General features: G+C 40.5%; 1 long non-coding RNA gene and 1 pseudogene across 1 annotated transcript; both read right to left on the bottom strand.

Moving 5' to 3' along the window:
• Positions 1-1,643, bottom strand: part of LOC103127750 (abl interactor 1-like) — a 1,860-nt pseudogene extending 217 nt beyond the window's left edge.
• Positions 1,644-31,034: 29,391 nt separating this feature from the next.
• LOC132538907 (uncharacterized) lies at positions 31,035-71,669 on the bottom strand. Its single transcript, XR_009550216.1, has 5 exons — positions 71,100-71,669; positions 59,033-59,143; positions 58,337-58,410; positions 33,187-33,326; positions 31,035-31,481 (listed from the first exon to the last, which is right to left on the bottom strand). It is a non-coding gene; the product is annotated as an uncharacterized LOC132538907 (long non-coding RNA).
• Positions 71,670-72,089: the final 420 nt, after the last annotated feature.

The following is a 72,089-nucleotide window of genomic DNA, read 5'->3' as shown; positions in this document are numbered from 1 at the left end:
GCATAGGTGTCTTTGTACCGAACTACCGCAGTCTCCTTATCTTCATAATCCACTGGCGGCAGGGGTGGTGGGGGCGGGGGCCAGAAGTCATCAAACATGGGGATATCATCTGGTGGAGGTGGTGGCGGTGGAGTCGGACTATCAGCAATGTGTTCCTGCACCCTGAGGTATCTGTGGAGTCAACTGAGGCATAGAGGAGGGGGTGGAGCAATAAAAATTGAATTCTGAGAATAAAGAGGACCTCCATTAAGATGAGGCTGAGCAGAAAATGTAGCAGTCACAAAAGGAATTCGTCTGTATCCACCAGAAGTTGTTGAAGAAGTGATAGAGTTGTGTCCAGAGATCTGCCTGGTCATTGTATCATACTGGGAGCCAGGAGGTGAGCCCAGGGCTGGCCCAATAGTGGGTGATAAAGGTGTAGGTACAGCAATGGGAATGTCAGTACTGCTGCTTTTGCTATTTTCTCTGCTTCAGCTTCCTCCACTACTTCCACTGTGTGTCCTTGGTGTCTGGTTTGAAGAAACTGTCCAGCCTGGACTATGCTGACTTCCAAGCTTAGCTGAACTTGTCATGTAGTCTTTAGGAACAGTTGGGGGTTTAGCAGGTTCCAGGGTTTTTTAAGGAGTGTTCCCATCCCAATGTTCCCCGGCCTGACATGGGAGGACTCGGTGGCTTCCGATTAGGAGGATTTGTTCTCCACAGTGTGCCGTTCTCGCAGGCTGGTTATTTCCATGCTTGATACTTTGGCCCACATCATCCAAAACTGTATATAGTCAGTAGGTTTCTGTATAGACCTTACAGGGCCCTCCATATTTGCAGGCGCTATTATTTTGTGAGTTCTCCATGTATTTTTATTTCTTGTCAAAATACCGATCTCTCTTCAGGCCACTTTTTCTTTCTGAGTGTCCACAGTTTCGAGCAATGTGATCAAAAGTGAAGGAGATTGGGCGTTTGCTTCCTTGACACTGCACAGAGTACTTGAGGCAGAACGTGGGTTTGGGTAATTCATTTCTTCAAAAGGCAGATTGAACAGAGGCAGGATGGCCTGCTGTTTACCTGTGAGATATGATTGATGGGAAACTCCATTCTCCAAAGCTAAGACGCTTGGATGTCCAGCAATTGTAGCATATCTGGTAAACAACACTAGCTAGGAATTGGGTTGTGTAGGCTTTGGTCTCTTCTAAAACTTTCATTTTGTCTCCAGCAGTAGTGGTTCGGGAGGTGGCACAGTGGCTAAGGAACTTGACTCTCTTGTCTCCAGCCTGGATGTAGCTGTTTTCACAGTAGTCTGCCACCTGTGTCAGATTTTTCTGTTAACTCTGGATCAACGACTTCTTGCCAGACGGGATCTCCTCTTCTAGTAACATCTGCAGCTTTGCCATTTTCCACCCCTCTGCATCGCTTCCTCTCCTGTTAAAGAAACAGAGGCAGCAGAGAGCTCCAAGCACCTAGCAGCCAGGATACAAACATTATTATTATTTCTTTTTCTACAAATTTCTGGTTCTGGTTTGTGCATGGTCAATAATTTGTTCCCCATAAATTCCTAATTATTCCCTAGCAATGATCAGAATCAGTTTTATAGTTTAACCATCTGATGATGATAGGAATTTTTTCTTTTATTTGCTACATGATAGATATTTTTTTTGGTACATGATAAACAATATTGGATTAATAGTCTTATTTGTTTGTCTATCAACTAAAATCAATTGAAAGGATTTAAAAAATATTTATTTATTTATTCCCTTTTGTTGCCCTTGTTTTTTATTGTTGTAGTTATTATTGTTGTTGTTATTGTCGTTATTGTTGGACAGAACAGAGAGAAATGGAGAGAAGAGGGGAAGACAGAGAGGGGGAGAGAAAGATAGACACCTGCAGACCTGCTTCACCATCTGTGAAGCGACCCTCCTACAGGTGGGGAGCAAGGGGCTTGAACCGGGATCCTTATGCCAGTTCTTGAGCTTTGAGCCACCTGCACTTAACCTGCTGTGCTACTGCACCACTCCTGAGAGAATGTTTAATACACATAAAAGAAGAACAGTTATTTGAAAGTAATAAAGCTCTCAACTCTCCTCTAGACTACAGACTAGAAACTGAACTATGTTAGAGTGTGAAAATCTCATGGTGTGGTGGAAAGGACTTTCAGATACTGCTGAAAGTATGAACTCAAGGAATAAGTTCACAATGGTAGACTTTTAAGCTGATGATACTTAGATAACTGGCAGTATATAGGATTAAATTAGAATTTTCAGAAATTGCATTAGTAGTTCTCAAATGATAAATATTTGGTATCCCAGGCGTCATTTGACAATGTCCAGAGACATTTTTGTTGTCATAACTGGGAAGGAGAGAGCTAATGGTAAGAGAGCAGAGGAGCTGCTCACAGGAAGAAGTCAGGATAGTGCTCACAACAGAGATGTGTCTGCTCCCAAATACCAGTAGTACTTAACTCTGTTCTAGAATTTGCTGGAGAACTAATTAATATATATATATATATATATATATATATATATATATATTTAATTCTGCAAGGACTGTTGTTAATTGTAAAAACACTGATGACTTTTATTATGGGAAAACATACATGACCTAACATGTATCATCTTTACCATCTTAAGTTTACAACTCAGAGATATTGAATGTGTTCACTGCTGGGAGCCAAGGCCTTAGCTAAGACTCTCATATAGCTGGTGAGAGGACATTCTGATCATTGGAACTGAGATTACCATCTAGCTATTTGGAAAGTTGCTCACCCACCTCCCTCCCCCACTACCTTAGCAGAACTTCCTCTTTGTGCTTAAATTGTGGCTGCAAAATAAAATTTTCAGAGCTTGATCAGACCTCCTGTCTTGCTCTCGTTCTTTGTGTCTCTTGTCCCCTCCATTCTCTCACCCACACCCTATGTTTCCGTCGATAACCCCGCAGGCCGGGGCACCTGGCGCCCGACGTGGGACCTTTTTGGGTCTGGGGTCCGAGAGAACGTCGCTTCCCAGTGGTCGACAACAAAGCATAGGACTGCCACTTCAGAGAAGGAGTGAGTGAAGGTTCGGATAGGATCACCACTCTAGCCCAGAGTGAGTGAAGATCTGGATGGTGATCGCTGCAAATTTGCCCGTCTGTGAGATTGATCCGTTTTAAGGTATGAAAGAGCGACGCAATTATGAGACAAGCATTGAGCAAGCATGACTTATTTCTTAGGGGCCTCAAAGAGTCCCTCAAGACATGAGGAACTAGGGTTAAGAAAAAGGATCTCAAGAAATTTTTTTTTATTTTTTGAGTGATGTTTGTCCATGGTTTCCCTTAGAAGCGACTACTGATGAAAAAAGATGGACCAGAGTAGGAAACTGTTTAAGAGATAACCTTCTGTTTGTGAGTCTGTCTCTATTCCCATGCCTGATTCAGGAGACCCCACCCCTGAGGCTGCCAAGATCGAAAAGGCACCAGCTAAGTCTCCTCCTGTCAAGATTTACCCCTCTTTGACAACCTTAAGGACCCCCCCCCCCCCCCCGGCCAAAGATGGGCCTGATGATAGTCTTTCTCTTGAAGAGGCCTTATCCCTTGATGAAGAGGCAGCCAAATATCATAATCCTGACCGGCCACCCCTACGCTCTTCTTTGTCCAGACCGCCTCCCTACGCCACCGCCCCTCTGTTTTGTGCTCCGATCCTTGACTTGGCCAATATTACTGACTATACCACCAACGCTAAAACTCAACTAGCACAGAAAACAGCTTCCCTTAGAAAATTAATAGAAGAAAAACGAGAGCAGTTACAATTTGTTAAAGAATTGTGGGCTCTTGATTTGCCATTATCTTAAAACTAGCCAGCTAAAAAAGATCCAGGTTTTTCCCTCTGGCTACCACCAGAGCTCTCAGAAAGCGTTAAACCAAGTCTGAGTGAGATCTAATCTGGCTAGCAAGCTATTCTTAAAAAAAAAAAAAGAGGATTCGACTTCCGGAGGGGGAGCTACGAGCAGCAGATCGCTTTCTCTCCTCTCCTCTCCTCTCCCGGATCAACTAGGAATACCAAAGGAGACCACCCAGGACAGAAACAAGACAGGACTAGAATGACCAAAGGAACCCAGTAAATCACCCGTGAGTACAAACACCTGTGGCTGGTGACAGAGAGGAGAGAGGGGCCTAAGGAGAGATTAAGTGGTTGCTAACAGTTCAACAGTTTATCAGTGGAGACACCACCTCCAGTCTGCTCCACAACAAGGGGACAGCTGAAGGGAGGAAAGGACTCCCCAGAGACTCACTAAGTGCAACTCTGAGTCTCCATTGCTACTACCCTCAGAATCTGGAGCAGCAACAGGAAGGGACACCAGGGGACAGAGATCTAACCGGGAAACTCAGGAGAAGACCTATACCTCGGTGGCATAGCTGAGGGGCTGTGAAAGTCTCTTTGCATAACCACTAGATTATCTCTACCACACCCTGCTTTATCTCTTGGTCAAGAGTCAGTGATTAAGCTAAGAAGCCTATTGATAGTTTAAAAGCCCTCAGGCTCCCATAGCCTACAGGGAAGAAAAAAAAAAGAGGCTTTTACACCACTGAGCTCCAACTCAGGGATTGAAAAAACTGTTAACATATATAAAATGGTTAAAACAACAAGAAAAAATATTGGAGACTCGAACCAGGACAAGAGTCCAGCTAAAAGTCCTCCAGAGGGTGAAGCACAAAACAACGAGCTCAACATCCAAACATTAGCTAAGGAAATAATAATAGGAGTGAGTAAAGAATTTGAAAAAATTGTAATCAGAAATGCAGGAACAACAAATGAGAAAATGGAAGAAAATTCTAATTATCTCATGGTTATTAGAGAACTGAAAGCTGAAATCGCTGAGCTAAGAATGCAACTAGCTGAACAAGCTAAAACAGTATCAGAGCAGGGCAACAAAATAGATGAACTCCAGAAAGCAGTAGAGGGCAGAGAGAATAGAATCTATGAGGCTGAAAACAGAATTAGCAAGATTGAGGATGAATTAGAGAGAACTAAAAAAGAAGTAAGAGATCTCAAAAAGAGATTAAGACATGCTGAAAACAACAGAGTCCTATGGGATGACTACAAAAGAAACAATATATGCATTATTGGCTTACAGAGGAAGAAAGAGAAGGGGAGGAAGAAAGCATTCTTCAGGCTATAATAGCTGAAAATTTCTCTAGTCTAGACAACATCAAAGACATAAAGATTCAAGAAGCCCAGAGGGTCCCAAACAGAATTAACCCAGACCTAAAGACACCAAGACATGTCATACGTAGATTGGAAAGGAATAAGGATAAAGAAAGGATCCTCAAGGCTGCAAGAGAAAAACAAAGAGTCACCTACAAAGGAAAACCCATAAGATTAGCAGCAGACTTCTCCATACAAACACTACAGGCCAGAAGAGAATGGCAAGATATCTATCGAGTGCTCAATGAGAAAGGCTTTCAGCCAAGAATACTATATCCTGCTAGACTGTCATTCAGACTAGATGGAAGCATCAAAACCTTCTCAGACAAGCAACAGTTGAAGGAAGCAACCATCACCAAGCCTGCCCTGAAAGAAGTTCTGAAAGGTCTCCTATAAACAACCAGACCACCACAAATAGGACATATATCAAAACACTCTAAAACTCTACAAAAATGGCGTTAAAATATCTTCAATCTTTGATAGCAATAAATGTCAATGGCCTGAATTCACCTATTAAAAGACACAGAGTAGGAAGATGGATCAGAAAATACAACCCAACAATATGTTGTCTACAGGAAACTCACCTAACGCAACAAGACAAACACAGACTTAAAGTGAAAGGATGGAAAGCTATCATACAAGCCAATGGCCCACAAAAAAGGGCAGGAACAGCTATTCTCATATCTGACATTATAGACTTGAAAATAGGTAAGATTTAAAAAGACAGTAATGGACACTACTTAATGCTCAGAGGATCAGTCAATCAAGAGGACTTAACAATTATTAATATCTATGCACCCAATGAGAAGCCATCTAAATACATCAAACTTCTACTGAAAGAGCTACAGCAATATATTAATAGTAACACAATCATAGTAGGGGACTTCAACACCCTACTCTCTCAACTTGACAGATCATCCAGGCAGAAAATCAGTAAAGACATAAGGGAGCTAAATGAAGAGATAGATAAACTAGAACTATTGGACATTTTCAGAGTGCTTCATCCCAAGAAACTGGAATACACATTTTACTCAAATCCACATGGATCATTCTCAAGGATAGACCATATGTTAGGCCACAAAGACAGCATCAGCCAATTCAAGAGCACTGAAATCATCCTAAGCATCTTCTCAGACCACAGTGGAATTAAACTAACAATTAACAATCAACAAAAGATTAGTAACAGTCTCAAAATGTGGAAGCTCAACTGTACACTTCTTAACAAATTCTGGGTCAAAGAGGAAATCAAGGAAGAAATCAAAATGTTTCAAGAGTTCAATGAAAATGAAGACACAAGCTATCAAAATATTTAGGACACAGCTAAAGCAGTCCTAAGAGGGAAGTTGATAGCTATACAAGCACACATTAGGAAACAAGAAAAGGCACAAATAAACAGCCTGATTGCACATCTTAAAGACCTTGAAGAAGAACAACAAAGGAATCCTAAAGCAACCAGAAGGACAGAAATCATTAAAGTTAGGGCAGAAATAAATAACATTGAGAATAGGAAAACCATACAAAAGATCAATGAAAGTAAATGTTGATTCTTCGAAAGAGTAAACAAAATCGACAAACCTTTAGCCAGACTCACAAAACAAAAAAGGGAGAAGACCCAAATAAATCGGATAGTAAATGAAAGAGGAGATATCACAACAGACATTGCAGAAATTCAACATATCATGCGAGGCTTCTATGAACAACTATATGCCACCAAGCTAGAGAACCTGGAAGAAATGAATGATTTCCTAGATACCTACCAACTTCCAAAACTAAGTAAAGAGGAAGTGGATAACATGAACAGGCCCATCACAGCTAATGAAATTGAAACAGTTATCAAAAATATCCCCAAAAATAAAAGTTCTGGACCCGATGGTTTTACAAATGAATTCTACAATACTTTCAAAGAAGAACTAATACCTCTACTTTTAAAAGTCTTCCAGAAGATTGAAGACACTGGAATACTCCCTGACAGCTTCTATGAAGCCAATATCACCCTGATACCAAAAGCAGACAGGGACACAACCAAAAAAGAAAACTACATACCAATATCTCTGATGAACATAGATGCGAAAATATTGAACAAAATTCTAGCCAACCGGATACAGCAGTATATCAAAAAGATTGTTCATCATGACCAAGTGGGGTTTATCCCAGGCATGCAAGGTTGGTTTAATATACGTAAATCAATCAATGTGATCCACCACATCAACAAAAGCAAGACCAAAAACCACATGGTCATATCAATAGATGCAGAGAAAGCCTTTGACAAAATACAACATCCCTTTATGATCAAAACACTACAAAAAATAGGAATAGATGGAAAATTCCTGAAGATAGTGGAGTCTATATATAGCAAACTTACAGCCAACATCATACTCAATGCCGAAAATCTGGAAGCATTTCCTCTCAGATCAGGTACTAGACAGGGCTGCCCACTATCACCATTACTATTCAACATAGTGTTGGAAGTTCTTGCCATAGCAATCAGGCAGGAGCAAGGAATTAAAGGCATACAGATTGGAAGAGAAGAAGTCAAACTCTCCTTATTTGCAGATGACATGATAGTATACATGGAAAAACCTAAGGACTCCAGCAAGAAGCTTTTGGAAATCATCAGGCAATACAGTAAGGTGTCAGGCTACAAAATTAACATTCAAAAGTCAGTGGCATTCCTCTATGCAAACACTAAGCTAGAAGAAATTGAAATCCAGAAATCAGTTCCTTTTTCTATAGCAACAAAAACAATAAAATATCTAGGAGTAAGCCTAACCAAAGAAGTGAAAGACTTGTATACTGAAAATTATGAGTCACTACTCAAAGAAATTGAAAAAGACACAAAGAAGTGGAAAGATATTCCATGTCCATGGGTTGGAAGAATTAACATCATCAAAATGAATATATTACCCAGAGCCATCTACAAATTTAATGCTATCCCCATCAAGATCCCAACCACATTTTTTAGGAAAATAGAATAAATGCTACAAATGTTTATCTGGAACCAGAAAAGACCTAGAATTGCCAAAACAATCTTGAGAAAAAAGAACAGAACCGGAGGCATCACACTCCCAGATCTCAAACTGTATTATAGGGCTATTGTCATCAAAACTGCTTGGTACTGGAACATGAACAGACACACTGACCAGTGGAATAGAATTGAGAGCCCAGAAATGAGGCCCCACACCTATGGACATCTAATCTTTGACAAAGGGGCCCAGACTATTACATGGGAAAAGCAGAGTCTCCTCAACAAATGGTGTTGGAAACAATGGGTTGAAACATGCAGAAGAATGAAACTGAATCACTGTATTTCACCAAATACAAAAGTAAATTCCAAGTGGATCAAGGACTTGGATGTTAGATCAGAAGCTATCAGATACTTAGAGGAAAACATTGGCAGAACTTTTTTCCGCATAAATTTTAAAGACATTTTCAATGAAACGAATCCAATTACAAGGAAGACTAAGGCAAGTATAAACCTATGGGACTACATCAAATTGAAAAGCAACTTCACAGCAAAAGAAACCACTACCCAAACCAAGAGACCCCTCACAGAATGGGAGAAGATCTTTACATGCCATACATCAGATAAGAGTTTAATAACCAATATATATAAAGAGCTTGCCAGACTCAACAACAAGACAACAAATAATCCCATCCAAAAATGGGGGGAGGACTTGGACAGAATATTCACCACAGAAGAGATCCAAAAGGCTGAGAAACACATGAAAAAATGCTCCAAGTCTCTGATTGTCAGAGAAATGCAAATCAAGACAACAATGAGATATCACTTCACTCCTGTGAGAATGTCATACATCAGAAAAGGTAACAGCAGCAAATGCTGGAGAGGGTGTGGGGTTAAAGGAACCCTCCTGCACTGCTGGTGGGAATGTCAATTGGTCCAACCTCTGTGGAGAACAGTCTGGAGAATTCTCAGAAGGCTAGAAATGGGCCTACCCTATGACCCTGCAATTCCCCTCCTGGGGATATATCCTAAGGAACCCAACACATCCATCCAAAAAGATCTGTGTACACATATGTTCTTGGCAGCACAATTTGTAATAGCCAAAACCTGGAAGCAACCCTGGTGTCCAACAACAGATGAGTGGCTGAGCAAGTTGTGGTATATATACACAATGGAATACTACTCAGCTGTAAAAAATGGTGACTTCACCGTTTTCAGCCGATCTTGGATGGACCTTGAAAAAATCATGTTGAGTGAAATAAGTCAGAAACAGAAGGATGAATATGGGATGATCTCACTCTCAGGCCGAAGTTGAAAAATAAGATTAGAAAAGAAAACACAAGTTGAACCTGAAATGGAATTGGAGTATTACACTAAAGTAAAAGACTCTGTGGTGGGAGGGTGGGTGGGTGGGGAGAATACAGGTCCATGAAAAATGATGAATGAAATAGTGGGGGTTGTATTGTTAAATGGGAATCTGGGGAATGTTATGCATGTACAAACTATTGTATTTACTGTTGAATGTAAAGCATTAATTCCCCAATGAAGAAATAAATTATTAAAAAAAAAAGAAACTGCAGTAGGTCTCCCAAGGTCACATATGGGTTGATTTTATAACAATCTATATCTATGTATTTTTTCTTTCATCCATTTTTTCCTTTTTTTTTAACTTTTTAAATTTATCTTTATTGCATAGAGACAGAAATGAAGAGGGGAGGAGAAGATAGAGAGGGAGAGAGACAGAGAGACACCTGTAGCCCTGCTTCACCATTTGAAAAAAAAAAAAGAAAGTAATCAATCAAACAAGACATTCTCTCTAAGTTAAAAGCTATTAATCAGAGAACCAGTACACACTTTTGATAGAAATTTAATGATTTGTTTTTTTAAAACTGTGAAATGTACCTTAGCCCCCCCCAAAAAAAAAAGAAATTTTCAAATATATTTCTCCGTGCAGTGATAAACTAGCACCTGTTCCGTCTGTGCAGCCACTCATGGCACAGAGCTCCTGCTCCACAGATTGGCAAAAACTTCAGTCAATCATCCCCTAAGCCACAAATGCTCCTGGGGGGTGGGGGTGGAGAGGCTGTGAGTTAGAAATCCAAAGCCTCTTTTCAAAGGGAAAATTTTTCTTTTCACCAAAAATGTCTGTTTTAAGTCTGTGTGCTAACCTTGTTTCCATTAATGTGTGTTAACCCCTAAGTAACTAAAGTTTGTTTTAAGTTTTAAATAAGATTTAGTTAAGCTAAATGTGGTTTTAAATATTCCGACTCATATAGTTGGCACACCTTTACCAGACTAAAATATAAGACAGTTTCGTCCTTCTGATAGCTAATATCAACATAAATTCATTAGTTAGAAATTTTATGAGATCTCTAGGCATGGTAAAATGCCCCTGCGGTCTCTCTCACTCTTGTGAGAATTCTAAATCTTACCAGCACCCCAATACCAACTGCCACTGTTTGTAACAAATTACATGCTTGGGACTGGCCCTCTACTAACCCAGTCTGGGTAGAGCAGTGGCCCTGCCAGGAAAAAAGGGTTAAATGTGGTATTCCAGCCCTGATAAAAATTTTTATTCAGCAGATGTGATTCAACAAAATTATTTAGTGTAAAATGGTCATCTAAAAGAAATGTTAACTGTAAAAATTTATTTTGAACATTTCAGCTATAAGGTTTATCTTAGCTTTTTAAGTTACCTATCCAAATCAAAGTAAAAGATAAATTAAGTTGTGTTCCCACCCTTGTTCATAGCTGCCCTAAGGGTGTGATAGCTTTGTGATAAGCAAAAATCCTAACTAACAAAGTTTAACATTTTACTTAAAATTGTTTAAGTGACTCAAAAAAAAAAAGGTTTCCAACACAGTTCTTATGTGGTAACATAAAGATAAAAATTCATTTGCTAAGACAGCTAAAGATTTAAAGTGAAAGTCTTAAGTATTTAACGTGACAATTCTTCATCTCCAAATTGATATGCAAATTATCTATGTATTTAACTGAAAAAGTTCCAGCACATTCTGGAGGGCCCCCAAAATGTCCTGTGAACTGTTTTGTGGATATTGGTACACAGCAAATTTGGCATTTGTCTGACACTAGAAATGTTTTGACAAGTATTGCCACTAATGTGTATTAACTAAGAGATTAGAGTTTGTTTAAAGTTTAAAGAAAAATTTAGTCAAACTGAATTTGGTTTAGAGATCCTGGTTATAAGAATTGCTACAGGAGGTTAAAAAGATAACTTTTAAATTTATGTTCTTTAAAATTCAAACAGAGTCTCTTAAAATTAGATATCACACACTGAAGATGTGTCTAGATCTTGACTGTGATAGGTAAAAAAAAAAGTTTTAAAATACTTTCTCAACTAAACAGGCAAAACTGGCTTGGGTTAGTAAAAGATAACACAATGGTTATGTTAATTATTTACATGCCAGAAGCTTTTGCTCTGATAAATGAGGTTTAATTTAAATAAGATGTAAAAAATTTTTTTCCAAATAAAACTTATCAAATAAATATGGGGCGGCCTAATGTATAGATGTTTTAGCTAACCTTTTTACATTTTATTCAAGAAGTATGCCCCTGGTTTCCCTGAGAAAGAACTTTAGATATTAAAACATAAGAGAGACTAGGCAAAAATTTAAGAGAGTTTTATGTCTGATATAGACAAAATGCTCCGGTTAAAACTTTTATTTTGAAACTTGTTAAGAGATTTTTTTTAATCTTACTCATGAGTTAGTTACTTTTGCTTTTACAGTGACTCCTTCTGATAAAGTTGTTACTGAGATAACTTCCCTATTTAGAAAGACTACAAAAATTATTAACAAATAATTGGCTTTTGAGAGTACATATTCTACATGTCAAACTTTAATCAGTTCTTTTAGAGAGTAAAAAAATTATCTGGCTTGTTTTAAGACACTGTCAGAGGTTTATTCTTGATAAATTAAGGTAATACATGGTGCTTCTGGTCTGATAGATTTGTTTTGACAAATCCTGATTTAACAAAATTATTATTTTAAACAGTTAAGCTATGAGGCTTTATTTTAGCCTTTTAATTTGCCATATTAGAGTTCTAAAGAGCAAAATCTATTAAGAGTTTTATATCTACGCTTACTCATGATAGCTTTGTGATAAGTAAAGATCTTAGTAAACTAAGTTACAATAGTGTGCTTAAACTGTCTAATCAGTTTAAAATAATGCTAAAAAATGGTAAACATTTTATCATGTCAACACATTATGTATTGACTTTCTATAACATATTGGTATATTTTAATAAAGAGCCCTCTAAAATCATATAAAAAACCTCAAGCCAATTCTAATCATTAGATCATCAATTAACTTGGTACAAGTTCTCTCCCTAAGTAAATAATTATAGGTACATCTGCACATGAAGAACTGACTGCTCATATGGTAAGATTTAAAACTAAACATTTTTATTTTTTTTATTTATGGGTGTATGATGACTCCTAAAGTCACTCATATCCTAAAATTTGTCTCATTTCTTTACAAGCCTCTTAAAATTTTAACGCTTGACCTGCCATAGTGAGAGCACTTTACTGGCTCCTGCATTGTTTAATTAAGATTCTGCTATTAAGATTCAGACTTTTAAGATTAATCTCCATTGATAAAAGCCAATGCTCTCTGGCAGATTGATGTAATTCACCTGCCCATGTTTAGTAAACAAAAATATTTTTTAACGCAACGATTGCCACCTCAACATGCTTCACCTCAGACTGTGTCCAGAGGCTTCATGTGTGGAATGACAACCCTTCAGCTTCATTTCTCGGGTGACAACCCTTCAGCTTCATTACTTTCCTTTTATAGTACACTCTAATTTCATCTCAGGTGGTTCACCTTCTAACAAAGTCCCATAACCTAGATATACACCAGTTTCTGTGAGAGAGAGCTTATGTTCACATGTATCCATAAACTACCGCAAAATATATACCTGAAAGCAGAAATACACTAGAGTTTGCAGTGAGTACCTCCCTAACACTTCCTCTCCACTATTCCAAGCTTGGGATCCATGATTGCTCAACAATTTGTTTGGCTTCATATGTTAACTCTCTTTTCAATCACCAGGTTCCAGATGCCACCAGGATGCTGGCCAGGCTTCCCTGGATTGAAAACCCCACCAATGTGTCCTGGAGCTCAGCTTCCCCAGAGACACACCTTACTAGGGAAAGAGAGAGGCAGACTGGGAGTATGGACCAACCAGTCAATGCCCATGTTCAGCGGGGAAGCAATTACAGAAGCCAGACCTTCTACCTTCTGCAACCCTCAATGACCTCCATGCTCCCAGAGGGCTAGAGAATGGGAAAGCTATCATGAGAGGGGGTGGGTTAAGGAGATTGGGTGGTGGGAATTGTGTGGAGTTGTACCCCTCCTACCTTATGGTTTTGTTCGTTAATCCTTTATTAAATAAAAAATTAAAAAAAAAACTTTTTTTTCTCAGTTAGTATTTTTTCCAAATTTAGGTGGGCTACAGCTCAAACAAGAAAAAACTCAAAAACCTTAGGAGCCATATGCTCTGTTTTGCTTCAATAGACATCCAATCCATGTATTTTTGTTTCCTTTAAAACATTAAAAGCTCAATAAATAAATAAAAAAGAAGGGGAATGCACCCCACAGTATTCAGTTGGCTAAAGTATCAATGAAGTAACTATATTAAACCTTTTTAATATTTACAAAAATTCGAATTGTCCATTTATTGTATCTCATTGACAAAGCCACCCACTCTCCCAGCCATAGAGAGATATTTCTTCTTTTTCTTTTTTCAACACTGGATGTCCATATTTGTTTTCCTTTTATTATGGTGGATGACATTATTGCTCTTGCAAAATCCACAGAGTCCCTGTTGGCAAGTCCTTACCACAAAGGACGCCATGGCAGTATATACTCCGACTAACCACACCAGCCTATCCAAGTCTTCTCTTTCTGCTGACCTACCACTGCTGACTTCATCCTTGCATGTTTATTGACCGCTCACTTTTCTCCCAATATTCCTCATGTTCAAGGAACCTCACCTAATATGTATGCACCTCCTCTGTGTTTTGGTACCACCCTATATTTTCATGTCAATTCTTCTGTACCTGGTCCTTGCCTCCTAGTTTTGCTTGTTCCACAGCTGACCCTCTATGAAGAAGAAAAATTTCATCAGTTGGCGCTGACGACCACCAGAGGACCAGACGTGCTATGTTTCTTCCCCTGGACATCACATCCACTGACTACTTCCCTTAGACTTGCTGGTGGCACGCTAGGACACTTTGATGCCCCTTATGGGACCCTTGATTAGTTTTTTGTTAATGATTACCTTGGGGCCCTTTATCTTTAGTAAGATTATTGGCTTTATAAAACAACAAATTGACTCCTTGGCATCGAAACCCTTACAAATATATTACCACATACTTGATTTGGCTGACAGAGGCTTGGCTGAACCTAAGGGTGACAGACCTCTTTTAGGAGCTGCATAAAACTCAGATTTATGCACGCCAGCCTTGGTATGGCATGGGCACCAGTAAGGGCTGCAGGGCTAAGCACTGCAGGGGGAGGACCCTATAGTCCGCCTCTGAGTCCCCTGTGAAGCAAACCTGATTTGCATGGAGGTTGGTGTCGGTCATCAGAACTCTTCGCCATGAGTTTTCCTCACCTTAGAAATAGTGGCTCTCCCTCCCCTCCCCAAAAGACTCCAAAAGCCATATAAAATGCGGGAAGATCAGTTCTATATTTACCCCGCGGGAGGAATCAGGTCAATACTTTTCCCCTCTGGTTAATGCCTGCTTATCTCTTGATAAGATTCCTAGCTTTTACCCTCATTTTCCCACCTCACTTAAATTGTAAAAAGGGAGGACATGCCGGGAGCCAAGGCCTTAGCTAAGACTCTCATATAGCTGGTGAGAGGACATTCTGATCATTGGAACTGAGATTACCATCTAGCTGTTTGGAAAGTTGCTCACCCACCTCCCTCCCCCACTACCTTAGCAGAACTTCCTCTGTGTTTAAATTGTGGCTGCAAAATAAAATTTTCAGAGCTTGATCAGACCTCCTGTCTTGCTCTCGTTCTTTGTGTCTCTTGTCCCCTCCATTCTCTCGCCCCCTACCCTAGGTTTCCATTGATAACCCTGCAGGCTGGGGCAGTTCACACTGCTATGAAACCATCACCACTACTCATCTGTGCAACATTTTCATTATTTCCAAATTAAAACTCCTTCAACCTGAGGTGTACACATGGCAGAGCAATGCACTAAAGTGAGCCATTTGTCAGGCTGTAATATAATGTATTTTTAAAGTTTTCCATGTTATACTAAGTATCAAAATTTCTTTCTTGGATGAATATGGGATGATCTCACTCTCAGGCAGAAGTTGAAAAACAAGATCAGAAGAGAAAACACAAGTAGAGCCTGAACTGGAGTTGGTGTATTACACCAAAGTAAAAGACTCTGGGGTGGGAAGGGGGACAGTACAGGTCCAAAAAGGATGACACAGGAACTAGTGGGGGTTGTATTATTATGTGGAAAACTGAGAAATATTATGCATATACAAACTATTGTACTTACTGTCGACTGTAAAACATTAATCCCCCAATAAAGACATTTTTTAAAAATGTCCTTCTTGAGAGTCGGGCTGCAGCACAGCGGGTTAAGCACATGTGGCACAAAGTGCAAGGACCGGTATAAGGATCCCGGTTCGAGCCCCCGGCTCCCCACCTGCAGGGAAGTCGCTTCACAGGCGGTGAAACAGGTCTGCAGGTGTCTTTCTTCCCCCTCTATGTCTTCCCCTCCTCTCTCCATTTCTCTCTCTCAAAAAAAAAATCCTTCTTGCAGCCTGTTTTATGCCAGAACCTACTTATTTGAGAAGTTTTATCTCTGTAATTTTTTTTTTTTTTAACCAGAACACTGTTCAATTCTGGCTTATGGTGGTGTGGGGGACTGAACCTGGGACGTTGGAGTCTCAGGCATGAGAGTCTGCATAACCATTATGGTGGTGGGAATTGTGTGGAATTATACCCCTCTTATCCTGTGGTTTTCTCAGTGTTTCCTTTTTATAAATAATTTAAAAAAGAGAGAGAGGGGAAGGAAGGAAGGAAGGAAGGAAGGAAGGAAGGAAGGAAGGAAGGAAGAGAGGCATTAGGTGAAAAGAGACCCTCTTTGTCTTATGCCTGGTCTCTAGAGGGAAAACTTTCAGTCATTCACATTTGGATGTTATGAGGTCAGTTGTAATTTTATCATCTATGGCCTTTATTATATAGAGGGACTTTTCTTATAATCCTATTCTGTTTAGTATTTTTGTATTGTTATTATTATTTTTACCATAGCACTGCTCAGCTCTGGCTGCTCGTGGGGTGCATGGAATTGAACCTGGGACTTTGGAGCCTCAGGCATGAAAGTCTCATTGTATAACCATTATGCTATCTACCCTTACCTTTAGTGTTTTTATCATGAAAAGGATTTGGACTTTGTCAGTTTATATTTCTGAATCAATTAAAATAAGCATGTGCTTTGTTTCCTTCATTCTGTTTGTGTGATATACTATATTGAATGACTTTAACATACTGAACCATCCTTGTTTTGAGAGATATAACCACTTGGTAATTTGCATGTTACCATTTGGTTATTATATATAAATATTTTAATATGCTGATAAACTTGGTTTGTTACATCTTGTTGAGGCTTTTTTTAAAAATAACATTCAGAAATACAGATATGTTGTTTTCTTGAAGTATCTTTGTCTAGATTTGGCATTAGAGTGATACTGACTTCATAGAATGGATTAGTAAATGTTCTCTCCTCAGTATTTCAATAATTTGGGAAGAAATGGTGCTAAATATTGCTTAAATGTTTAGTCTAATTTACCAGAGAAACAATATTATTTAGAACTTTTCTTTCTTGAGAGAGCTTTGACTACTGACAGAATCTCCTTGTTTTTTATAGGAATAATTAGATACTCTTTTCTTTATGATTCAGACTTGTTAGGTTTGAAGAAATTTGTAGATGTCATGTAGATCGTCAAATAAATAGCATTATTTTCTTCAAAGTCATATTGTTAGCAGCACAATTTGTAATAACCAAAACCTGGAGGCAATCCAGGTGTCCAACAACAGATGAGTGGCTGAGCAAGCTGTGGTATATATACATAATGGAATACTACTCAGCTATTAAAAATGGTGACTTCATCTCTTTCAGCCCATCTTGGATGGAGCTTGAAGAAATTATGTTAAGTGAAATAAGTCAGAAACAGAAGGATGAATATGGGATGATCTCACTCTCAGGCAGAAGTTGAAAAACAATATCAGAAGAGAAAACACAAGAAGAACCTGAGCTGGAGTTGGTGTATTGCACCAAAGTAAAAACTCTGAGGTGGGCGGGGGGGAGTACAGGTCCAAAAAGGATGAATATGGGATGATCTCACTCTCAGGCAGAAGTTGAAAAACAGTATCAGAAGAGAAAACACAAGAAGAACCTGAGCTGGAGTTGGTGTATTGCACCAAAGTAAAAACTCTGAGGTGGGGGGGGGGGGGGGAGTACAGGTCCAAAAAGGATGACAGAGGACCTAGTGGGGGTTGTATTGTTATGTGGAAAACTGAGAAATGTTATGCATGTACAACTATTGTATTTACTGTTGACTGTAAAACATTAGTTCCCCAATAAGGAAATTAAAAAACAAAACAAAAAGGCATATCATTGTAAAGATAATAAGAAAAAACAAACATTTCCCCTCCAGGGCCACCGTCTGTGTGGAGGCTGTATATTCCAACTATGTTGATGTGGTTTATTTCAGGATGTTCCAGTCTCCTCCTATAACCCAGAGATTTGTCCCTGTTTGAGTGAGCGTTTGTATATGAAAGAAAGTCCTGTAATAAAGGTGTCCTGTTCAGAGTTGGGTGTCCCCATCCCACTTATACCTTGAAACCACATTCTGAACTGGAATAAATTTTTTGGATAATGAATAAGTGAATGAATGAATGAATGAATGAATGAATGAATGAATGAATGAATGAATATGGCTGTTTAATTTATATCAGCTAGTCAGTGGTAAAATTGTTCTCATAAGCAACTGGGTGGTAGTGTACCTGGTTAAGCACACATAGTACCATGCACAAGGACCCTAGTTTGAGCCCCCACTCCCAACCTGCAGCAGGGACATTTCACAAGTAGTGAAGCAAGTCTGTAGGTGTCTATCTTTCTTTCTCCTCTATCTCCCCCTCTCATTTTTTTCCCTGTCCTATCAAAAATAAATAAATAATAATCACTGGGAGGGAGCAATGGATTCCTAGTGCTGGCACTGAGCCTTAGCAGCAACCCTGGAAGATTTATTTATTTATTTATTTACTTATTTATTTATTTTTGCTCTGGCTTATGGTGGTAAAGTCACTGAACCTGGGAACCTGGGACTTCAGAGCCTCCGGAATGAGAGTCTCTTTGCATAACCTTTATGCAAAGAGACTACCCCCCCCCCCAGGAACTGCTTTTACACATATGCAGATTATAGAGAATTGAGTGGGGATAGATAGCATAATGGTTATGCAAACAGACTCTAATGCCTGGGGCTCCAAACTCCCAGGTTCAATCTCCCTCATCACCATATGCCAGGGATGAGCAGTGCTCTGATTAAAGAGAGAGAGAGAAAGAGAGAGAGAGAACTGAGTATTGAATATGGGGAAAAAATGTCAACCTATATCTAAGACTGTGGGAGAACTACAGTGGTCTTTCTTACTTTTTCTCTTTGCCACTTTATTAAAGCAATAGTGACTGACAGGACTTTCAGTTACTTGATACATTTTTCAGTTACTTGATACATTGCCCTAAGATAGGTGTCAGCACCTCTCATCCACTACCAAAATGTCTCCCTCCATTGTAGGGAGTACCCCTTTTTACTCCCCTCTTACCTGGCCTTTTTTGTGTTTTTGGATCGTTTGAAAAAGGTCACAATGTATTTTCCTTCACTTTGTTTACTAAGCATGATATTATTTTTCTGGGTAATTCAGTTGACTTTTTCCTCTAATACTAAACAAATTTCATTTTATTTTATTTCATTGCAGGGGTTAATGGTTTACAGTGTATTCACTGACACATGGGTGAAGCTTCATTATGCACCAGGACCCCCACATTCTCTTCCATTCCTTCTTCCCTTCCCCAGAATCTTTTCTTCTGATACAATATACCTTGTCTAGTTCATGCTTAAGTACTACTTATAAGTAAGATCATTTGATATTTGTCCTTCTCCTTTAGGTTTATCTCGTAAACAAGTTTTTTTTTAGAAGAGAGGGGACTTGATCTTCAAAAGTGTATGTAGAAGTGTATAGTAAGGAATTTACACTTTCCCAGTAGGAGATCTGACCTTTGCCCTGACCTTCTAGCAGGTTATTTCTATAGGCCAAGGAATGCTCTGCCTAATGAGTATCTTTGTTTACCTGGAGATCTTGAACCACACCAGAATGCCTAATACTGTGATTTATGATTGAGTTGGGGTTAGGGGTTGGCTTTTCATTAAAACACTGTTAACTAACTTCTAAAAGGCCCAGAGACTGAACTTAGCCACGTGGATCATTGATCATGAAGTCCTGCCAAAGCTTGGGTAAACTTCTTTGGTTGACAATAACCCCAAAACAATATCACATTGGGAGTCGGGCAGTAGCTCTGTGGGATAAGTGCACATGGTGCGAAGCGCAAGGAGCAAGGACTGGCCTAAGGATCCCGGTTTGAACCCCCACTCCCCACCTGCAGGGGAATCACTTCACAGGCGGTAAAGCAGGTCTGCAGGTGTCTCTCTTTCTCTCCTCCTCTTTGTCTTCCTCTCCTCTCTCCATTTCTCTCTGTCCTATCCAACAATGACAACAACAACAGCAATAATAACTACAACAATAAAAACAAGGGCAACAAAAAGGAAAATAAATAAATATATAAAAATTTAAAAAATAAAAATATATTATTTCTGGGAGAAGTTAACACGGTTCATGGGTTCATGAGGAGGGGACAACTGGAAACTCTATATTTGGAATTCTCCTGGGTTCTGTCTCATGCCATTGGCTGATATTTTAACTTCTCCTTCCTCCTCCTCTTCTACTTCTCTGTTATATATAATCTATAGTCATGTGTATACCAGTTATCAATGAGTTCCGGGAGTTTTAGAAAATTATCAAGTCCAATGGTGAACTTAGGGAGTTCCAAATTTGTAACTGGATCCTAAAGGAAGGGTGGTCTAGTGAATTATGCCCCCTAAATTCAAACTTTGGAGATCAAAACAGACTAAGTATCTCCCTTTATGAGTCTCCTGAAATTCAGAAACAGTCTAGATTTTGGTTATTCCATACCTATTTAGTCTTGAAAAATTAACTAATTTATAAGGTCCTAGTGATCTCCTTGAGATCATACACTGGCAGAGCTGAGGCCAGAACATCCTCATTCTGTATATTTATATGGAAGAATTGTTAAAGGATATTAAGAGCCAGACAGTTCCACTGAGGCCTAGAACTTTTATGACCAGGAACCTTTGTTTTGCCCCCTCATTGAGAGGGAAGAGAATTTGGGGATGAGAAAGTCAGGTGTTGTTTCCTTTACCTGAGAGGAAAGGGGGACAATGAAGGAAACCTGGAAGTTGTAATAGGTGTGGGTGTGGCTTACAAAGGTAGTGAAGGTGGGGCCTCAGAAAAGTTCAACTCATAAGCCATTTAGGGCCTCTACTCACTCATTGAACTGTATGTGTGCTCTCACTTTTCCTGAAAAAAAAAAAAAAAAAAACCTCCTGAAATCATGCCTTTTCTCTCCAGTTCTTTGTCAGGTTTAAGTACGGAGAATCTGCTATCATGGGGGAAAGCTATCTCAGCCTCCTCCCTCCACAGCCCCCCCCCCCCCCCATGCACACACCACACAGAAAACCTATTGGACATAAACCCTGAAGGCAATTTAGGCAGAGACCATTGTCTATAATTCACAGTAAGTATATTTCCAAATATCTTTAGACCTAGTGGGCTTTAAAATAACAAAATTGCAGCTATAGAGTCTGAAACAATATGGTAAGCACCTTAATTTATTATTTGTCATGACATTTAAATGCTATATTTAATAGCACATTCCCTTATATAATTTAAGTTTTTTAAGACCTCTTTTTTATTTTGTTAATTATTTATTGCAATTTTGGTGATCCTTCTTTTCCAAATCACTTTATTGGGGAAATAATGGTTCATAGGACTGTTGTTGACACATGGATATAATTTCTCATCTCCCTAAGGTGTCGCACATCACTCCCTTCCAATAACTTAAATCTTCCTCCACCTCCTACATAATATTTTTTGTGTGAAATGAAAGATCAGTTGGAAATTACATATCAATAGGGGTAATCCCCAGTCCCTCCATTGCAAGCCACAGGAGTTCTACAGTTGAAGACATAAGTATCATCTCTACAAATATCTGTCTATTTGTACATAACTGTCCCCTTTTTCTTCTAGGTCCCATCCTCTCTTCCCCTCCAAGCTACACATAACCCTATTATTACACCCAAATGTGCCTCCTTTTTTCCTCCTCTCTCTCTGGGTCCTGATGAAGCTGGAGTTCAGAGCCCTCTTATTCTCTTCCTCCTATCAGTTCTCCCACACTGGGAGTATGGATCAAAATTATTTTTGGGGTGCAGAAGGTAGGAGTTCTGGCTTCTGTAATTGTTTCTTTGATGGACATGGGCATTGGCAGGTCAATCCTTATCCCTGGTAAGTTGGAAACTCTTCTTTAACACTTTCCTTTTTCTGTACAGATAAGATATTTTGTCTACTAAAAATTGAAAGATACATAATACAGTGGTTCTAATACAGGAGGACAATGACTCAGTTCATTATGCACTTATTGCAGGCCTAAAAGGCAGATTTTGTCTCAAGATAAAAAGAAAAATGAAAACTTTTGCCAATTAAAATAGGCTGCTCTATCTCCTTGGAGATTCAAGCATTTAGTGGATTGCATTAGATCAAAGCAGTCACTTAGCAATTAGGAGCAAAGGTTCTGCCTACAGACATATCTAGGTGGAAAACATACTTCCAGTAAGCTCTCAGTTTAGCCATCTGCCTTTATGATTCTTGGCTTTTCTAGGGGTAGAGAGAAATCATCCAGTATCCCACAGGGTTCTTCAAGGGTTAGATAAATAATCAAGCAAGTATAAGAAGATTAATAATAGAAAAACCAAGAGGTTTTATTTTTTTAAGATTTTGTTTATTTATTAATGAGAAACATAGGAGAGAGAAAGAACCAGGTATCACCCTGGTACATGCGCTGCTGGGGATTGAACTCAGGACCTCATGCTTGAGAGTCTGATGCTTTATGCACTACGCCACCTCCTGGACCACAAGGTTTTTTTTAAAAAATATTTTATTGGGAGTCGGGCTGTAGCGCAGCGGGTTAAGCGCACGTAGCACAAAGTGCAAGGACCGGCAGAAGGATCCCGGTTGGAGCCCCGGGCTCCCCACCTGCAGGGGAGTCGCTTCACAGGTGGTGAAGCAGGTCTGCATTTGTCTATCTTTCCCCCTCTGTCTTCCCCTCCCCTCTCCATTTCTCTCTGTCCTATCCAACAACGATGACATCAACAGCAGTAATACCTACAACAATAAAAACAACAAGGGCAACAAAAAGGAAATAAATACGGCAGGGGAAATAGTATAATGGTTATGCAAACAGACTCTCATGCCTGAGGCTCCTAAGTCTCAGGTTCAATCCCCTGCACCACCATAAGCCAGAGCTGACCAGTGCTCTGGTGTTTCTGTCTCTCTCTCTGCATCTCTCTCAAAAACAAGATAAATAAAAATATATTACAAAAAGGAAATAAATAAATATTTTTAAAAATTTTATTTATTTATTTTTGAGATGCAGAGGCAGAGAGAAGCACCTGAGCACTGCTCAGCTCTGGTTTATGGTGGTGTGGGGGGTTAAGCCTGGGACTTTGGAGCCACAGGCATGAAAGTCTGTTTGCATAATCATTATGCTATCTCCCCTACCCTCAAGAGAAATTTTTGAATATTTACTCATGAGTAAATATTTAAAAATTAGACCAAAGCATGATATAGTGCTGCCAGGGATTGAATTGTGACCTCTTGAATTTAAGGCATGGAAGTCTAGCACACTGCCTCTGCATGTCTTCCTTTTTAAAAATGTTTTTAAAAAATTATCTTTTATTTGTTGGTTAGAGACAGAGATTGAGAAGAAGGGGGAGATAGATAGAGAGAGATAGACACCTGCTGTACTGCATCACCACTTGTGAAGCTTCCCCTCTGCTGGGGGCTTGAACCTGGGTCCTTGAACATTTTAATATATATGCTCAACCAGGTAAGCCACCACCTGGTCCCCCTCTGCATGTCTTTCTAGACCCAAGGCAAAATTTATTAATAGCATGTGTATCTCCCCCAGGGGGCCTATTAAGAAATTAACTTTTTGACAAAGATATCTTAAAGTGGCAGAATTTTGCTCCCCTAAACTTCCAAACCTGAAAAATAGGAACAGCAACAATAGTTGTATGTGAATTAAGTAGGATGCATGCTGAGCACCTCATAAGAACACCAGAAATGAAACTTGAAAACCTCTTTTTTTTTTTCTTGTGAATTAAGTCTAGTGAAGGGAGCTTAACTGGGTAGTATACATAAAAAAGAGCTATGTAGAGCAGCTGGTTAAGCGCACATGCCCTGAAGCCCAAGGACCAGCTCAAGGAGCCCAGTTTGAATATCCGGTTCCCCACCTGTAGGGAGTTTACTCCACAGGCAATGAAGCAGGTCTGCAGGTGTCTGTCTTCCTCTCCCCCTCTCTGTCTCTCTTCCTCTCTCGATTTCTCACTGTCCTATCCAACAGCAATGACAACAATAATAATGACAACAATAAGGGTAACAACAAGGGCAACAAAATGGGGAAAATGGCTTCTAGGAGCAGTGGATTCTAGTGCAGGCACCCAGCCACAGCAATAACCCTGGAGGCAAAACAAACAAACAAAAAAACCTGTGTTGGACAAGCTGAGGTGATACTAGAAAAGGAAAGAAATCTTGGATTTGGGCAGTGCCACACTGGGTTAAGTGCACTTAATATGAAAAGGAGAGAAATTGGGGGCTGAGTGGTGGTGGTGCACTTGGTTTCTCACACATGTTACAGTGTACAAGGACCTGGATTCAAGCCCCTGATCCCCCACCTGCAGAAGCAAAGCTTCATGAGTGGGAAAGCAGGGCTTCAGGTGTCTCTTTCTCTCCATATAAATATATATCTTCCCCTTTCCCTATCAATATCTGACTGTCTCCATCAAATAAATAAAAAAGATAATAAAAAATTTAAAAAGGAGAGAAATATGGTAAGATTTTACTTCCTATTTATCTTATCTAGGTAGAGATAATAGGGGGTCAGGCAATGGTGCTAATGACTAAGTGCACAAGGACAAAGGTTCCCTACCTGCAAGGGGGAATGCTTCAGGGCTGCAGGTTTCTCTCTCTGTATCTCTCCCTCTCTATCTCTCCCTTTCTATCTCCCCCCTTATCCAATAATAAATAAATTTTTAAAAATAGAGATAATAGTCCCTACAGTTTTTTAATATTTATTTATTTATTCCCTTTTATTGCCCTTGTTTTGTTGTTGTAGTTATCATTATTATTATTGATGTGTTGTTGTTGGATAGGACAGAGAGAAATGGAGAAGGAAGGGGAAGACAGAGACGGGGAGAGAAAGATAGACACCTGCAGACCTGCTTCACTGCCTGTGAAGCGAGTCCCCTGCAGGTGGGAAGCGGAGGCTAGAACAGGGATCCTTATGCCGGTCCTTGAGCTTTGCACCACATGAACTTATCCTGCTGCGCTACTCCCATCCCTACAGTTTCTACGGGGTCAGCATGGTACAGATGAGAGAAGTAATCAACAATGTCCACAGTAGAAAAACTCTAAAATATCAGCATCGAAAAGTCAGAGAAGTCTAATACATCTAAAAAAGGGTGATGGCCTTCTGGCAGTGAACTGGAAATCCAAGACTCCCTCATTATGCAACTTGGTCATCCCAATATGTATCTTCCGGGACACAGAGAGGAATGATAAGACCAAGTTGGCAGGGGGCGGAGGAAGCCCTTTCTGGAGGGCCAGGAAGTGCCACACCAGGTCCGGCTTGCATAGTGCCAAGTTCAGGGACTGGCGCAAGGATCTGTGTTCAAGCCCCGGGCTCCCCACCTGCAGGGCAGTTGCTTCTCAAGTCATGAAGCAGGTCTGCAGGTGTCTTTCTCTCACCTTCTCTGTCTTTCCCTCCTCTCTCATTTTCTCTTTGTTCTATTCAACAACAACAGCAGCAACAATAATAACAGCAGCACTGAAAATAGAAGGAAGATGGCCGCCAGGAACAGTGCATTTGTGGTGCAGGCACCAAGCCCCTGCAATACCCCCAGAGGCAAAAAAGGGGGGGGGCTGCTTATTTCTCCCTATCCACATATTTCTACCACACTCACAACGCTGACACCAAATGTATAGGATTTCCACACAACAAGCAGTTCTATAACACTGAGTGTCCTACAATTCAATTGAACTCTGACTCTGTCTACCTAGAAGTGGCCTCAGAACTTGCATATCTGACAGCTTAGCTTCCCAAGAGCAAAATCAAGCAAAGGATAAAGTATTTGACTTTTAGGCATGAGGTCCTTAGTTTGATCCCTGGCACTGCATATGCAAGGATGATGCTCTGGGGAATAGTCTCTCTATAAATAAATAAATAAATAAATAGTTTTAAAAGGAATTTCCTTTATGAACAAGTGCAGTTTATTTTAATTTTTTTATATTTATTTATTTTCCCTTTTGTTGTTCTTGTTTTGTTGTTGTTGTTATTGTTGTTACTGATGTTGTCAATGTTAGATAGGACAGAGAGAAATGGAGAGAGGAGGGGAAGACAGAGAGGGGTAGAGAAAGGTAGACTCCCACAGACCTGCTTTACCGCCTGTGCAACGACTCCCCTGCAGGTGGGGAGCCAGGTGCTCCAACAAGGATCCTTACACTGGTCCTTGTGCTTCATGCCACCTGCGTTTAACCTGATGCACTACCACCCAACTCCCAACAAGTACAGTTTATTTTTAGAAAAGCTATTGTGTGTTCATGAAAGAGAAAGAGCACTATTATCCATTTTAGATGTTCTATTTATTATCTCTTTCTTATTATTTTAATGAGGTGCTGATGATCAAAAATAGGGTCAAGCATGCAAGTCACGTACTCTAGCACTGAGACACATTGCCACATCTAAATACAGTTTTCAATAAATGGAGTTTGACTTTTGTAGGGACTGAGGCTCAAGGAAGTTGGCAAAAGTTTTAGAAATCCTCCTTTAGCCAAACTGAAATTGACAGGTATTATTTTACCCCTAGAAATAGTTTTGGAAATAGTCTTTCAGCTCTTTGTAGATAATCATGTCCTATCACTAATTTGTTCAAAACATTAGAAGTGAGCTGAAGGATGTTACAGTCGACTCCTTCATTTTGTGATGAAGAAATTGAACCTTAGAGGCCTAGTCATTTCTCTTCTCCTCAAACTCATATGCTCCTGCTGTAATGTAAGTACTACTTGGGGGTGGGAGTGTATTTTTCTCCCTTGGAGGTGCTTTTCTCCATTACTTCATATATATAGTGCTTTTATTTTTTAAATATTTATTTATTTTCCCTTTTTTTGCCCTTGTTTTTTATTGTTGTTGTAGTTATTATTGTTGTTATCGATGTCATCTTTGTTAGCTAAAACAGAGAAAAATGGAGAGAGGAGGGGAAGACAGAGAGGGGGAGAGAAAGATAGACACCTGCAGACCTGCTTCACTGTTTGTGAAATGACCCCTCCTGCAGGTGGGAAGCTGGGGGCTCAAACTGGGATCCTTACGCTATTCCCTGTGCTTTGCACCACGTGTGCTTAACTCGCTGTGCCACCACCCAACTCCCTACTTCTTGTTTTTATTTAGTTTTCATAGTATGAATCTCTAGGGTTATTTTTTAACAGTGGAGAAACTAAAATAATACATGCTTTAATCATTATCTATCTCATGTGTATCTCATGTGTATGATGTGCTTCCAGAAACCTCTTTATTTCTACGACTTCCCTCAGTATTCTCTAGTTTGTCACTGCTTCTGGACCTTAGAAAACAAATCCCAGTTTTGAACTGAACTAGGGAAAAAAGGTAGCAACTAACTGTCATATCTAGTGGCCTAAAAATTACCTGGACATGGTAATTTGCAAAATTAAAAAAATTAACACCTTTTTGTGTTACCCACAAAGGTAACACAGGGCTATGTGGATTTTTAAAATCATATCCCAATGTATTCTATTAGCTATCCAGTTATTTCTCACATGGATTGTCAAGATGCTTCTACTATGTCTTAAAAAATCTAAATTCAATGTCATTCACCCTGGTTGACATCTTACTCATTAATCCCATTCGATCATTCTAAGCTGCCATGTTTCTGTAACACAGTAAGCTTTTGTATAAGACTTGTATAAGCACAATCTGAACAAAAAGTAGTTGTGAATATAACATGACCTGTTCTTTCTGAACTAACAGCATAGTCCTGGTGATCTCTCTATCCTTTTCCTGATGGTCACAATTCCTGTATACAATGCTTGATTCTAGGAGTTTTCTGGGAACAATGTCATAGAGATCTATACTCTTTTAGGATTTACAACATTCTATTTAAAAACAGACATCAACATGATCTCAATCTTTCATAATTTTCTACCATTCTCTATAATTTCACCAAAAAAAAAGGTCACGGATCCTAACTGGAAGTATGTTTATAATGTTCAATTATAGATTATCAAGATCTAGAGCCTGAAGATCAGTTTAAAGAACCGTACTCTTTCTTCCTTGAATTATGCTGTCACCTGTAAACAAAATGCAGAAGAAGAGAAGGCAAAAGGAAACTCTAATTTCTCTAATTTCTAACACATGAGGAATTATCTGGGGGATATAAATTGTCAAAGAAAATCAAATACTAACAGCTTTTCACATACTAGGGTTATCATAAGTCTAGAGATTTCCAAACCTACCAGTTGGGGTCCTCAGGGACTAAACTTTTGTTGGTGCTCTGGTTCCCTCATGGGATCAGATGTCATTCCCTGGGCAGCAGGCCACAGAGCATTAAGAGGTAGATGATATCATAGCCAGATTCAGATGAGGGTTTCTGTTTTATCCTCCACAAATGTCTGTGTGCTCTGCATAGCAAGATTTTTTTTTGTGCAATTGTTTTGCATGAAGTGAAAACCTCAAACCAAGCCCACAACCAAGATTCTCATTGATTTGGTGGATTAACTTCCTTTGAGTAAGATTTGTAATTTTTAAATAAAAATTTATATTTATTTTCCTTTGTGTTGTCCTTGTTGCTTTTTATTGTTATTGTAGTTACCATTGTTGTTCCTATTGATGTTGTTGTCATTGGATAGGACAGCGTGAAATGGAGAGAGCAAAGGGAGACAGAGGGGAAGAGAAAGACACCTGCAGACCTGCTTCAAGCCTGTGAAGCGACTCCTCTGCAACTGGGGAGCCAGGGCCTCTAACCCGGATCCTTACGCCAATCCTTGTGCTTTGCACCACATGCGCTTAACCCGTTGCGTTACCATCTGACTCCCAGATTTGTAATTCTTAAGATAATAATGATCAGGACTTGACCAGAACATTTCTAAGAAGTTAAGGAGGTGGGGCGGATTGATGGCACACCCGGTTAAGTGTACATATTGCCAAGAGCCATAACTGGGGTTCAAACCCCCACTCCTCACCTGCAAGGGGAGGTCACTTCAGGAGCAGTGAAGCTGATCTACAGGTGTCTGTCTTTCTTTTCCCCTCTCTATGTCCTGTCCACTCCCTTCTCAACTTCTCTCCATCCTGCCTAGTAAAAACAAGGAAAGAAAAAATGGCCACCAGAAGCAGTGGATTCGTAGTGCTGGCACTGAGTCCAGCGTCAACCCTGGTGGCAAAATAATAAATAAGTAAGTTAAGCAGGTAAGTTTGGAGGTTTGTTTACAGGTTTGATTTGGTGAAAAGAAAATTAAATTTAGTTTCTAACATGGATGACGACCCAACTGAGAACCTGGAAGCCCTCTCTTGACCTGATCCAGGCTATATTCAGCCAGGTACTCTCATGTACTTCTGCAGTTAAGGTCTGACTCATACCCACTCTACTGAGGGGAAACCATGAAGGTCTGACTTCTGAAAAGGGAGTAAAAATTACTGGGGTGGGCCAGTGATGGCACATCTGGTTAAGTGTATACATTAACATACCTGAGGATGTTGGTTCAAGCCCCCACTCCCCACTTGATTTAATTTAATCCCACAGGGATTAAATCAGAGCCTCATAAATGTGAAGTGCAACTATGGAACCACACCTCCACCCATGTATTAATTCATTTATTCTTATTTTTCTCTTTCTCTGCCTCCTCCTCTTCCTCTTTTCTCTCTCTTCTCCATCTCATTCTCTCTCTCTCTTTTTTGTTACCTTTATTTATTGGATAGAGACAGCCAGAAATTCAGAGGGAAGGGGGTGATAGGGAGAGAGACAGAGAGACACCTGCAGCCCTGCTTCACCACTCATGAAGCTTCCTCTCTGAAGGTGGGGACCAGGGACTCGAACCTGGGTCCATGCCCACTGGAATATGTGTTCTCAACCAGATGCGACACCACCCAGTCCCTCCTCGTTCTCCTTCTTCTCCTTTTTTCCCCTTTCCTCTTCTATTTTCTTCTCTTATATAGATGGCTTGAAAACACTCAACTTGAAAATATAAGAATCCCTGAAAAGTCAAAATCAATTGTTCATGTCTTATTATGGACTAATACAAGAAGCTCCTTTCTCTGGGTGTTTGGAAGTTAAATGCAGTCCACTGGGAAAATGGAAGACATTCTAAAAAGTAAGCCTCAACAAGGAAGCATCATCTCTAAGGTCCTGAACCTTGGAAGGTGAGGTAGGAGACAGGGATAGGGACAGAAAAGAAATACAAGCATCCTGAAGATGTACTGCCCAATTGCACTCAGTCCTTTTTTCTTCTCTCCAGAGAAAAGGGATGTCTATGAGAGCTCTTGAGTCCCTAATCCCTTGGTAGCCACTAAAATAGTGACATGGAATATTCCTAGCACCTCTCTGACAAAGAGCCACCTGCCACTCCATATGTCCCAGTCACAATTGATGGCAGCTTCAACCTGCTGCGCCTTCAGGTGCAATGTCACTTGGCTTGAGTGACCTCTAAGGAAAGGGTTGTCCTAGAGGGAGGAAGTGACCTGAAAGTGATAAACTGGATTAGACAGAGATAATTAAGTGTCTGTGCTCTGCTTACAAAACTTTCTCTACAAAAATGAATTTGGAAAGAAAAATAATGAGGATCAGAGAGACTCAGACCCTTTAACTTTGTTTCTTTTTGCCTTCATCACTTAGAATAATGGGATCAGGTTCAAATTTAGTTTTAGAAAGACAGTCACAGAAGATCATCTTGGTCCAGAGGATCATAATCCAGGAAGGAGGAAAACCTGTCATCCCCAGAACCCCTTTTTAAAAAATTTCTTTATTGGAGATTAATGTTTTACATTTGACAGTAAATCCAGTAGTTTGTACATGCATAACATTTTCCAGTTTTCCACATGACGCCCATCTTATTTGTCCAGAGAACTCACCACCTAGTTTTCCAGTTCTCTCCCAACATATATGCTTCTGTAAAAATGTTCCGAAACAAGGTTTGGGGAGAATGACTTGAGCTTCACTCTAGCATCAGTTGCACATTTTAGCAGCAGTAAATTCTTTCCTTTTTTGCTAAAGCTGCTTGACAGTTTTAGGTTTCTGTGGCACCAGGCAGCAAGCTTTCATTCCACTTCACATAAATTTTAGTCTATTTTAAGATAACTATTATAAAAGCAACATTCACTGTAGAAAGCTGACAAAAATAGAGAAACTTCATGAAAACAAACTACTCATAAACTCCCCAGTTAGATGTATATCCTTCCAGTATTTATTTTAGTCTATATTCATTTCTGAACTGAAATAGGAACCATGCTGATTATATGGTTCATAATACTGCTTTTTTTTTTTTAACAAAGTACTAGTGATTTAATAATGATCAACAAGATTATAATATAACTGGTATAATTCCACACAGTTCTCACCGTCAGAGTTCCATGTCCCATCCCCTCAATTGGGAAGTTCCCATTCTTTATCCCCCTGGGAATATGGAACAAAACTTTTTATGGGATGCAGAAAGTGGGAGGTTTGGCTTCTGTAATTGCTTCTCCGCTGGACATAGGTGTTAGCAGGTTGATGCATACCCCCAGCCTAGAGGGCTAGGGCTCTGGAGAGGTGAGACTTAGGGACATACTGGTGAGGTCATTTGCCCAGGAAAGTCTGGATGGAATCCTAGTAATGTCCGCAACTTGGTGGCTGAAAAATGGTAAGATACAAAGCAGGACAAATTGTTTAACAAATGGAAATCCAAAGGTAGAAATAGAGCATATGAAATTAGGGGTCTTTGCAGACGAAAAAACTAGGAAATCTATTTTAGGGGGAAATAAGTCTATTTATAAGGGGCTCCATGGCATTAAACAATCCTACTTTTTAATGAAATGCTATATCATGGTCATTTTCTCCAATTACTTCAAAATCATTGATACTTGCCATTACTAAGCAGTACATGCACCACAGCTTATCAAACTGGGCTAGTTTCATCCCATGACTCACCACTTCCGATTTAAAATTAGCATAAAGAAGAATATGGTGTTACTGAATTTGTTTTGAATCTGAATTGTTACTGAATTGTTTTCATTTTGCCACTTGATGCCCTTCAGGATAGACTTCTTTAAGCAAAATTATCTGTGAGATTTTTATGGCATTTTGTTTTAATTTTAAACCTTGCTATCAGAAATATTTCAATTTCTTTTTTGTTTTTTTAAATTTATTTTCTTTTATTTCATTTTTTTTATTTATTAAAAGGAAACATTGACTAAACCATAGGGTAAGAGGGGTGCAACTCCAAACAATTCCTACCACCAGAATTCTGTATCCCATCGCCTCCCCTGATAGCTTTCCTATTTTTTAACCCTCTGGGAGTATGGACTCAAAGTCACTATGGGATGCAGAAGGTGGAAGGTCTGGCTTCTGTAATTGCTGAACATGGCTGTCGACAGGTCAATCCATACTCCCAGCCTGCCTCTCTCTTTCCCTAGTGGGGAAGAGCTCTGAGGAATCAGAGCTCCAGGACACATCGGTGGTTAGCTTTGGAGTGAGTGAAAGAACTGTAGAGCTAAGTCAGAAAGATAAAAATGAGTATGGGATGATCCTGCTCACAAACAGAAATTGAGAAAGAAGAACAGAAAGATAAACTAAAAGCAGGATTTGACTAAATTTGGAGTAGGGCACCAAAGTGAAAACTGTGGGTTAAGGGTGAGGGTGGATGTTGGGCTTCACAGGGTGGGGGGGGTGGGGTATGGGATGGGACAGTCTTTTGGTGGTGGAAATGGTGTTTATGTACACTCCTATTAATTTGTAGTCATATAAACCACTATTTAATTAATATGAGGGGGAAAATTGATTGAATGTCTCAAACTTTTTAAAGCACAGATTGAGTCTTTTTAATACATAGGCTGAGTCTTCGATATGTTGACTCTCTTAAAAGCTTAGACCAGGGAGAACAGAAGCAACCAGTGACACAGCTATATACAAATATGTCAAAGGACATAAATTATGGTAATATTGTGTATGATGTATCACAACAAATCCTAACAAAAGGATATTTCAAAGTTAACTCAATTACCAAATATTTTACAATTTCGATGCCCTCATAGTGTGAGGAACTCACACTACTAGGCTTTTTAGTTGAGAGTTGTATGTTTGCATCTCAAATAATAACAGAGAGATACATGAAAAGTGGCAGTGATTATGACTTTAATTACTAATGAGGTAAATATTACCATTATTTAATTTTTATATTACTCTTTAACTGAAGTTTAACTGAATTATAAAATTATTTAATTTAAATAAAAAATTTTCAGGCGTACATCATTGTAAAGCAGCATGTGAATATACCTTAAATAGACCTACTAGCTTTTTCCAAAATGGATACCTTAAAACTCATCTGTTATAGTCTTACCTTTATGTTCTTGATTATTAAGCAACTTGTTCTGAGCGGGGGTAGATAGCGTAGTGGTTATGCAAAGAGACCCTCATGCCTGAGGCTTTGAAGTCCCAGGTTCAATCCCGTGCACCATCATACCAGAGCTGAGCAGTGCTCTGGTAAAAAAAAGAAAAAAAAAAACTTGTTCTGCTTTATATCTTAATGGTTTTTCAGACACCAAGTTGCAGATACTACCATGATGCCAACCTATCTCCCTGGGCAGACAACCTCACCAATGTGTCCTAAAACCCCACCTCTCCAGAGCCCTGCCCCACTAGGGAAAGATAGAGACAGGCTGGTGTCACTTGCAGCAGTGGGACGCAGAAAAAGGAGGTTTGGAGCAGAAAGGGAACTCAATCCTTTATTTGCGCTATTACCTCAGAGTTGGGTGAGAGAGAAGCAGCTTGGGCAATGTGGAGGTAGCAAAAATGACCACCTCACACAGCAACCTTCCCTGCGTCTAATCACCGAAGTGAAAGGCAGGCAAGAGAGGAGAGTTCCTGTGGAGGAAAGGCGGTCAACTGCAACATTCCCTTCAGACAGGGAACCAGGAAGAGGGCTGTGGGAACAAAGGTGTTGAACATACAGTAGTTGGGTTTGAGAAGAGAGCATAGAGGCAATTTGAATCAAGAGAGGGGAAAGTGGTTGTCATCAATTTTCACATAAGAACAAGCAAGCCATGGAAGTAAGTTAACAGTATACACACTGTCAGAAAAAAGGTTGAAGGATTCTAGTACAGCTTTTAATGCAAGGAAAACAGCATAAATTTCTTTGTACTGAGGGGAATTATCAGGAAGCTCAGTAAAGAGAGGTTTAGAGGATTGGGTAATATATAAGGGCAGCAGCTCCCTTTATTCCACCATCAGTGAAGACTGTAGGAGCAGAGGGGATGGGATCTTGAGAGAAAAGTTCAGGTACTAGTAGAGGCAAAAGAGGTAAAGAAGCTATCAATTTATTAGAAAGAAAATGGTTATCTATTTGTCCTGGAAACCCCATGAAGCTTATGGCAAAACGGGAATGATGGCGCATGAGCCACTCTGTATCTGTGAGAGAAAAAGGAAGAATAATTAAATCCGGTTCTTTCCCTAAGAGCTGCACAGACCTATTTCTTCCTTGGCGAACCATGAATGCTAACACATCTATCTCAGCGAGGAGTCTTGGAACTCCACCTACTGTCGTGTGAAGCCACTTGAGAAACCCATGATTCTACCACTATGCCCCCACTACTGTGGGGGTGGAGTTAAAGATTAGAAGGTTTACTGAAGAGGAGGGGGAGAATCGAACAACGTGCATGTCCTGGAGGGCCTGGTTAACCCTTTCCAGTGCCAAGGAGGCCTTGGGAGTTAACATACATTTTGGGGAGGGCTGTGTGTTTCCTTTTAACAGGCCAAACAGTGGTTGGAGGCAGCTAGTAGGCAGATAGAGATACTGCCTAAGCCAATTTAAATTTCCAAGAAAACTTTGTAAAGAAGCAAGAGTAAGGTTAGAAGGAAAACTAACATTAGGTTTTAAGGGACGAATTTGCATTAGAGAAATCTCTGAACCTAAGAAAGATATTGGAGGAATTAGCTGTATTTTCTCAGGAGCTACATTAAGGCCGCTTTTCTTTAAGGCAGGTATGAGAAAATCATGTAGGGCACAGAGATCTGTATCTAATTCTCCCCATATTAAGACATCATCCATATAGTGAAAAACATTAAAGCCCTTATGAATATATGGAAAAAGGGCAGATTTAGCAGCCTCTTGGCAAATTGTAGGACTATTGGCCATGCCCTGGGGCAGCACCACCCATTCAAATCTATTGGCAGGGCTGGCATTATTAATAGAAGGAACAGAGAAGGCAAAATGTTTACAATCTTGCGGATGCAAGGGAATAGAGAAAAAACAATCTTGTATATCAATAGCTATGATTGGAATTCCCATGGGAATTGCAGAAGCAAGAGGCAAACCCCTTTGGGGGGAACCCCAGACCTGCATGGTTTTATTTACTGTACGGAGATCTTGGAGGAGGCGCCATTTTCCCGAGAGCTTTTTAATCACAAAGACAGGAGTATTCCATGGGCTTCAAGAATGATGAATGTGTCCCAAGGACAACTGCTCTCAGACGAGCTCTTTTAAAATTTCTAGCTTATCCCTAGGCAAAGGCCACTGTTCCACCCAGACAGGCTCATTAGAAAGCCAGTCTAAGCAGGGAGTTTGGTTATGAACAGTGGCAATTAGTATTGGGGGATGTTGATTAGATCTAATCTCGCAGGAGTGGGTGTTACGCTCTACAGAGGCATCTGTGGATATCCTAACATCAAGACATTCCAGAAGATCTCTTCCCAGTAGGTTGGTGCTAATATCAGCTACCAAAGGGCAGAAGTGTCTGGTAGTCCCTTCAGGGTCTTCCCACATGAGCGAATCTTGTGTGAGAAAGGCTTGGGTCAACCCTCCAACTCCATGTAAACAGGGTCCTGGGAGGAGTTCCCAATTTTGGGGGACCTCTGCTTGCCTTAAAATAGTCTTTTCTAGCCCCGTGTCAATCAAACATTTAAAAGGAATATTGCCAATCCTTACTGTCATAGTAGGGTGACCTCATTCTAAAACACGAGTGGTCCACAAAATCTCAGGCCCCAAATTTGTACCATTCAGGGGCATGCCATCTTTATGAAACTTGGACCAACAATCTCTCTTCCAATGAAAACCTTTCTGACATCTAGGACAAGGTGTTTGTGGCCTCTGGCTCCCTGACTGAAGGTGGGGTTGCCCTGAATCGAGGCGTGGTTGCCCTAACTGGAGGCATGGTCGCAGCTTATCTGGACATTGGTTATGCCAATGCCCTTGGCGACCACACTGAAAGCAGGCCCCGTTTTGATTATGTGGGGTAACTGCATAAGCCTGGGTCATAATGGGTGCCCCATAAGAGCCTGGTCTAAGTTCCTGTGTCACTAAAATACAATTATCTGGGTGTTGGTGTTTAAGACTGAGGCATTCCTGATGGAATTCTGGAATCATACCATCCCAGACAATAGAATGCAGGAGGAGAGTGGACTTCAAGATTATAAATCTTTCTCTCTAAGGTTGACTGCACCCTGGCAATGAAGTTAGCTAATGATTCATCGGTTTCTTGGCGAAGGGAGTTAATGGGGACTGAGGCCTCTCCTGTGGATGGGGTTAACCTCTCCCATGCTTGTGTTGCGCAGATGCATACCTGTTCAAAATAACCGGTTGGAAACTTGGCTTCTGCCTGCTGAATTCCAGTTTCAAACTCTCCCACTCCAAACAATGCATTAAAATTCCATTCTAGCTGTTTGTGACTATTTTTCTGGGATTGTTTTGAGCATTCATCACGAAAGCATGCCGCCCATTGCAGGTAGAGGGGGTCTGGGAATGCAGCAAGAGCTAAGTCCCTCCAATCTTGGGGGGTATTAAGGTGCTGGAAAAAGCCTCGTAAAATAGACTTGGTCCATGGGGCATGAAACCGTCCTCCTTCACTGCCTGTCTGAGTTCTCTGAGTTCTTTGGAGGAGTATGGATGCCACACCTGAGGGTTTTGTTTATTGGGGGCCACATTTACCGGGAAGGTGTGGACTTGGTTTGATGACGAGGTATCAGCGGGGGAAAGTCACGTAAGTGGAAGCGGCTGCCGGAGAAACTGAACATGTGTCTTCTGGAAGAGAACTCTCAGGGCAAACTGCAGAGGAATTAGGGTGGTTAAGCACCGAGAACATATCTTTTAACTTTTATATTTCTGCCTCAAGGTTTCTTAATGATGAGGTATCAGCGGGGGGAGGAGTCATGGAAGTGGAAGCCACTGGAGAAATGGCTGCCGGAGAAACCGAACATGTGTCTGCGGAAGCAGAACTCTCGGGGCAAACTGCAGAAGGCTTAGGGTGTTTAAGCGCCGAGAACATATCTTTTAACTCTTGTATCTCAGCCTCAAGGTCTCTTAACCTTTTGGCAGGGTGCCTTATACATGTCCTGAAAGTTGCAAACATAGCCAAGAGAACCCACGGTGCAGCTCCAATTAAAGCATCTCCGAGATAGAGAGCCTGTCCCATGAGAAAAGAATAGAATGTCTGGGACGCCTTCTTGTAAAGCGGGGAAAATCCCATGGTGGGGGGAAACGCAGGGCCGCAGAGTCAGGCGGCTGCCACTTACCTGTGTCTGGGTGGCTTTTCTGGACCTCAGGCCGGGCCACCCTGCAGGGCATGAGTGTGGGACATGTTGGGCGCCAGGTGTCACTTGCAGCGGCGGGACGCAGAAAAAGGAGGTTTGGAGCAGAAAGGGAACTCAATGCTTTATTTGCTCTGGTACCTCAGAGTTGGGTGAGAGAGAAGCAGCTTGGGCCACTTAGAGGTAGCAAAAATGGCTGCTTCACACAGCAACCTTCCCTGTGTCTAATCACTGAAGTGAAAGGTGGGCAAGAGAGTGAGGTGCAAAAGAAGGGCTTTTATGGGAATAGCTCTCGAGAGAATGGGAAGGGGGAGGAGTAACCAAAGCACTCCAACTATCATGGGGAGTCAACAGTGCCCTGAGGGCACAACATAGCAGATGTGACTGCATCTGCACAATTTCCCAGCAGGCTGGGGGTATGGATCGGCCTGCTAACACCCATGTTCAGCAGAGAAGCAATTATAGAAGACAGACCTTTCACCTTCTGCATCCCATAATGATTTTGGGTCCATGCTTCCAGAGGGATAAAGAGCAGGAAAGCTGGGAGTCGGGTGGTAGCGCAGCAGGTTAAGCGCAGATGGTGTGAAGCACATGGACTGGCATAAGGATCCCGGTTTGAGCCCCCAGCTCCCCACTTGCAGGGGAGTTTCTTCACAAGCGGTGAAGCAGGTCTGCAGGTGTCTTTCTCTCCCCGTCTCTGTCTTCCCCTCCTCTCTCCATTTCTCTCTGTCCCATCCAACAACAATGACAACAATAATAATAATAACCACAACAACAAGAAGGGCAATAAAAGGGGGGAAATGGCTTCCAGGAGCAGTGGGTTCATGGTTCAGGCATCAATCCCCAGCAATAACCCTGGAGGCAAAAAAAAAAAAGAATAGGAAAACTGCTAATGGAGGGGATGGGATACAGAGCTCTGGTGGTGGTAATTATGTGGAATTGTACCCCTCTTTTCAAAAAAAAATTTAAATTATCTTTATTTATGTATTGGATAGAGACAGCTAGAAATTGACAAGGAAGGGGGTAATAAAGAGGGACATTAACAGAGAGACACTTGCAACATTACTTCACCACTTGAAAAGCTTTCCCACTGGAGGTGGGGACTAGGGGCTTGAACCCGGGTCCCTGAGCATTGTGGCAACCAGGTGCACTGCCACCAGCCCCAGAATTTTACCCCCCTTATTCTATAGTCTAGCCAATATTTTCATTTTATAAATAAATTTTATAAAATAAATAATCAGAATTGTGATAGTCCCCTTTATCTTAACTTACTCTCCCCATGCCTCCTCTTTAAATAATTTTCAAGTGTACTAGTCTGTGTATTTATTTTATGTCATTTGTGTTTCTATGTATTATCTATCTTAAATTATAAAACTGACCTATCCTTGGGAGTCGGGCTGTAGCGCAGCGGGTTAAGCGCAGGTGGCACAAAGCACAAGGACCGGCATACGGATCCCAGTTTGAACCCTGGCTCCTCACCTGCAGGGGAGTCGCTTCACAGGCGGTGAAGCAGGTCTGCAGGTGTCTATCTTTCTCTCCTCCTCTCTGTCTTCCCCTCCTCTCTCCATTTCTCTCTGTCCTATCCAACAATGACAACAACAATAATAACTACAACAATAAAACAACAAGGGCAACAAAAGGGAATAAATAAATAAAATAAATATTAAAAAAAAAGACCTATCCTTTGCCGTGTGTGTGTGTGTGTGTGTGTGTGTGTGTGTGTGTGTGTGTGTGTGTACGGAGCCACATATACAAAACATGCACTCTGCACTAAATTACACCTTTAGCATTTTCTTGCTTTAAAAAAAATGTATGGGAGCCAGGCAGCACACATGGCGCAAAGCACAAGGACCTGCATAAAGGATCCTGGTTTGAGCCCCTGGCTCCTCACCTGTAGGGGGTCTCTTCACAGGCGGTGAAGAAGGTCTGCAGGTGTCTGTCTTTCTCTCCCCCTCTCTGTCTTCCTCTCCTCTCTCCATTTCTCTCTGTCCTATCCTACATTAATAAAAAAGGCAACAAAAATGGAATAATAAATAAGTAAATATTTTTTAAAAAATTATTTATTCCCTTTTGTTGCTCTTGTTGTTTTATTGTTGTAGTTATTATTGTTGTTATTGATGTCATCATTGTTGGATAGGAGAGAGAAATTGAGAGAGAAGGGGAAGACAGAGTTGGGGAGAGAAAGACAGGTACCTGCAGACCTGCTTCGCCTGTGAAGCGACTCCCCTGCAGGTAGGGAGCCATTGGTTCGAACAGGGATCCTTACACTAGTCCTTGTGCTTTGCACATTTTCCTCCTTTTTACTAGGTTCATTTAAAGGGCAGTAAGCTACTTTCTTCAGCTATGACTATATTAGCCAATTCTCTATCTAATCATAGTGAGTATTTACTGTCATTTGTTTGAAGATGAATTTAGCAGAATAGATGTAAAGTCTTTATCTTTATGGAACAAATTCACTTAGGACATCAATATCATTGTCAAGAGAGCCTTGAAGAGTCTTGGGAAAACTGCACAATGATGGGCACTTAAGTTTGCAAAAATTTCTCTAAAAACAGCCTGAGAGGTGATGAAGTAGATAAAGCCTTGAACGCTCAAACATGATATCCCAAGTTTAATCCCCAGCACTGCATGTACTAGAGTGATGCCCTAATTCTTTCTCTCTTATCAACTAATTAAAAAATACATTAAAAATTACCTGACAATTCAAATGCAGAACTAATGTATTACTTAGCTGTTTATGGCCACTCCTTACCTCCTCAGACCCTTCACCTTATGACTTATCGGGGATCTGATAAAAGTTAAAACCTTGGGATTCGACTTCCGGAGGCGGAGCTACGAGCAGCAGATCGCTTTCTCTCCTCTCCTCTCCTCTCCCAGATCAACTAGGAATACTAAAGGAGACCACCCGGACCGAAACAAGACAGCACTAGAATGACCACAGAAACCCAGTAAATCACCCGTGAGTACAAACACGCGTGGCTGGTGACAGAGAGGAGAGAGGGGCCTAAGGAGAGATTAAGTGACTGCTAACAGTTCGACAGTTTGTCAGTGGAGACACCACCTCCAGTCTGCTCCACCAACAAGGGGACAGCTGAAGGGAGGAAAGGACTCCCCAGAGACTCACCAAATGCAACTCTGAGTCTCCATTGCTACTACCCTCAGAATCTGGAGCAACAACAGGGAGGGACACCAGGGTACAGAGATCTAACTGGGAAACTCAGAAGACCTATACCTCGGTGGCATAGCTGAGGGGCTGTGAAAGTCTCTTTGCATAACCACTGGATTATCTCTGCCACACCCTGCTTTATCTCTTGGACAGGAGTCAGTGATTAAGCTAAGAAGCCTATTGATAGTTTAAAAGCCCTCAGGCTCCCATAGCCTACAGGGGAAAAAAAAAGGCTTTTACACCACTGAACTCCAACTCAGGGATTGAAAAAACTGTTAACTTATATAAAATGGTTAAAACAACAAGAAAAAATATTGGAGACTCGAACCAGGACAAGAGTCCAGCTAAAAGTCCTCCAGAGGGTGAAGCACAAAACAACGAGTTCAACATCCAAACATTAGCTAAGGAAATAATAACAGGAGTGAGTAAAGAATTTGAAAAAATTGTAATCAGAAATGCAGGAACAACAAATGAGAATATGGAAGAAAATTCTAATCTCATGGTTATTAGAGAGCTGAAAGCTGAAATCGCTGAGCTAAGAAGGCAACTAGCTGAACAAGCTAAAACAGTATCAGAGCAGGGCAACAAAATAGATGAACTCCAGAAAGCAGTAGAGGGCAGAGAGAATAGAATCAATGAGGCTGAAGACAGAATTAGCAAGATTGAGGATGAATTAGAGAAAACTAAAAAAGAAGTAAGAGATCTCAAAAAGAGATTAAGACATGCTGAAAACAACAACAGAGTCCTATGGGATGACTTCAAAAGAAACAATATACGCATTATTGGCTTACCAGAGGAAGAAAGAGAAGGGGAGGAAGAAAGCATTCTTCAGGCCATAATAGCTGAAAATTTCTCTAGTCTAGACAACATCAAAGACATAAAGATTCAAGAAGCCCAGAGGGTCCCAAACAGAATTAACCCAGACCTAAAGACACCAAGACATGTCATACTTAGATTGGAAAGGAATAAGGATAAAGAAAGGATCCTCAAGGCTGCAAGAGAAAAACAAAGAGTCACCTACAAAGGAAAACCCATAAGATTAGCAGCAGACTTCTCCATACAAACACTACAGGCCAGAAGAGAATGGCAAGATATCTATCGAGTGCTCAATGAGAAAGGCTTTCAGCCAAGAATACTATATCCTGCTAGTTTGTCATTCAGACTAGATGGAAGCATCAAAACCTTCTCAGACAAGCAACAGTTGAAGGAAGCAACCATCACCAAGCCTGCCCTGAAAGAAGTTCTGAAAGGTCTCCTATGAACAACCAGACCACCATAAATAGGACATATATCAAAACACTCTAAAACTCTACAAAAATGGCGTTAAAATATCTTCAATCTTTGATATCAATAAATGTCAATGGCCTGAATTCACCTATTAAAAGACACAGAGTAGGAAGATGGATCAGAAAACACAACCCAACAATATGTTGTCTACAGGAAACTCACCTAACGCAACAAGACAAACACAGACTTAAAGTGAAAGGATGGAAAACTATCATTCAAGCCAATGGCCCACAAAAAAGGGCAGGAACAGCTATTCTCATATCTGACATGATAGACTTTAAAATAGATAAGATTAAAAAAGATAGGAATGGACACTACTTAATGCTCAGAGGATCAGTCAATCAAGAGGACTTAACAATTATTAATATCTATGCACCCAATGAGAAGCCATCTAAATACATCAAACTTCTACTGAAAGAGCTACAGCAATATATTAACAGGAACACAATCATAGTAGGGGACTTCAACACCCCACTCTCTCAACTTGACAGATCATCCAGGCAGGAAATCAGTAAAGACATAAGGGAGCTAAATGAAGAGATAGATAAACTAGAACTATTGGACATTTTCAGAGTCATTCATCCCAAGAAACTGGAATACACATTTTACTCAAATCCACATGGATCATTCTCAAGGATAGACCATATGTTAGGCCACAAAGACAGCATCAGCCTATTCAAGAGCATTGAAATCATCCCAAGCATCTTCTCAGTCCACAGTGGAATTAAACTAACACTTAACAATCAACAAAAGATTAGTAACAGTGCCAAAATGTGGAAGCTCAACAGTACACTTCTTAACACCTTCTGGGTCAAAGAGGAAATCAAGGAAGAAATCAAAATGTTTCGAGAGTTCAATGAAAATGAAGACACAAGCTATCAAAATATTTGGGACACAGCTAAAGCAGTCCTAAGAGGGAAGTTCATAGCTATACAAGCACACATTAGGAAACAAGAAAAGGCACAAATAAACAGCCTGATTGCACATCTTAAAGACCTAGAAGAAGAACAACAAAGGAATCCTAAAGCAACCAGAAGGACAGAAATTACTAAAGTTAGGGCAGAAATAAATAACATTGAGAATAGGAAAACCATACAAAAGATCAATGAAAGTAAATGTTGATTCTTCGAAAGAGTAAACAAAATCGACAAACCTTTAGCCAGACTCACAAAACAAAAAAGGGAGAAGACCCAAATAAATCGGATAGTAAATGAAAGAGGAGAAATCACAACAGACACTGCAGAAATTCAACATATCATGCGAGGCTTCTATGAACAACTATATGCCACCAAGCTAGAGAACCTGGAAGAAATGAATGATTTCCTAGATACCTACCAACTTCCAAAACTAAGTAAAGAGGAAGTGGATAACATGAACAGGCCCATCACAGCTAATGAAATTGAAACAGTTATCAAAAATCTTCCCAAAAATAAAAGTCCTGAACCAGATGGTTTTACAAATCAATTCTACAATACTTTCAAAGAAGAACTAATACCTCTACTTTTAAAAGTCTTCCAAAAGATTGAAGACACTGGAATACTCCCTGACAGCTTCTATGAATCCAACATAACCCTGATACCAAAAGCAGACAGGGACACAACCAAAAAAGAAAACTACAGACCAATATCTCTGATGAACATAGATGCGAAAATATTGAACAAAATTCTAGCCAACCGGATACAGCAGTATATCAAAAAAATTGTTCATCATGACCAAGTGGGGTTTATCCCAGGCATGCAAGGTTGGTTTAATATACGTAAATCAATCAATGTGATCCACCACATCAACAAAAGCAAGACCAAAAACCACATGGTCATATCAATAGATGCAGAGAAAGCCTTTGACAAAATACAACATCCCTTTATGATCAAAACACTACAAAAAATAGGAATAGATGGAAAATTCCTGAAGATAGTGGAGTCTATATATAGCAAACCTACAGTCAACATCATACTCATTGGTGAAAAACTGGAAGCATTTCCCCTCAGATCAGGTACTAGACAGGGCTGCCCACTATCACCATTACTATTCAACATAGTGTTGGAAGTTCTTGCCATAGCAATCAGGCAGAAGCAAGGAATTAAAGGCATACAGATTGGAAGAGAAGAAGTCAAACTCTCCCTATTTGCAGATGGCATGATAGTATACATGGAAAAACCTAAGGACTCCAGCAAGAAGGTTTTTGGAAATCATCAGGCAATACAGTAATGTGTCAGGCTATAAAATTAACATTCAAAAGTCAGTGCCATTCCTCTATGCAAACACTAAGTTAGAAGAAATTGAAATCCAGAAATCAGTTCCTTTTTCTATAGCAACAAAAACAATAAATATCTAGGAATAAACCTAACCAAAGAAGTGAAAGACTTGTATACTGAAAATTATGAGTCACTACTCAAAGAAATTGAAAAAGACACAAAGAAGTGGAAAGATATTCCATGTTCATGGGTTGGAAGAATTAACATCATCAAAATTAATATATTACCCAGAGCCATCTACAAATTTAATGCTATCCCCATCAAGATCCCAACCACATTTTTTAGGAGAATAGAAAAAATGCTACAAATGTTTATTTGGAACCAGAAATGACCTAGAATTGCCAAAACAATCTTGAGAATAAAGAACAGAACCGGAGGCATCACACTGCCAGATCTCAAACTGTATTATAGGGCCATTGTCATCAAAACTGCTTGGTACTGGAACATGAACAGACACACTGACCAGTGGAATAGAATTGAGAGCCCAGAAATGAGGCCCCACACCTATGGACATCTAATCTTTGACAAAGGGGCCCAGACTATTATATGGGGGAAGCAGAGTCTCTTCAACAAATGGTGTTGGAAACAATGGGTTGAAACATGCAGAAGAATGAAACTGAATCACTGTATTTCACCAAATACAAAAGTAAATTCCACGTGGATCAAGGACTTGGATGTTAGACCAGAAACTATCAGATACTTAGAGGAAAATATTGGCAGAACTTTTTTCCGCATAAATTTTAAAGACATTTTCAATGAAACGAATCCAATTACAAGGAAGACTAAGGCAAGTATAAACCTATGGGACTACATCAAATTAAAAAGCTTCTTCACAGCAAAAGAAACCACTACCCAAATCAAGAGACCCCTCACAGAATGGGAGAAGATCTTTACATGCCATACATCAGATAAGAGTTTAATAACCAACATATATAAAGAGCTTGCCAGACTCAACAACAAGACAACAAATAACCCCATTCAAAAATGGGGGGAGGACTTGGACAGAATATTCACCACAGAAGAGATCCAAAAGGCTGAGAAACAAATGAAAAAATGCTCCAAGTCTCTGATTGTCAGAGAAATGCAAATCAAGACAACAATGAGATATCACTTCACTCCTGTGAGAATGTCACACATCAGAAAAGGTAACAGCAGCAAATGCTGGAGAGGGTGTGGGGTCAAAGGAACCCTCCTGCACTGCTGGTGGGAATGTCAATTGGTCCAGCCTCTGTGGAGAACAGTCTGGAGAACTCTCAGAAGGCTAGAAATGGACCTACCCTATGACCCTGCAATTCCCCTCCTGGGGATATATCCTAAGGAACCCAACACATCCATCCAAAAAGATCTGTGTACACATATGTTCTTGGCAGCACAATTTGTAATAGCCAAAACCTGGAAGCAACCCAGGTGTCCAACAACAGATGAGTGGCTGAGCAAGTTGTGGTATATATACACAATGGAATACTACTCAGCTGTAAAAAATGGTGACTTCACCGTTTTCAGCTGATCTTGGATGGACCTTGAAAAAATCATGTTGAGTGAAATAAGTCAGAAACAGAAGGATGAATATGGGATGATCTCACTCTCAGGCCAAAGTTGAAAAACAAGATTAGAAAAGAAAACACAAGTAGAACCTGAAATGGAATTCGAGTATTACACCAAAGTAAAAGACTCTGGGGTGGGTGGGTGGGTGGGGAGAATACAGGTCCATGAAAAATGATGAATGAAATAGTGGGGGTTGTATTGTTAAATGGGAATCTGGGGAATGTTATGCATGTAAAAAAAAAAAAAAGAAGTAGAAACGCAAAGCATAATTGACTGAGTTTGGAGTATGGCACCAAAGTAAGAAAGCAGAAGTACACTAGAGTTTGCAGTGAGTACCTCCCTAATACTTCCTCTCCACTTTTCCAAGCTTTGGGTCCATGATTGCTCAACAATTTGTTTGGCTTTGTATGTTAACTCTCTTTTCAGTCACCAGGTTCCAGGTGTCATCAGGATGCCGGCCAGACTTCCCTGGATTGAAGACCCCACCAATGTGTCCTGGAGCTCAGCTTCCCCAGAGACCCACCCTACTAGGGAAAGAGAGAGGCAGACTGGGAGTATGGACCGACCAGTCAACGCCCATGTTCAGCGGGGAAGCAATTACAGAAGCCAGACCTTCTACCTTCTGCAACCCACAATGACCCTGGGTCCATGCTCCCAGAGGGATAGAGAATGGGAAAGCTATCAGGGGAGGGGGTGGGATATGGAGATTGGGCGGTGGGAATTGTGTGGAGTTGTACCCCTCCTACCCTATGGTTTTGTTAATTAATCCTTTCTTAAATAAAAAATTTAAAAAAATAATTAAAAAAAAAGTTAAAACCTTATAAAGATCCTGTGGAAGGAAAAGTCAACCTCCTTGGCAGAGCATAGAAAGTATTGCATGATTGGACTTTTCCATCTCCATCTTTTCCATCCATGCTTATCCTAAGCGCCCAGTGTGCTGTTCTACTCAATTATTTAAGTGGAAAATACTTTCCAGCCTTGGTTTATTCCCCTATAAAATTCCTCTTCAGTTTCCAGAAGTTTCTCTCCTGCATCATGGTGCCATCTTCACCACTCTTCTTATGATCGATTACAATGATCTTAATTGTTTGTCTCTGACAACATTGTGTGACATCCTTGATACCATGAGGTATCTTAGCTCTCTGTAATGCTCAACTAAAACATAGCAGGTACAAAAGAAGGAAGGAAGAGAGAGGAGTTGTTGCACTCCACCACAGATTTCACAGTACAGAAAAGTATTTTGAAAATTACAAGTCCCTTTATACGTGAAGAACTTTATAATATTGATTGAAAACCATGGTCATATTAAGGCCACTATTTTTTTTTACATTAAACCCAGAGTGGGCACCATCTGCAAAATCTCACACTGAGAATACAAACAAACCTTACAGAATTAAAAAATCATTCCTTATGGGTGAAATTTTTCTTCTGGCGAGATGAATGAATACATGAACCAAGGGGTCTTATTTTCTAATTAACCCTCTTTCTAGGGTTTCGGCAGCTATCATGTGTGAATGTTAAAGGGCCGACTCCATCTGCTCATGTAATCTGATCTGTATATGATTTGTCACCTACATTTTTTTTTTTTTTTAGGCACAGAATCCAGTATGTGCCCTGCTGGGAGGCTCAGGGTGGAACAGCATCTGCTGTGCTAAACCTGTCACACGTGACAGTGGACCTACTGACAGACTCTGCCCACCCATCACACAGGATACTGGCACTGCCTCAAGGCCGCATCCTGTGTTGGCATCCAGATTCAGTAGCTCCAAGGCCTGGCAGCTCATTTATGTGTGGCTCTGCACTGATTGCTGGTGTGTGTGTGTGGGGGGGGAGCTAGGATGTGGGATCCCCATGAAGTACTATAGGGTAAGGACACTTCCCTACACTGCCCCCCCCCCATTCCAATGCTCCTGAGTTACTTTCCATTTAGTATCCTCTAAGTCATCTTTATGCCAAAATTTGAAATGTCATCTGCAAAGTAGCCATCCCATGAAGCCAATCCCCTATTTCCAGGAGGCTGGATGCCAAACCCTAGGGACCTGGAAGAAGGAGGCCATGTGAAGAACAGCAGTACAAATGCAAAAACTCAGAGACTCTGCCATGGGCGGGTGGAAGTAGTTCTGTTCCCTGGAGCAGCTGCTCCCAATGTCTGCCTGCACAAGAATTACCTAGGACTTTAAAGTACAGGCTCCAGGAGTCCTCCACTAGACTCTGAGCAGGTTGGAGCCTATGCACCTGCATTTTCACAAGTACCTCAGTGGAGTGGGTTGCAAATGACCTGAGGGAGGACACTACTCTCACTAGTTGAACAGACTGAACTGGCACTCAGAGTGTCACTGCTCAGACACAGGTTCATAGAACAGTAGGATTGTGCAATTCGTAAATTTGTGGTAAACTAGAATCACAGACTACCCCAGATTACCAGATTAGAACTGACATTTCAGTAAGACAACCAGGTGCTACTGTTACTGAAAACTACTCCCAGATGAAGGAGTTTGTGTGGCAGCAGTGGAACTAAGATGAAGGGTACACAACTGATGAAGAAGTCACTTGGGGGACTGGTCTGTTGAGAGCAGCTAACAGTGCCTGCACAACAGCACCTGAGCTAAATCAGTGCATCACAAGTGACTTGTCCTTCGCAAACAAGAGGAAGGGAGGAACTAGAGAGAAAAAGAACCATTCAAGCTAGAATACTCCAGATTTCAGTGAAGAGACACTCCCTTCCTAGCCTCTCCTAGGATTTGAGGGCTATATTCTTACTTCCCCTTCCTTCCTATATTTATCAAATGAATCTCTGCTCTTGCTAGTGTGTTAGCATCCTGAAATTATTTTCTGAGACGTAAACAAGAACTGAGTCAGCTTTTGGAGGGGTCTGAGTCCCTGGCAATAATACTATGCACCAAAAACTTTAAGATGCACTGACTATAGAGAAAAATAAGAGAAAAACCAAGAAGGGATCCAGCAAGTTTTATAAGGAAAAAGCAGACACTCTGGGCAAAGTTAAAGGCATTTGGATGTACAATGTATTTATTTTTAGGGTGCAAATTTCTGACAAGGGGAGAACCATAGACAGGCTTTTGCTACCTTATTTATGTGCGTGAGGAAGGAATGGATGTTTCCCAGAAATTGGACATTGTTTTTCATGAGCATAAAGGTCAAAGTCCTAGGCTTTGAAACAGATGAAATTCTCAAGGAGATTAAAAAGGAAAATGTAGCTGAGTAGTATTCTATTGTGTATATATACCATAACTCTTATAGCCACTCATCCATTATTTGACTTCTGGTTGCTTCCAAAGAATGATGATGTCATCTCCCTCATCTGGTCTTGAATGGAGATTGAAGGAATCATGTTTTCTGATATCAGACAGAAAGGGAAGGATGAATATGGGATGATAGCACTCATAGACAGAAGTTGAAAAATAAGAACAGAAGGGAAAACACAAAGCAGATCTTAGACTGAAGTTGGTGTATTGCACCAAAGTAAGACTCTGGGGTGGGGGAGAAGGCTCAGGTCCTGTAACATGATAGCAGAGGAGGACCTAGTGGAGGATTAATTGTTATGTGGAAAACTGGGAAATGTTGCACATGTACAAACTACTGTATTTTACTGTAAACTGTAAATCATTTAATCTCCCAATAAAGAAAAATTAATTAAGCTAATGACAAAAAAGGAGGTAATGCAGCTGAGTAGTATTCCACTGTGTATATATACCATAGCTCCCTTTTAAAAATATTTATTTATTTATTTTCCCCTTTTGTTGCCCTTGTTGTAATATACCATAACTCTTATAGGCACTCATCTGTTATTTGACACTGGGTTACTTTCAAAGAATAATGAGGGGGGCGGGCAGTAGAGCAGTGGGCTAAGCCCACATGGTACTAAACCCACCGACCAGCTTAAGAATCCAGGTTCAGAGAGTCCACTGTAGCACAGCGGGTTAAGCGCACGTGGTGCAAAGCACAAGGACCCGAGTAAGGATCCCAGTTCAAGCCCCCGGCTCCCCACCTGCAGGGGCATCGCCTCACAAGCGGTGAAGCAGGTCTGTATGTGTCTTTCTCTCCCTCTCTGTCTTCCTCTCCTCTCTCCATTTCTCTGTTCTATCCAACAACAACATCAATAATAATAACTACAACAATAAAACAAGGGCAACAAAAAGGTAATAAATAAATATTAAAAAATAAATAAATAAAGGAATCCCTGTTCAAGCCCCTGGCTTCCTCCACTCCCAACCTACAGGGGGGTCACTTCATAAGTGATCAAGTGGTGAAACAAGTATGTAGGTGTCTTTCTCTCCCCCCCTGTCTTCCCCTCCTCTCTTGATTTCTCTCTGTCCTGTCCAACAACAACAGCAATGGCAATAATAACAGTAACAACAACAACAAAAACAAGGGCAACAAAATGGGGAAAATGGCCTCCAGGAGCACTGGATTGAGAAGGAAGGGGAAGATAGAAAGAGAGAGAGAGGGGGCCGGGTGGTAGCGCAGCGGGTTAAATGCACAGAGGGGGCCGGGTGGTAGTGCAGCGGGTTAAATGCACATGGCACAAATGCAAGGACTGGGGGAAGTAAGGATCTGGGGCTCTTATTTGGCTCAGGAGCCTATGTGACCTCTGCATCCCCATAGATCTGAGCTCACACTCTGTGGCCATGAGTAGGAATGCTCCAAGCCACCCCAACCTCAGGACTCATCTTCCTCAGGTGGAACACAGTATATTGTCCAGCCTCCCCTGGGAGGATGGAACACCCTCCACCATCGTCCACGCTGAGGGCAAGGTCCCATGGGGGCCCACAAAGGGGTCCAGATAGAGTGCTGTTCCAGATAGAGACGACCAGCAGCAATGGAGAGAGGAATCCATTCGAGGTCCCATAAGATAGAGTATATGTTCACATAAATTAGGGCAAAATTGCCCTAATTTATGTATCCATAAATTAGGGCAAAATATATACCTGAAAGCAAAAATGCACAATAGTCTGTAGTGAGTCATAATGAAACAGTGTCTACTTAGACATAGATACCCTCCTCACCTACTTCCTATTAAAGTTCTCTCACTCACTCCAAAGGTAACCTCACCAAAGCAAGGACTGCAAAAGCTGAATAAGGGCAAGAGACTGGCATACTTTAACAATGACTCTTTAGTCACTATCAGGCCATCCCATCAGCTGGGGCTTTATTCGGGGAGTCCTGAGATTCCCAAACAGACATGATGGGCCTAGGCCTTGAGTAATAAATAATAAATAAATAAATAATAAATAAATAATAATAGATCCCTCTCTCCACTCTTACCAGTCATCTCTATCAGGAAGAGCAAAATAGACCCTTTTGTAGGCCCCCATAGGACCTTGTCCTCAACTTTTTTTTTTAAGTTTTATTTTATTTTATTTTATTTTATTTATTCCCTTTTGTTGCCTTTGTTGTTTTATTGTTGTAGTTATTATTGTTGTTGTCGTCATTGTTGGATAGGACAGAGAGAAATGGAGAGAGGAGGGGAAGACAGAGAGGAGGAGAGAAAGACAGACACCTGCAGACCTGCTTCACCGCCTGTGAAGTGACTCCCCTGCAAGTGGGGAGCCGGGGTTCGAACCGGGATCCTTATGCCGGTCCTTGTGCTTTGCGCCACCTGCACTTAACCCGCTGAGCTACAGCCCGACTCCCTGTCCTCAACTTGGATCAACAATGGTAGACAGTGTTCCATCCTCTGAATAGAGAATGAACAACATGCTCTATGCTACACCTAAGGAAGAAGGGTCGATATTGGGGCAGCTTGGAATGTTCCTACTGATGACCACAGAATGTGAGGTCAGATCTACAGGGATGCAGAGGTCACATAGGCTCCTAAGCTGAATATGGGTCCCTGATCACATCAATGGGGTTTACAGTAAAAAAAAAAAAAGGGCAACAAAAGGGAAAATAAATAAATTAATTTTTTAAAAAAGAATAGACATCTACAAAACAAGAAGAGAAATTTGGAATAGATTCTTCCCCTAACAACACTTTGGTCTTAAACTTCTAACTTCAAGCACTGTAAGAAAATACATTTCTGTTATTTAAACCCACCAGTTTGTTGTACATTGTTATGGCACCTACTGGGAAAATAACAGAGAAACCAATCTGAATCCTTTAAATCGCTCGTTTTGTGATGCACAGAGATACCTCTAGAGCACATTAAAATCTATCTTTCTTATATGTATCCACTTATTTATTTTCCCTTTTGTTGCCCTTGTTTTTTACTGTTGTTGTAGTTATTATTGTTGTTGTTGTTATTGATGTCATCATTGTTGGATAGGACAGAGAGAAATGGAGAGAGGAGGAGAAGACAGAGAGGGAGAGAAAGAGATTCTTAATCTCTCTTTTACTTTATTCTCTTTATCTGGAATGAGAAAGTGGATAGAACTTACTGCAATACATTCTGTGAAGAATAAGATGTGTTTTTATTCTCTATCTTATCAATCTTTGATATGGTCTTGAAAAGTTGTGAAAACTGCACTTGAACAGAAAAAAAAAACTACATTTGAACTGAAAAAGTAAAGCTCTGAGCAATTTTAATACTTTTTTCTTCTTGTCTCTATTTTATCATTCTTTAATTTTAAAAAAATCACTTGTTACTTATATCAAAGAAATTCAGAGAAAATACATGCCTCAGTTAAGGGACCTGAAATCTTTTTCTTAGGCAACAAAATTTTGGAAATAATGTCATAATCTTTGAAGACATATTTAACATCAAAGATCATTTTATTTAGCATTTATCTTAGTGAATCAATAAAAAAATTAATTACAAGTGACAGCAATATAGCTTACTTGAGAAGGCACCTACTTTGCTTTATGTGTGACCCAGATTCAAATCCCTGGTACACCATGTGGAAGTATGAAACTAGGGTAAGTAATAGTGCTATAGTGTCCCCCACCCTTTTTATTTATTTATTTATTTATTTTTGCATCCAGGGTTATTACTGGGGCTCAGTGTCAGCACTACAAATCCACTACACCTGTGGCCATTTTTTTTTCAATTTTTTGGATAGGAGAGAGAGAAATTGAGAGGGGAGGGAGAATAGAGAGGGAGAGAAACAGAGAGACACCTGAAGACCAGTTTCACAGCTTATCAAGTGATCCCTTTTCAGGTGGAGAGCCAGGGACTCAAATCAGGATCCTTGCGTGGTTCCTAGCACTTTGTATTAATGTGTGCTTAACTCGGTATGCCACTGCTTGGCTCCCTCCCCCACCCTGAAAAAGTAGTACCACAGTGGTGAAGTTACAATGACAACAATAATATTAAGTACAAGCACATTTAATAAAACTGTGCCTGCAACTTGTTTTTTTTTTTTTTTTCACTCAGCTCTCCATGATAGGTGTCTACAAGACACGCTCTACCCGAGTCTAGGCCTCTTTCCACCATCATGCACCAGAATCCCCTCGCTCCTCCATTCCATCCTTTCCCCTCCATCCCCAGAGCTTTTTGCTTGCATGCAATACACCACACCCAGTCCAAGTTTCAACTTTCATTTTTCCTTACTGTCTTACTTCTTAAATTCCAATTATGAGTGAAGTAATCTGGCAGTCGATGAATGGCTAAGAAAGTTATTCTCCCAGTCACACAGAGCATTCACTTCTCAAGGTCTCTCCTCTTGACACAGGCAAGGGTTTCAAAAGAACTGAGGGAGTTGGCAGTAGCGCAGCAGGTTAAGCTTAAGGACTGGCTTAAGGATCCCTTTCGAGCCCCCAGGCTCCCCACTTACAGGGGAGTCGCTTCACAGACAGTGAAGCAGGTCTGCAGGTGTCTATCTTTCTCTTCACCTCTGTCTTCCCCTTCTCTCTCCATTTCTCTCTGTCCTATCTAACAACAACAACATCAATAACAACAACTATAAAAAAACAACAAGGGATCCCAAAACCTAGATATACACCAGGTTCTGTGAGAGAGAGCATATATCCATAAACAAGTGCAAAATATATTCCTGAAAGCAGAAGTACACTAGAGTTTGCAGTGAGTACCCTCCTAACACTTCCTCTTCACTATTTCAACCTTTGGGTCCATGATTGCTCAACAATTTGTTTGGCTTTGTATGTTAACTCTCTTTTCAGTCACCAGGTTCCAGATGCCATCAGGATGCTGGCCAGGCTTCCCTGGACTGAAGACCCCACCAATGTGTCCTGGAGCTCTGCTTCCCCAGAGACCCACCCTACTAGGGAAAGAGAGGCAGACTGGGAGTATGGATCAACCAGTCAACATCCATGTTCATCAGGGAAGCAATTACAGAAGCCAGATCTTCCACCTTCTGCAACCCATAACAACCCTGGGTCCATGCTCCCAGAGGGATAGAGAATGGGAAAGTTATCAGAGGAGGGGATGGGAGATGGAGATTGGGTGGTGGGAATTGTGTGGAGTTGTACCCCTTCTACCCTGTGGTTTTGTTAATTTATCCTTTCTTAAATAAAAAATAAATTAAAAAAAAAAGAAAGTCAAAAGAATATAATGTCTTGGCCAGGTGGTGGCACACCTGGTTGAGCGCACATGTTACAGTGTGCAAGGACACAGGCTCAAGCCCCTGGCCCCCACCTGCAGGGGGAAAGCTTCACAAGTGGTGAAGTGCTGCAGGTGTCTCTCTGTCTCTCTCCCTCTCTATCACCCCCTTCCCTTTCAATTTCTGACTGTCTCTATCCAGCAAATAAATAAAGATAAAAAATAAAAAAATAATATAAAAAAACAAGGGCAACAAAAGGGAAAATAAATAAAAATTTTTTAAAAAAGCAGTCCATCGGTAGCTCAGTGGGTTAAGCGCATGTGGCGGATCCTGGTTCAAGCCTCCAGGAGGGTCGCTTCACAGGCAGTGAAGTAGGTCTGCAGGTGTTTATCTTTCTCTCCTCCTCTCTGTCTTCCCCTCTTCTCTCCATTTCTCTCTGTCCTATCCAACAACGATGACATCAACCACAATATATCCTGTCCAACAATGACATCAACAACAATATGTCCTATCCAAAAAGGACGACATCAACAACAACAAAAACAACAACAACAATAACTACAACAACAACAATAAAAAGGGCAACAAAAAGGAAATAAATAAATATTTTTAAAAATTTTTTTAAAAAGGACTGCTGAATACCATAAAGTACTCGTGGCCCTATTCACTGCAAGTTAAATTTTACTAGTAAAGAAAGAAATAAAAATAAAGTCAATAATAGGTTCCCTTTTATTTATCAAAGTAAAAAAACAGTAATACCCAGTATAAGGAGAGGCCCTGTCACTCCCCACACATCTCTGCTCACCTCTTCTCTTCACCTTTTTTCTTTTATTGCAACTAAGTGATTTGCCTACTTAACTTGAGGCTCTTTTCAGTCTTGGAAGTCCCTTACTTTACTTCACAGTCAAACTCCAGGTACACATTAGACCAATTTGGAGAATTGTGAGGACAGGGAGTTAATTCAGCAAGAATTAGCAGAAACATTATTTCCCAGCAGAAATCTAGGTTAGGGGCAAAAAATCAACTAGATATGATAAAACACTACAGTAAAAGTGCACTCTCTGCTCACTTTCAGAGCAAAAATTTCCATTTAAAAAAGGGGAGTTGGGTTCCTTAGGATATATCACCAGGAGAGGAATTGCAGGATCATAGGGTAGGTCCATTTCTAGCCTTCTGAGAGTTCTCCAGACTGTTCTCCACAGAGGTTGGACCAATTTGCATTCCCACCAGCAGTGTAGGAGGGTTCCTTTGACCCCACACTCTCTCCAGCATTTGCTGCTGTTACCTTTTCTGATGTATGACATTCTCACAGGAGTGAAGTGGTATCTCATTGTTGTCTTTATTTGCATTTCTCTGACAATCAGAGACTTGGAGCATTTTTTCATATGTTTCTCGCATGATATGTTGAATTTCTGCAGTGTCTGTTGTGATATCTCCTCTTTCATTTACTATCCGATTTATTTGGATCTTCTCCCTTTTTTGTTTTGTGAGTCTGGCTAAAGGTTTGTTGATTTTGTTTACTATTTCGAAGAACCAACATTTACTTTCGTTGATCTTTTGTATGGTTTTCCTATTCTCAGTGTTATTGATTTCTGCCCTAACATTAGTGATTTCTGACCTTCTTGTTGCTTTAGGCTTCCTTTGTTGTTCTTCTTCTAGGTCTTTAAGATGTGCAATCAGGCGGTTTATTTGTGCTTTTTCTTGTTTTCTAATGTGTGCTTGTATAGCTATGAACTTCCCTCTTAGGACTGCTTTAGCAGTGTCCCATATATTCTGATAGCTTGTGTCTTCATTTTCATTGAACTCTCAAAACATTTTGATTTCTTCCTTGATTTTCTCTTTGACCCAGAAGGTGTTAAGAAGTGTACTGTTGAGCTTCCACATTTTGGGACTGTTACTAATCTTTTGTTGATTGTTAAGTGTTAGTTTAATTCCACTGTGGTCTGAGAAGATGCTTGGGATGATTTCAGTGCTTTTGAATTGGCTGATGCTGTCTTTGTGGCCTAACATATGGTCTATCCTTGAGAGTGACCAATGTGGATTTGAGTAAAATGTGTATTCCAGTTTCTTGGGATGAATGACTCTGAAAATGTCCAATAGTTCTAGTTTATCTATCTCTTCATTTAGCTCCCTTATGTCTTTATTGATTTTCTGCCTGGATGATCTGTCAAGTTGAGAGAGTAGGGTGTTGAAGTCCCCTACTATGATTGTTTTACTGTTAATATATTGCTGTAGCTCTTTCAGTAGAAGTTTGATGTATTTAGGTGGCTTCTCATTGGGTGCATAGATGTTAATAATTGTTAAGTCCTCTTGATTGACTGATCCTCTGAGCATTAAGTAGTGTCCATTCCTATCTTTTTTAATCTTATCTATTTTAAATTCTATCATGTCAGATATGAGAATAGCTTTTCCTGCCCTTTTTTGTGGGCCATTAGCTTGTATGATAGTTTTCCATCCTTTTACTTTAAGTCTGTGTTTGTCTTGTTGAGTTAGGTGGGTTTCCTGTAGACCACATATTGTTGGGTTGTATTTTCTGATCCATCTTCCTACTCTGTGTCTTTTAATAGGTGAATTCAGGCCATTGACATTTATTGAATTCAAAGATTGAAGATATTTTAACGCCATTCTTGTAGAGTTTTAGAGTGTTTTGATATATGTCCTATTTATGGTGGTCTGGTTGTTTATAGGAGACCTTTCAGAACTTCTTTCAGGGCAGGCTTGGTGATGGTTGCTTCCTTCAACTGTTGCTTGTCTGAGAAGGTTTTGATGCCTCCATCTAGTCTGAATGACAGCCTAGCAGGATATAGTATTCTTGGCTGAAAGCCTTTCTCATTGAGCACTCGATAGATATCTTGCCATTCTCTTCTGGCCTGTAGTGTTTGTATGGAGAAGTCTGCTGCTAATCTTATGGGTTTTCCTTTGTAGGTGACTCTTTGTTTTTCTCTTGCAGACTTGAGGATCCTTTCTTTATCCTTATTCCTTTCCATTCTAAGTATGATATGTCTTGGTGTCTTTAGGTCTGGGTTAATTCTGTTTGGGACCCTCTGGGCTTCTTGAATCTTTATGTCTTTGGTGTTGTCTAGACTAGAGAAATTTTCAGCTATTATGGCCTGGAGAATGCTTTCTTCCTCTCCTTCTCTTTCTTCCTCTGGTATGCCAATAATGCATATATTGTTTCTTTTGAAGTCATCCCATAGGACTCTGTTGTTGTTTTCAGCATGTCTTAAATCTCTTTTTGAGATCTGTTACTTCTTTTTTAGTTGTCTCTAATTCATCCTCAATCTTGCTAATTCTGTCTTCAGCCTCATAGATTCTATTCTCTCTGACCTCTACTGTTTTCTGGAGATCATCTGTTTTGTTGCCCTGCTCTGATACTGTTTTAGCTTGTTCAGCTAGTTGCATTCTTAGCTCAGTGATTTCAGCTTTCAGCTCTCTAATAACCATGAGATAATTAGTATTTTCTTCCATATTCTCATTTGTTGTTCCTGTATTTCTGTTTATAACTTTTTCAAATTCTTTACTCACTCCTATTATTATTTCCTTAGCTAATGTTTGGATGTTGAACTTGTTATTTTGTGTTTCACCCTCTGGAGGACTTTTAGCTGTTCGATTCTCCAATATTTCTTCTTGTTGTTTTAACCATTTTATATATTATGTTATAAATTCCCTTTATCAGTACTTTTCAAATTATTGATCACTATTGCCTGGATTGACTTGTGTCTAAGTAAGTTAATTTAAGGGTTCACAGTGGCAGAAGTTAACAATTGTTTCAATAGTATTTAAATCTCTGAGTTGGAGCTCAGTGGTTTAAAAGCCTTTTTTTTTTCTTCCCTGTAGGCTATGGGAGCCTGAGGGCTTTTAAACTATAAGTAGGCTTCTTACCTTAATCACTGACTCCTGACCAAGAGATAAAGCAGGGTGTGGCAGAGATAATCCAGTGGTTATGCAAAGAGACTTTCACAGCCCCTCAGCTATGCCACCGAGGTATAGGTCTTCTCCTGAGTTTCCTGGTTAGATCTCTGTCCCCTGGTGTCCCTCCCTGTCGCTGCTCCAGATTCTGAGGGCAGTAGCAATGGAGACTCAGAATTGCACTTGGTGAGTCTCTGGGGAGTCCTCTCCTCCCTTAAGCTGTCCCCTTGTTGGTGGAGCAGACTTGAGGTGGTGTCTTAACTGATAAACTGTTGAACTGTTAGCAGTCACTTAATCTCTCCTTAGGCTCCTCTCTCCTCTCTGTCACCAGCCACACGTGTTTGTACTCACTGGTGATTTACTGGGTTCCTGTGGTCATTCTAATCCTGTCTTGTTTCGGTCCTGGGTGGTCTCCTTTGGTATTCCTAGTTTATCTGGGAGAGGAGAGGAGAGGAGAGGAGAGGAGAGGAGAGGAGAGGAGAGGAGAGAAAGCGATCTGCTGCTCATAGCTCCACCTCCGTAAGTTTCTTGCTTCTTATTTCTAAGTAACTATTAGGATAAAACAACTTTCTTCATGACTGTCATTTCTGTCCTGGGTGTCTTACCATACATGAGTAAAACAACCACACATAAAACAGCCTTTCAGCCAGCTGATGCTCCAGCTGCAATCTGAAGGGTGAGATGGAACCAGCACACCCAGACATTAGGGAGTCTAGGTCCATGGACAGTAGGAACAGCATGTGTAAAGGTCTTAATAATCCAAATATGGTGAGCATGCACTCTGTTTTGTTTTTGATGTTATTTGTTTTGTTTTGTTTTGTTTTTTAGGACAGAGAGAGATTGAGAGAGGAGGGGGAGAGGAAAATAAACAACTGTATGTGGTTAGCCAGAGGCTTCAACAGGAATCTTTGCATGGGTCCTTGAGCTTTGTACTATGTTCACTTAATCTGGTGCACTACCATCCAACTCCCAGCATGCACTCTCTGTACTGAGACATGGGACACCTTGAGCTGAGTAGCTGCAGCACAAATTCAAAAATGTTCTCACCTAGCTCTAGGGGGCACCATGAGCTCCTCACATTATTACAGTTGATTGGCAGGAGATGGTGGCTCTGTGCTTTTGGGCAGGACATTGCAGGAGTCCATGTTCATGTGTAACCTGACACAGGAGAAAATTCAAGATTTCAATGAAAATAATTTAATTAAAATACTTTTTTTGCAAAAATATACTTTGTGTAAATATATTTTATTTATTTTTAACATTTATTTTATTTAATATGACAGCAAAATGGAGAGGGAAAGGAGAGATACGTTATATATTTAAGTTGTTTTATGGAAACTTCTTGGTAATCATTTAGCAAAAACTAATAATACTGAGTTCAGGAGAAATAGCTCTCTCAAAAGGATGCTGCCTTTATTATGTGAGGGAGCATTCTTAGAAAGCTACACACAGAGGTAGCTCTGTTTCTCTCCTCTCCTCTCCTGGGTCAGCTAACAATACCAAAGGAGACTACCTGGAACTACAACAAGGCAGGACTAGAATGATTTCAGGAATCCACCAAACCACCAGTGAGTGTAAATATGTGTGGCTCGTGGACAGGGAGGACCTGCCTAATGAGAGCTTGAGCAGCTGTTAACAGTCTAGCAGTTTACCAGTTGAGGCACCACCTCCACTCTGTTTTACCAACAAAGTACTGAGAGAGGGACATCATAACATACTATATAGAATGGTTAAACCAACAAGAAGAAATACAGGAGAAATGAACCAGAACAAGAGTCCAGCTAAAAGCTGCCCAAAGGTTGAACCAAATAATAGTGAGGTTAACATCCAAACGCTTGTTAAGGAAATGGTCACAGGAGTGAGCAAAGAGCTTGAAAGAACTGTCATAAGAAATGCAGAAACGGGAGTCGGGCTGTAGCGCAGTGGGTTAAGCGCAGGTGGCGCAAAGCACAAGGACTGGCATAAGGATCCCGGTTCGAACCCCGGCTCCCCACCTGCAGGGGAGTCGCTTCACAGGTGGTGAAGCAGGTCTGCAGGTGTCTGTCTTTCTCTCCTCCTCTCTGTCTTCCCCTCCTCTCTCCATTTCTCTCTGTCCTATCCAACAATGACGACAACAACAATAATAACTACAACAATAAAACAATAAGGGCAACAAAAGGGAATAAATAAATAAAATAAAATATTTAAAAAAAAAAAGAAATGCAGAAACAACGAATGAGACCCTGGAAGAAAACACTAATTATCTCAAGGTTATTAGAGAGCTGAAAGCTGAAATAGCTGAGCTAAGAACACAACTAGCTGAACAAGCTAAAACAGCATCAGTACAGGGTAACAAAACAGATGAACTCCAGAAAACAGTAGAGGGGAGAGAGAATAGAATAAATGAGGTTGAAGACAGAATTAGCAAGATCGAGGATGAATTAGAGAAAATTTAAAAAGAAGTAAGAGATCTCAAAAAGAGATTAAGAAATTCTGAAAACAACAACAGAGACCTATGGGATGACTTCAAAAGAAATAATATACACATTATTGGCTTACCAGAGGAAGGAAGAGAAGGAGAGGAAGAAAGCATTCTTCAGGACATAATAGCTGAGAACTTCTCCAGTCTAGACAACAAAAAAAGACATAAAGGTTTAAGAGGCCCAGAGGGTCCCAAACAGAATTAACCCAGACTTGAAGACACCAAGACATATCATATTTAGAACTGAAAGGAATAAGGATAAAGAAAGGATCCTGAAGGCTACAAGACAAGAACAGAGAATCTGCCCTGAAAGAAGTTCTGAAAGGTCTCCTATAAACAGTCAGACCACCATAAATATGCCATCTATCAGAACACTATAAAAATCTACAAAAATGACATTAAAATATCTTCAGTCTGGGAGCTGGGCAGTAACGCAGTGGGTTAAGCACACATGCACAAAGTGCAAGGACTGGCATAAGGATACCGGTTCCAGCCCCTGGCTTCCCATCTGCAGGGGAGTTGCTTCAGAGGTGGTAAAGCAGGTCTGCAGGTGTCTATCTTTCTATCCCCCTCTTTTTTTTCACCTCCTTTCTCCATTTCTCTCTGCCTATCTAACAATGATGACATCAATAATGACAACAATAATAATAACTACAACAATAAAACAACAAGGGCAACAAAAGGAAAAATAAATAAAATATAAAAAAACCTTTAAAATAATAAATAAATAAAATATCTTCAGTCTATGATATCAATAAATGTCAATGGCCTGAATTCACCTATTAAAAGGCACAGAGTAGGAAGATGGGTAAGAAAACACAACCCAACAATATGCTGTCTACAGGAAACTGACCTAACTCAACAAGATAAACACAGACTCAAAGTGAAAGGATAGAAAACTATCATACAAGTTAATGGCCCACAAAAAAAGGTCAGGAACAGCTATTCTCACATCTGACACAATAGAATTTAAAATAAATAAAATTTAAAAAGATAGGGATGGACATTACTTAATGCTCAGAGGTTCAGTCAATCAAGAGGACTTAAGAATTATTAACATCTATGCACCTAATGAGAAGCCATCTGAATACAGCAAACATTTACTGAAAGAGCTACAGCAATATATTAACAGCAACAGAATCATAGGAGGGGACTTCAGCTGTTGGGCATTATGCCAGCTCCCCCTGCTCCATGCTGCATTGCTTGATGCTGTGATCTATTTACATAATCATTGTTTTTTTGGTCTAATCCCCACTGGTTAGATGGAAGCTTGCTACCTTTGCGCTCTTTTTTCCCCCTCTCCTAGCCATTTCCTTTTCCAACCTGCCACTTCCTCTTCAGAAGATATAAAGACATTTTTTTTTCTGATCAGTAAAAGAATTGCATTGCATTCCCGCTCAGCCACTCAGTTCCTGGTTCCTCTCCTGCTTCGCTGTGTGAGCAGCAGCCCAGATTGGCTCCAATCGATTTCTCTCCCCCGCGACACAATCAACATTCAACACACCACTCTCTCAAATTGACAGATCATCCAGGAAAAAAAAATCAATAAAGAAATGAGGGAGCTAAATGAGGAAATAGATAAACTAGAACTACTGGACATTTTCAGAGTCATGCACCCCAAGAAACCGGAATACATATTCTACTCAAGTCCACATGGGTGATTATCAAGGACAGACCATATGTTAGGCCACAAAGACAACATCAGAAAATTCAAGAGCATTGAAATCATCCCAAGCATCTTCTCAGACTATAGTGGAATGAAACTAACACTTAACAATCAACAAAAGATTAGTAATAGTCCCAAAATATGGAAGCTCAACAGTACACTCCTTAACAACTACTGGGTCAAAGAGAAAATAAAGGAAGAAATCAAAATGTTTCAAGAGTTCAATGAAAATGAAGATACAAGCTATCAAAATATTTGAGACACAGCTAAGGCAGTACTGAGAGGGAAGTTCATAGCCATACAAGCACACATTAGGAAACAAGAAAAAGCACAAATAAACAACCTAATTGCACATCTTAAAGACTTAGAAGAAGAAGAACAAAGAAACCCTAAAGTAACCCGAAGGACAGAAATAACTAAAGTTAGGAGTGGGCAGTAGCGCAGCAGGTTAAGCACATGTGGCACAAAGCACAAGGACCAGAGTATGGATCCTGGTTCAAGCCCCCAGCTCCCCACCTGCAGGGGAGTTGCTTCACAGGTGGTGAAGCAGGTCTGCATGTGTCTATCTTTCTCTCCCCCTCTCTGTCTTTCCTTCCTCTCTCCATTTCTCTCTGTTCTATCCAACAACAATGGCATCAATAATAACTACAACAATAAAACAGCAAGGACAACAAGAGGTAATAAATAAATAAATATTTAAAAATTTAAAGAAAGAAAGAAAGAAAGAAAGAAAGAAAGAAAGAAAGAAAGAAAGAAAGAACTAAAGTTAGGGCAGAAATAAGTAACATTGAAAATAAGAAAAATATACAAAAGATCAATGAAAGTAAATGTTGGTTCTTCAAAAGAGTGAACAAAATCAACAAACTTTTAGCCAGACTCACAGAACAAAAAAGGGAGAAGACCCAAATAAATCAGATTGTAAATGAAAGAGGAAATATCACAACAGACACCACAGAAATTCAACATATCATGTGAGGCTTCTATGAACAACTATATGTCACCAACATAGAGAACCTGGAAGAATGGATGATTTCCTAGATACCTACAAACTTTCAAAATTAAATAAAGCGGAACTAGAGAATATGAAGAGGCCCATCACAACCAACAAAATTGAAATGGTTATCAAAAACTTTCCCAAAAATAAAAGTCCTGGACAAGATAGTTTTCAAATGAATTTTACAAAATCTTCAAAGAAGAACTAATACCTCTACTTTTAAAAGTCTTTCAGAAGATTGAAGACACTGGAATACTCCCTGCCAGCTTCTATGAAGCCAACATCACTCTGATATTGTGTCAGACAGGGACACAAACAAAAAAGAAAACTGCAGGCCAATATCTCTGATGAACATGGACGCTAAAATATTGAACAAAATTCTAGACAACTGGATACAGCAGTATATTAAAAAGATTGTTAATCATGACTAAGTGGGGTTTATCCCAGGCATGCAAGGTTGGTTTAATATACATAAATCAACCAACATGATCTGCCACATCAATAAAAGCAAGACCAAAAACCACATGGTCATATCACTAGATGCAGAGAAAGCCTTTGACAAAATACAACATCCCTTCATGATCAAAGCACTACAAAAAATGGGAATAGAGGGAAAATTACTCAAAATAATGGAGTCTATATATGGCATACCTATCTCCCCCTTCTCTCTCAATTTCCCTTTGTCTCTATTTAATAATAAATAAATAATATTTTAAAAAATAAATATTCAAACTGTAGAGGACTTATCTACAGGACTCTATTCTATAATAGAAATGAAGATGTTCTACTACAACAATAAAACAACAAGGGCAACAAAAGAGAATAAATAAAATATTTTTTAAAAAATGAAATGAAGATGTTCTAAAGAGCAAAATCAGGCAATCACTACCTTCAAAGAGAAGCCAGTCAAAACAAAGAAAGCAAACTGATTTTCATCCAAATAAGGCTGATACAGAAAACAAATTTGCTTTTGATGTAAAGATAACAGAAACTCAGCATAAAAAAATCAATTGCTTTGGAGTAGTGTGTAGTAGAGATTCTGAAGAAAAAATATCTCCTTGACAAAAAAAAAACAAAAAACAATGTCTATTACTGCTACAGAAAGTTCAGTCTGTACCAAGAAGAGGGATGTCTTTCATAGGATCATATTTTATAAGATATTTATCTTGGCTTCCAAATATCTGTACCATATTACCACAACTTTTGTGGCTTAAGAACTACTGACTTGGAAGTCAGGCGGTAGCACAGCAGGTTAAGCACAGGTGGTGCAAAGCGCAAGGACCAGCTAAAGGATCCCAGTTCAAGCCCTTGGTTCCCCACCTGCAGGGGAGTCGCTTCACAGGTGGTGAAGCAGGTCTGCAGGTGTCTATGTTTCTCTCCCTCTCTGTCTCCCCCTCCTCTGTCCATTTCTCTCTATTCTATCTGTCCTATCCAACAACAACATCAATAACAACAATAATAACTACAACAATAAAACTACAAGGGCAACAAAAGGGAATAAATAAATATTTTTTAAAATACTACTGGCTTATCTTATATTTCTGGAAGTTGGAAATCTTAAATTCAATTCTTTATAGGCTGTCTGCATTCCTGGCCACATGGTCTTCTGCAGTCTCTCACCTCAGCTCTCATCATTACATCTCCTCCTCTTGCCCTATTTCCCACTTTATTCTCCCCCACCTTCCACTCTCTCCTATAAGAACTCATGTTACTCTGGGTCCACTAAATTAATCAGAATAACCTCATGATCTCAAGATCCTTGCCTTAGTTATATCCACAAAATATTTAGTCATATAAGGACAGTGGTTCAAAAGTCTGAGGATTAGGTGGCCAGGTAGTGGTGTTCCTGGTTGAGTGTACATGTTCCCATGCTTAAGAGCCTGGGTTTGAGTTCCCATTCCCTACCTACAAGGGGGAAATTTCACAAGTGGTGAAGCATGTCTGCAGGTGTCTCTCTTTCTCCCTATCTTCCACTCCTCTATCAAGTTTTCTCTGTCCTAGCTAATAAAGAATAAATAAGGGTGGAAGTGGCCATCCAGAGCAGTGGTGGGTTCATAGTATAGGCACCGAGCCCCAGTGATAACTCTAGTGTTAATTAAAAAAAAAATAAGCATGAGGACTAGGATATGGTCATTTTAGGGGCATTGTTTTACCAAACTATTATGACCTTTCTACTTTTTAAAATATTTGTTTATTTACTTATTTATTTATTTATTTATTTATGAGGATAGGAGGAGAGAGAGAAAGAACCAGACATAACTCTGGTACATGTGCTGCTGGGGATTGAACTCAGGTCTTCATTCTTGAGAGTCTCGTTTTTATTTATTTATTTATTTATTTAAGAAAGGAGACATTAACAAAATCATAGAATAAGAGGAGTACAATTACGCACAATTCCCATAACCCGATCTCCATATCCCATTCCCTCCCCTGATAGCCTTCCCATTCTCTATCTCTCTGGGAGTATGGATCCAAGGTCATTGTGGGTTGCAGAGGGTGGAAGGTCTGGCTTCTGTAATTGCTTCCCCACTGAACATGGGCATTGACTGGTCGATCCATACTCCCAGCCTGCCTCTCTCTTTCCCCAGTAGGGTGGGGCTGTGAGGAAGTGGAGCTCCAGTACACATTGATGGGGTCATCTGTCCAGGGAAGTCTGGTCGGCATCTTGCTGGCATCCAGAACCTGGTGGCTGAAAAGAGGGTTAACATACAAAGCTAAACAAATTGTTGAACAATCATGGACCTAAAGACTGGAATAGTGCAGATGAAATGTTGGGGGATATTCCCTGCATGCTCTTGTATACTTCTGCTTTCAGGTGTATATTTTTTCCCTAGTTTATGGGCACGTGTGAACCTATGCTCTATCTCAGGGGACCTGGACTATATCTAGGTTTGGGGACTTTATTGGGGAGTGGAACACCTGGACTGGAATTAGAGAATACTATGAAAGGAAAGGTCTCACCTGAGTGATGAAGCTGAAGGGTTGTCATTCCACACATGAAGTCTCTGGTCACAGTCTGAAGTGAAGCATGCTGGGGCACTCATTGCATTGATGAGAGTCTCATGTTTTATCCACTGCACTACCTCCCAGCCCATATGCCTTTCTACTTTTTATTTAGAAGAGAATGAAAAATGTCAGCTGACCTGGATTGCTCCAACTTGAGGCAAGAACCAGAAGGAAATGTAACTCTGCTCATGTCCTTTCAGGAGCAGGGATGCAAGCTGGGTAGACAGTATCCTGGCACCTCTCAAGGCTTGGACATCCTGGTGGATACCCAAAGAGCAGTAGGAAGACCAGTAAAGGCAGCCTTGGACTTGGCCTCTCTTTCAAATAGCACTGATAGCTGCTAATACCATTAGCTGATGGCTGTTTTACACTACATACCCAGCTGAGACAACGAAAACATAATTACACAAATTATTATTTTTTTTACAAGGAAATGAATTGGAATTAGCTGAGATAGGAAGTGACCCCTGGGACTCATGAACATAAGTTTTTGTGGTTTGTCCCCCCAAATGCCACTCATTGGCATTTCCCACAGCCTCTGGGAAGGTTAAATATGACTGCTCAGCCCACTTAAATCTCATAGGATGGGATCCCATCACCTATTATGGTCTCTTGTGCCTCTTATATCTTACATTTTTCACTGGGCACTTCAGGACAGGAGAGGTGACTCCCATCACCTTGCTCTCTTCCCCAGTGGTCAGCAGAGTAGGGTCCAAAGGTGCCTGTTACCTTGCTTTGTCTCCTCAGATTTAAATTTCACTCCTGTCATGGCTGGCAAAATATACTCAGCTAGTATCCTACTTTCCATGACAAGCTTGAGCACCATTGGAGGAACTATCAGTACTGTGGTTTTCTACCATCAATCTCTCTGTCGGTTTTTCTCACTGCCTTTCTCTTTCTATTTATATCTATGTCTGAAAAAGCCATTCCAAAGGGATGGATCCCTAAAAACAACAATAAATAAGTAAATCTCACTTCTCATTCAAGAAAGCATATAGCTCCCTAAGGAATCAGCACATTCTTGGTATGGCTTACCATGATGCCAACTCTAAATCAAAAGACAAAGTTATGGAGCTTCTCTATGTCACATCTCTTAAGACCCTGTGTTGCAAGCCACAGTTGTTTTTGTGAGTCCCTAGTCTCTCAGTTGTCCTTCCATGTCATGTCTTGGATTATGAGACTAGAATCTCAGTATTTAACACTTTTATGTCCATGTAAACAAAGAAACTGGGGAGGAAAGTTGGGTTTCTGGTCTCACCATGTATCCCCACCCTCTACCAGTGTCCTCTCAAACAGATTATGTTGGCTGTTTGTTATCTGCCTAGTCACTTCTGCCTGCTTCAGAGGTGAAGGTAGAGATGAGTTATAAAGGAAAAACACAGGTCACCTTCAGATGATGGGTAAGTAGGAAGCCAATATCACTTGAATAGGATGGTCTCAGGGTAGGTGTGACTGACTTCTCATGCAGAAGTTAAGACCAGGTTTCTCATGATGCACATGGCAAAGACATTTCTTGGATACTTCCCTTCTCAGGAAAAAGGGCACCTGCACCTCTAACACCCAACCAGTTACTCATAAATGTCAAAGGAAAGATACTCTGTTGAAGGCACTGGAATGGGAGTGGAGGCAGTTTCTAAATTTCCCAGGTCTCACAGACACAGTAAGGGAGCTGAGATGTGCAGAGACGAGAGAGGAGGATGCCCCAGAAAATAAAGATTCAGCTGTTTAGATAGCATTGCTTTCCTACCCTTAAGAGAGCTTAGAACTAGCCCTGGATTTGGCATAGGCATTTGGATAAGGCATTGAGTGCTCAAGCATAAGGTCCCAAGTTCCATCTCCAGCATCAAATGTTCTACCTCCCTCTCTTTCTCTTTCTCCTTCTATGCCTCTCCATATCTCATCCTCAATCAAGAAGACTTAACAATTATTAACATCTATGCACCCAATGAGAGGCCATGTAAACAAATCAAACATCTACTGAAAGGGCTACAGCAATATAGTAACAGCAATACAGGAATAGTAGGGGATTTCAACACCTCTTGGACGTTAAACCAGAAACTATCAAATACTTAGAGGAAAATATTGGCCGAACTCTTAAGTTTTAAAGGCACCTTCAGTGAAATGAATTCAAATTTTTAAAAAAGTTAAACAATAAACACAAAATAGAACTTGGACTCAGTCTGGTGTATGGCACCAAAGTAAAGGACTCTGGGGTAGCGGGGAAGGGTTAAGGTCTTGGAACATGATGGCAGAGGAGGACCTAGAGGGGCATTGAATTGTTATGTGGAAAAACTGAGAAATGTGAACAGGGGTAGATGGCATAATGGTTATGCAAAGAGACTCATTTCCTGAGGCTCCAAAGTCTCAGGTTCATGGTGAACTCACCTGCCTTTTTTTTAAATTAAATTTATTTTTAAAAATATTTTATATTACAGAATTACATGTCAGCAAGGGTTTGAATTCACACCATTCCTACCAGCAGAGTTCTGAATCTTTATTCTTCCCACTGCAATCCACCACAGTTCCCCTAAAGTTGTAGACATGGGTCAACCATCTTCTCTACAACTGTCTGTCCACATTTATACATAGTTGCCCCTTCTTTTTCTGATTCAAGCCTCTCTTCCACTCTAAGTCACTCATGACATCATAACTATCTCCATATGTCCCTCTAAGCCACTCACAGTGTCATAGCTACTTCCATATTTCCCTCTCCTTTTCCTTCTCTCTCTCTGGGTGCTGATGGAGCTGGAGTGCAGAATCCTCTTATCTTTATTCTATCACTTCTACACCGCTGGGAGTATGGATCAAGATTGTTTATGAGGAGCAGAAAGTAGGAGTTCTGGCTTCTGTAGCTGCTTCTCCACTGAGCATGGGCATTGACAGGTTGATCCATACCCTCAGCCTGTTTCTGTCTTTCACTACTGAACTTCTTTGTTCCAGTCTCTTGGAAACAGAGTTGGCAGTCAGCTGAGGTAAAGAACAAACACCTCATCACAGACCCCTGCAAGCGTCAACCTGGCTTTGACCTAGCACGTTATGATTGGGCCCTCCTCAATCGTTATCCAACAGGCCATGGCCGGTGCGCCGCTATGTTCCATCGCTGGGGAGCCAGAGACGACCCGAACTGCCCCTGCGGCTACAGACAGACTATGACCCACATAGTCAACGACTGCCACCTCTCCAGATTCAAAGGAGGTCTCGAAAATTTACATCAGGCTCAACCTGACACTGTTGACTGGCTACGGAAGAAGGGCAAACGCTAGAAGAAGAAGAACTAGTGGACCAGACCTCTGGAGATGTTAGAGTCCAGGACACATTGGTGAGGTCGTTTGCCCAGAGAAGTCAGGGTGAAGTCATGGTAGTATTTGTAGCTTGGTGTCTGGAAGGTGGCATGACCCAAGTTGAGACAAGATGGTTAATGAACAGGAACCAGAAGGTAGGATCAGAGCGATGAGCTTAGGGATTTTAGGGTAGAAGAAAGCTAGGAGAACCATTTTAGGCATGTTCCTAAGGGCATACAACTATAGTAGTTTTGTTTGAGTTTGGCAGCAAGCATGAGGTTGGATAAGAATATTGTCTGAGAGAATGGTGTCAGAGTAGAGAAAAATGACTGGAAAGTTGGACTAGGGCAGAGAGTAGCTCCCATTCTTATATATATAAAAAAAATTCTGTGGCTAAAATTAACTATTTACCTCCATCCACTTGCTCCAGGGCCCATATGTAAATGCATATTTATATTTAGCGCCAGAGCCTGTGTAACCTCTAAGTCCCTATTGGTCTGAACTTATAGCTCATGGTCACATCTGAAGAACATAACATGGCAGGCTGCACTCATTTCAGGACCAGGTGAACTCACATTCTTTACCCCATCTTGGATGGAGCTCAAAGACATTATATTCAGTGAGATAAGTCAGAAACAAAAGGGTGAATATGGGATGATATCACTCATAGGCATAAGTTGAAAAACAAGATCAGGGGGTGCCAGGCGGTAGCACAGCAGGTTAAGTGCATGTGGTGTGAAGCACAAGGGCTGACATAAAGATCCCAGTTCAAGCCTTGGCTCCACACTTTCTGGGGGGGTGCTTCACAATTGGTGAAGCAGGTCTGTAGATGTCTATCTTTCTCTCCCCCTCTCTGTCTTCCCCATCTCTCTCCATTTCTCTCTGTCCTATCCAACAACAACAATATCAATAACAACAACAATGATAAACAAAGGCAACAAAAGGGAAAAGGTGGTCTCCAGGAGCAGTGGAGTCATAGTGCAGGCACCAAGCCCCAGCAATAACCCTGGAGGCAAAAAAAAAAAAAAGAAAGAAAGAAAAAAAGAAGGAAAGAAAAACAATATCAAAAGGGAAAACTAAGCAGAATTGGACAGGAGTTGGTGTGTTGCACCAAAGTAAGACTCTGGGCTGGGGGGGAGGGTTTAGGTCCAGTAACATGATGGCAGAGGAGGACCTAGAGTATTGTTATGTGGAAATGTTATACATGTACAAACTATTGTTTTTTACTGTTGGCTGTAAACCATTAATCCCCCCCTTAAAGAAATTTTTGAAAAAAGAAGGAAAAATTAGTCACTGGAAACAGTGGATCCATGCAGGCACCAAGTCAAAACAATAATCCCAGTGAGAAAAAAAAGTTAGAGATATTAGTATGAACTCACATTTACTTAATATATATGTACATGAAAATATATATATATATATGTACATGAATATGTAATGAGACAATTATAGATGTATGAATGGTAACATGTGTGTTTAACCAGGTTCTCCACCACCCAGCCCCCTTTGGATGTATATATGGGTTCACATACACACCATTATTTCCTAGCACTTGGTGTTGAGAGAGCCATGTACATGCTTTGTCCAAATCTTGGTTTCTGATTTTTTAGTGTGTAGTTAAAGAGTAACCATAACAATAAAACTAATAAAATCAAACCAAATATGTAACTAGGCCTGGTCTCAGGAGCAACAGAGGATAGACTCACCCGCTGACTAAATGCAGCCAGTGAAGTAGTCCTCATCTGCTGCTCCAACTGCCCAGTGATATCAGCCATGTACTATCAGTTTGATGTCAAAGCTGCAGAGACTCTCTCCTCCCACTGGTTTCCATCAAATACTGCTGGAATAGAAGACTGTGTGTCTTCCTTCCTCCCCAAAGTTCAGCAGCACAGGGCTCTGCCTGGGGGTAAGGTTGGCTGCTGTTCTGAGTGGGGCCTGCACCTGCCTCCAGAGCAGTGTGGCTCCAATTTCCAAAATTAACTCTCATTTTTGGGTCATGGTATTCACTACCCTAATAAGCATTCCTGTCGGCTACTGGGGAGATATCTGATCAAGTTCCTCAGCCATGAACAAAGTTAGTTTGTAGAAAAGATCAGATGAGATTGGGTGCATAGCCATAGACAATTTATAGAGCAGAAGCATATCAGTGTATAGAAAGTTTCCGGGTAGGGAGTACAGGAGTCGTCAGCTGAGGCAGACAAACCCACACAAGGCTCACACCAATAAAGAGGATAGGAAGAAAAGTCACTGAAAAAAGTCTCCTAGGCATTTTTTTTGCCTGGAGAAGCCCAGGAGGCTGTTCTCTGAACCATTTTAAAGGACCTGGACAGGGGAGTCGCATCACAAGCGGTGAAGCAGGTTTGCAGGTGTCTATCTTTCTCTCCCCCTCTCTGTCTTCCCCTCCTCTCTCCATTTCTCTCTGTCCTATCCAACAACAATGACGTCAATGGTGACTACAACAATAAAACAGCAAGGGCAACAAAAGGGAATAAATAAATAATAAAAAATAAAAAAAAAGGAAAAAAAAAGTTAAAAAAAATAAAATAAAATAAAATAAAATAAAATAAAATAAAATAAAGGACCTGGACAAAGTTCAGGCTGAGGACTAATATCCCCCTTCCCAGACTGGAATGAGCCTCCCCTCTAAGGATCACCCATAGCTGCAGGAGTCCCAAGGACTAATAATACACACAAAT

The sequence above is a fragment of the Erinaceus europaeus genome, chromosome 6 (assembly GCF_950295315.1).
Source record: "Erinaceus europaeus chromosome 6, mEriEur2.1, whole genome shotgun sequence".
NCBI classification, from domain to species: Eukaryota; Metazoa; Chordata; class Mammalia; order Eulipotyphla; family Erinaceidae; genus Erinaceus; species Erinaceus europaeus.
The sequence above is the reverse complement of the archived record's forward strand: the minus strand, read 5'-3'. Positions and strand labels throughout refer to the sequence as shown.